General features: G+C 41.4%; 3 protein-coding genes across 4 annotated transcripts; 1 reads left to right on the top strand and 2 right to left on the bottom strand.

Annotated features, from left to right (window-relative positions):
* Positions 1-427: 427 nt before the first annotated feature.
* Positions 428-21,609, top strand: tmem220 (transmembrane protein 220). The gene is made up of 6 exons (XM_043714456.2): positions 428-680; positions 9,684-9,713; positions 9,846-9,906; positions 15,555-15,678; positions 17,393-17,452; positions 20,026-21,609. The coding sequence occupies exons 1-6, from the start codon at positions 561-563 to the stop codon at positions 20,153-20,155; spliced, it is 525 nt and encodes a 174-aa protein (XP_043570391.1). The 5' UTR covers positions 428-560; the 3' UTR covers positions 20,156-21,609.
* Positions 21,610-23,026: 1,417 nt separating this feature from the next.
* Positions 23,027-39,286, bottom strand: LOC122562029 (manganese-dependent ADP-ribose/CDP-alcohol diphosphatase-like). Of its 2 annotated transcripts, none has more exons than XM_043714452.2 (4): positions 38,994-39,286; positions 32,153-32,785; positions 26,580-26,702; positions 23,027-23,456 (listed from the first exon to the last, which is right to left on the bottom strand). In XM_043714452.2, the coding sequence occupies exons 2-4, from the start codon at positions 32,745-32,747 to the stop codon at positions 23,161-23,163; spliced, it is 1,014 nt and encodes a 337-aa protein (XP_043570387.1). In that variant the 5' UTR covers positions 32,748-32,785; positions 38,994-39,286; the 3' UTR covers positions 23,027-23,160. The 2 variants fall into 2 exon arrangements, with proteins under 2 accessions (XP_043570387.1, XP_043570388.1); XM_043714453.2 differs by lacking the exon at positions 38,994-39,286 and adding an exon at positions 38,808-38,945.
* A 3,597-nt stretch (positions 39,287-42,883) lies between these two features.
* On the bottom strand, positions 42,884-55,416 carry adprm (ADP-ribose/CDP-alcohol diphosphatase, manganese dependent). The gene is made up of 4 exons (XM_043714448.2): positions 54,215-55,416; positions 53,472-54,115; positions 52,685-52,807; positions 42,884-46,148 (listed from the first exon to the last, which is right to left on the bottom strand). The coding sequence occupies exons 2-4, from the start codon at positions 54,079-54,081 to the stop codon at positions 45,850-45,852; spliced, it is 1,032 nt and encodes a 343-aa protein (XP_043570383.1). The 5' UTR covers positions 54,082-54,115; positions 54,215-55,416; the 3' UTR covers positions 42,884-45,849.
* Positions 55,417-58,547: the final 3,131 nt, after the last annotated feature.

Here is a 58,547-nt window from a genome sequence, read left to right as displayed (position 1 = left end):
TGACGGAGGAATTCAAACTGGAGACTCTGAAGCGGCCTGCAGCTAGGGGTGCAGCAGAAGTTTTGGTGGATTGTAGGTCTGGAGGCGATTGCAGAGTCAGGGAGGAGTGAGAGCATGTCATTTAGACAGTATTAAAAATCAGAAACTTTAAAGATTTTTTAAACAAAACCACCTTTAAATTATGCACTGACAAACAGTTGTCTGAATGTCAAGGGGTCACTTTAACCACAAAATAGTTTTTTTAAAAATCAGTCTGGGTCAGGTTAGGATAATGTGTGTTTGAGTTTTGATTCTGCAAAATAGGTTCTACTGGTTTCGCTGGCTCCGACCCATTGCTCAACTTGCACTGTCATTGAAAGACAGTTTTTGCAGCCTGCTTTGGAGTTGCTGATGCGAATTTCCACGGAGTCCTCTGTTTTGGCAGAAAGCTGCCGCACGAACAAGGGGGAATTCAGGTCCGGTTCTCCAGAGCACACGTAAAGCGTAAGGGGTGGTTCGCCCACTCCGCACGTCAGGCCTCCCAGATTCGTTTCTCAGGAGAAATAGGAAGCGGAAGGAACATGGCAGTGAAATCGCAGGCAGTTCTCCAGAGAGCGATCCCTGCCCCGCTCTGTCTCCTCTTCTGGAGAGCCTGCAATTTCTGCATGGCTTTCTTTTTCGCGCTCGCCGCCTACGTGCAGGTCAGTGCCATCTCTCATTCCTTGCAAGTCTGCGGGACAAGAAACCTTACCCCAACACCCGAGGGAGCAGGTCGGCATGACAAAGCCCCAACTCCACGATTAGAAAAGCCCTTCGGATTCTTGGCACTTGCCTTAACTTCTGTTTACATTGTACTGATCGGGGAGAGATTTTTAAAGAAAAACCCTCCGACTTTCTCTGTCCACTGAAGTGCATGGAGGAGTTCGCTAGTGACCAAGCTGTTGGTCAATTTCCTTCACTCTGTGAATAATTCCAACTTCTTTGAGGCTACCCCCAGACCAGGCTGTTACTAGAAAACTGCATCAGGCCAAATGAGAGTATTTCATATTTGAAATAAAGTATTGCATCCAAGTGTGACCTGTTGCTGTGCATTCCTGATTATGATTGCTGTTGGCCACATTTTCAGTTGAGATAGCCCCCAGGCTCTGCAATTCTCTTTTCGCGCCTTTGCATCTCATTCTGGCCAAACTCTCGATCGTCTGACCTGGCTATCTTCTTGATCTGACCTGATGTCTTATAAATGTAATGGCAACATGAAATGACTAAATGATTGTTTACTCTGTTAAATGTGCTGTATAAATGTAATTTGTTGTTCTTTTGTGATGAAACAAGTTTAATGTATAATTATATTATTAATATTGTTATTGATTTGGAACTAGAGACAAACAGATGTGGATTTTGCTGGGAAAGGTCTTTTTAAACAGTCAGAAAGTGTTTCTTGAACACTGACCCGTTTCAAGAAGATGTACCACTTGAGTCAAGAGACTGGTAGACCCCTGGGTGATAAAGGACAAGATCTTTCTACTTTTTAATTTATGACAGGTACACAGGTCAAAGCCATTAGTGGTTGTGACTACAGTTTAGAAGAAAACAAAGAGCTTAGTTCCCATGAGAAAAGGTTTTCTGTTATCAGTTTGTTCAATTCATTGGAAACAATCACTGGAGCAATAGTGTTTTTGTGAAACTTCTAAGCCAAGGAGTTTGAGATCTAAATCTTCCTATTAAAGTTGGGACAAAAACAGCCTATCGGTATTGTGAAAATGTTATGCCAGACTCTGAGAGGAATTGTTTCTACAGTTCATGAAAAAGAAAGTAGAAGAAGCATGTTAAGTAAAAATTTTAATAAAGATACAGGAGTATAATTTCTGTTGACTTGAGCCAGTGTAATGCATGGTGTTGGAGACATTTCATTTTAATGTTTGAGTTAAGATCTCTTTACTATATTTAGTGCTGGTTTGTTGGGTTTCTTTCTTTTGTGTACAAAGCTTACATTCTGTGATTAAAGAACATCTGCAGCCCCATGTTGTAACTAACCACCATGTTAAGGAACTAGAAACCAAAAACAATCAAACTTATGATTTATCAAATCATGATTCATGTTGGGGTCTGCCTCATCCAGTAGTCCCGTCATCTGTAATCATACTTGGAAAAACAAATAAAAATAGAAACTTATTTTGTAGGGAATGAGTTTAAAGAGATGCTTATTGTCAAAGGTAATTGGTAAATCTTCAGGGAAGAGCTCTCTGTTATATTTGTCATTCTGCAAAAGGATTTTGTGGTTATTTATGATGATGCTTGGTGTTCATCATCACCACAACTGAAACTGACAGCATCCTCAGGTAACGGCACATACTCAATTTAACATCGAAATCCACAAGTTGCTGTCAATCATTCCTTTTGCTCCACTGAATATGGTGATCATGAATTTCTTGTGCTTCTATCATATTAATTGTTATCTCATAGCTGGCTTGTACTTGCAGCTTCCTAGATCTTACAATCTGGAATTTTCTCCCTAAACCTGTTTGCCTTTCTCTTTTTCCATTTAGGGTCTCAATTGTGACAATGCTATGGCTTTAAGGGGTGTGTTTTTATCCTTTGTTTTGTAGTGAGGTTTTAAGACAGAGGCACCAAGCTGGCTAGTGAAGGCCCATAAAGTAAACAACTTGGGAGGCCTTCAAAGATTTTTTAAAAGTTGGAACAATAGAAGCAGCCTGGCTGGGTGTGGCCAGCCATCGCATCTACCACTCAAAAAAGATCTAACTACATTAGGATAGCACATTAAAACATCACAGAAGTTAAAGATTTTATTAAAGTTTGCAAAATCCTTCAGTTTATTTTTCTTTCAGACCCAGGTTGACAGAAAGCAGGAGCCAGGTTCTGTGCCGAACAATGGTCATTATTTATTGCAACCAAATAGTTTATGGCTGCAATATGTCCCTCTAAACTGCACATTAAGGTTTGTGTATGATGATGTGTCAGCACATTGATCTCGGCATTGACATTTGGTTTGGAATTTGCTGCCACACTTGGATCTTGGAGGCCCATGCAGTTGGAAAGAATATTAGAGGGAACGCTGATGAGAGATGAACAATTATGTACTGTTGACATATAACTCTACTAAATAAAACGCTAACCCTCTTATAAAACAGGTTCCAAAAACCAGTTCCAAAAACGCACATCCCAGATGGCCTCCTTCTTCAAGGACCGCAATTTCCCCCCCGACGTGGTCAACGATGCCCTCCACCACATCTCTTCCACTTCCCGATCCTCCGCCCTTGAACCCCGCCCCTCCAACCGCCACCAGGACAGAACCCCACTGGTCCTCACCTACCACCCCACTAACCTCCATGTACAGCGCATCATCCGCCGTCATTTCCGCCACCTCCAAACGGACCCCACCACCAAGGATATATTTCCCTCCCCTCTCCTATCAGCATTCCGTAAAGACCACTCTCTCCGTGACTCCCTCGTCAGATCCACACCCCCCACCAACCCAACCTCCACTCCCGGCACCTTCCCCTGCAACCGCAGGAGGTGCAAGACTTGCGCCCACACCTCCCCCCTCACCTCCCTCCAAGGCCCCAAAGGAAACTTCCATATCCGCCACAGATTCACCTGTACCTCCACACATATAATCTATTGCATCCTTTGCACCCAATGTGGCCTCCTCTATATTGGGGAGACAGGCCGCCTATTTGCGGAGCGTTTCAGAGAACACCTCTGGGACACCCGGACCAACCAACCCAACCACCCTGTAGCTCAACATTTCAATTCCCCCTCCCACTCCACCAAGGATATGCAGGTCTTTGGACTCCTCCATCGCCAGACCACAGCGAAACGACGGTTGGAGGAAGAACGCCTCATCTTCCGGCTAGGAACCCTCCAACCACAAGGGATGAACTCGGATTTCACCAGTTTCCTCATTTCCCCTCCCCCCAGCCTGTCTCAGTCAAATCCATCAAATTCAGCACCGCCTTCCTAACCTGCAATCTTCTTCCCGACCTCTCCGCCCCCACCCCAGTCTGACCTATCACCCTCACCTTGACCTCTTTCCACCTATCACATTTCCGACGCCCCTCCCCCAAGTCCCTCCTCCCTATCTTTTATCTTAGCCTGCTGGACCAACTTTCCTCATTCCTGAAGAAGGGCTAATGCCCGAAACGTCGATTCTCCTGTTCCCTAGATGCTGCCTGACCTGCTGCGCTTTTCCAGCAACACATTTCCATCTCTTATAAAACACCCCTACTCACAGGTACAGACAGACACAAGTAAATGGGTATCATGGGTGGAGGAACAGACTGGGGAGGCTGATCAATGTCCACAGACTTTGCTGTGATGCTCAATTTGGCTTGTCAGCATTTGCTGCTCCTTGAAATTCCTTCTCCAGGTACATTCACATGTTTGCAAGAAACAGAGAGTGATTGATTCACACTTATAAGCCACAGCTTACAGCGACTGATGAGGGAAAATAAACTGGCTTACTTCCGGCTTGAGGTGTTTTTTTTCCTGCAGAGAGAAAGGACAACTCCTACCTTGCTGGAAGTCTGGTGGCTTCTATCCAAACATGAACACCCACAAGCTCTTCAACTACCTGGGAGTCAATTGCAAAGTTGTTGTCAACCAGAAGGCCTTTGTCATTAACAAGGGGACACCACTCCCCAGACCAGTCAGCTACATGTTGCTGGCCAAATCTCCATTCACCGACACCCTTTGGTGTGTAGTTACCCGAGAATGCTGTCAGTTTCATAGTTGTGATGGTGAACACTGAGCATCATCAGAAGTATACAACCATGTACCTATGTGCAAATAGACACCGCACTCCGTCCTGCCAGCCTGAACAAACAGCACTGACAATAAGTGTTCGGTAGCTTACTTTGGAAAAGTATCGCAATCCTTTACACCGCCCTTGGTTTTAATAAATGTTTTTTTCCATTTTAGATCACAATCAAAATATAGTAAAATGAAAAGATATGATCTTTATATTACATTATTCTCTTTTTCCATCTTTCACCCATAGCCGTGGAGGCTAAGGCAATGCAAGTGAATATCTAAATAGTGTTTAAATTAAATAGGGAGATTCAACCATACTATCAGGCTCCTACCACCCTTTTGATGAAGAAACCTCAGCTCAACCCTGCTTTTAACCTTCTACCTTTTAACTTCAATCTCTGCCCTCTACCAATGGACAAATACCCTTCATAAAAGTATTCACTTCTATTAGGTCTCCTGTCAACCTCTGCTGTTCTAAGATAATAACCCCAGCCTCTCTAATCTTTCCTCATACATCAGACCATCCAACCCAGGCAGCATCCTAGTAAATCTCCTCTGATCCCACTCTCTCTAGTGCAATCATATCCTTCTTATAATGCCGTGACCAGAACTGCATATAGTGCTCCATTTCTGATTTAACCAGTGTTTCATTCAGTTGAAGGTAACCTCTTTGCTTTTTTATGCCATGCTTTTATATGGAGCGGACAGATGGAGAGGAGGAATGGGCTGGGGTTCTTTCTCCAACTCATAGTCCCAAGAATTATAGCTGCAAAGATCTGAAACCCTTATCAACACTGTTGTCACCCTCAAACTCACTCACTTCTATCATCCCCTGTCTACCCTCCCATTCCCCAGGCTTTGTAAACTTAATTTCACATTAAACTCTGTTGCTGCCTACATCCTAAATGCACACTGAATCTAATTCACCATCAGCCTGCCCTCACTGACCTTTATTACATCCCAGCCCAACAATGCCGAAATGTTAATATCTCACCAGTTTGCTACAATCCCTCCATGGTCTTTCTTTGTAGCTCCTCTGAATCTAGAAGCATCATTGTTTCTCCATCTCTGGCCTTTTGTGCATCCCATTTTCCACCAGCTCCCATTGTGAGTATGTCCTTTAGCTGCCTGGGATCTAACCTCTAGGATTCCCTTAAATCTCTCTAGCTTCTTCTCCTTCTTGTAAGACATTATCTACTTCTCTGTCCAATCTTTTACTCACCTTTTCAAATATCTCTTCATGTAACGAACTGCTGAATTTTGTCCTGGTTTTGACTCTATGAACTTTAAAGGTGGAATATAAAAGCACACAGTTGATGCTATGTGTGGCTACAAGTGAGTACAAAGTTATTACAATGGGTGTAAAAGAGGTTTACCAGGATGTTGCTTGGATTGGAGCTTAGTAACTCTAAGGAGAGGTTGAACAAACTTGGATTGTTTTCGTTAGACCATCGGAGGCTGAGGGGGTGACCTGAAAGAAGTGTATAAAGTTATGACAGGCAGGAATAGGGTGGATAGTCCAAGTTATTTTTCCTAAGGGTGTAAGTGTCAAATACTAGGGGGCTTTGGTTTAAGGTAGGAGGGGGAATATTTAAAGGAGAGGTGCGTTTTTTTCACAGAGGGTATAGGTGCCTAGAACATGCTGTCAGGGTAGATGTTGGAAGCAGATACAAAAGCAGCATTTGAGAGGCATTTAGGCAGACACATGAATAGGCAGGGAGTAGAGGGAAACGGACCATGTGCAGGCAGATGGGATTAGTTTAGAATGGCATCAAGATCAGCACAGACATGATGGGCCGAAGGGGCTCTTCCTGTGCTGTATTGTTCTATTTCCATGTTCAGCCCTTGTGAAGGTAGCTTACAGACACTCATTGCATTGGAATAGCTACTTGGCTGAGGTACCAGAGATCAGTTAGCTGCTGTGGAATTGGGTCATCAGAACCAGCAGGAAAGAAAAATAGAGAATATTTTTGTTTGAAATTTATGCTTTGATTAAAGTGTACAGAACATTACCATGGTTCATTACAACGCCAGACACAAAGCTGATATTGACAGGGTACTGAAAGTATATTGTGGTGGGGGTTGGGGTGCTGCTTTTTCTGGATAACCAAGGTTTTTGTGCAGATGTACCTTTTGAAGAAAGTTCTGATGACACCGAAGTCATTGACATGCATATTTGCAGTTCAAAGTCTGGTGAACAGTGAACTTCTGAAATAATTCTGGCTTATTAGCTATTCTGTAGTACCTCTGGAATGTATTATGAACAGGCTGCATAATGTTATATGCACTTTGTCAACATGTCTAATGCAAACTGCAATAAGATTTACTCTTGCAGTTATATTTTTTAATTCACGTTCCTTATTATCTCGTCAATTCTCAACATTTTTGCCAGTGTCTTTCCTCATTGTGTTGAGATTGACGTGTGGTCCTTTCCTATTTGACAGTTTTACTTCCTTTTGATGGAATACATTGGCCCTTGGTTTCTGGCTAGCACTGATTTAGTTACAATAGACTTATTGTCCGCAGCAATTACAGAGACAGAAACTGACCCTAACACTCATTAGGCTGTGCCTTGACTGCCATCCAGCATGGGGCTAAGGCTCAAACATTGAATGTTTTCAAGAAGATGTTAGACATAGTTCTTCGGGTGAAAGGGATTGGGGCTATGGGAGAAAGTGGAAACAGAGCACTAGGTTGTATGATGGGCTATGATCATGTTGAATGGCAAGCAAGCTTGAAGGAACAAATAGCCTGTTCCAGCTCTTATTTTCGATGTTTAGTAACTGTCGTTTTTTTTCTTGGTATTGAAACACCGCGAGTGCAGTACACTAAGCTCACCATGAGCCATTGTAATGCAACTCGTGTAGCATGATGCTTTCAGTCAGGTTTGACATTATGGCAAAACAGAGGAAGATTTGACAACACACTTCCAGACAATAGTGTCTGTACATTTATATAACACCTTGAACATTAAGTATCCCAAGCTATTGCATGCAGGCATTTTACAAAAAAAAATTAAGATACAAAGGGCAACATTAAAGGCAAGTGAGCAAAAGCTTGGTCAAAGAGGTAGATTTTTAAGGAACATCACAAATGAAGGATGTGAGGTAGGTACTGTGTCAGAGAGGTTTAAGGGAATGCCAAAACCTTAGACGCAGGAGCTGAAGCAAGTGAAATGGAGGTTGTTGAAGAGGGAAGAATTAGATAACTGGAAAGGTTGTGATGCTGAAAGTGGTTACAGATAGGGAGGGCAAGACTACAGAGCAATTTGAAAAGATGGATGGGAATTTTATGACTAATGCTTTTTCTGTCCATGGCCAGAAAAACATTAGTCACTGAGGAAAACTATCATCTGAAGCCCACATATTTTCCTTATGTTGTTTCTTTATTTGTGTCAATCTGATCCTTTATAACTTTAAGTTCCTAAATTGCAACATCTTTTTTGTGACATCAACATTCTAGCAAGGAAAAGGCCAAGATTGTGTCCGGTATTAATAATTATAGACATGACACTTACCACAGAAATGTTTCAAGTGAGTTCACGATAATTTAACTTAGTGAAAAAGTGATAACCTTTTAGCCTTAATATTTTTGAAATCTGCAGGAATAGGGAGAGAGAACGGGATCAGTTAGGACTATATTCACTGGAGTTTCGAAGAATGAGAGGGAAATCTCTAGAAAGCTTTAAATTCTAACAGGACAGAACAGGGTAAACACAGGAAAATGTTCCCAATGACCAGGGAGTCCAGAACCAGGGGTTACAGCCTAAGGATGCAGGGTAGCTCCTTTAGCTCTGAGAGGAGGAGAAATTTCTTCACCCAGAGAGTGGTGAGCCTGTGGAATTCATTGCCACAGAAAGCAGTTGAGGCCAAACATTGAATGTTTTAAAGAAGGAATTAGGTACAGTTCTGAGGGCTAAAGGGAACAAGGGAACTGTGAAGAAGGTGGGAACAGGGTACTGACTTGGATGATCAGCCATGATCATATTGAGTGGTTGAGCTAATTCAAAGGGCTGAATGGCCCACTCCCAGCTCTTATTTTTGATGTTTAATAACCATTTGTCATGTTTATTGGCACTGAAACACTGCTAGTGCAGTACATTGTAAGCCATTATAATGCAACCCATGTAGATGTAGTCAGTAGTTTAAAAATTACTTTATTAGTTAGACTTATAATTGTAATATGTATTTTATCAGGCAAAATGAAAAAAATGATGTGGGACATTGATATTTAAAGGTAATGAAAAGCCCAGAAGTCAAAATTAAACACCACTCTGTATGTAATTACAATTTTATGAGGTTTAAATTGTTTATGCTGGCAACACCATCAACACATACACTGCTGTACTTTGCATGTACTGAGGGTCTCCTCACTATAAGGTAAACAGTACACCCTACTGTTTCCCCTTGTGTATTGCTTACATTTCAACATCTTAACTATTACTGGCAGTTTTTTGGAGGTTGATTAGCTCAGTTGGTTAGACTGGTTTGCGGTGCAGTTTGATGCCAACGGTGAAGGTTCAATTACAGTATTGGCTGAGGGTCACCATGAATGTCCCACCTTCCCTACCTTTGCCCCTGACTGAGGCCTGGTGATCCTCTGGTTAAACTCACGGCCGGTCTTCTCTCTGTATTGAGAGAGCAGCCTTATGGTGTTCTGGAACTATAGTGACTTTATGACAGTTTAATTTTATGCATATCTAGGAAGTGTGCAGGTCCCAGAAATGAAGGGTAATACCCACAAGTTGCTGCATATTTTTAGCATCATTTCATCTTGCACACTACACATCTTGTATTGTAATTGAAATTCAATAGTGAAGCAACCAACAATTGTGAATCTCCATTCCTTCAATACTGTAAAATTCTATGATTCTGTACGATTCCACCTCAAAACCTTTTTTCAAAAACGTATTTTGTTTTTCTCATTTGTCACAGATTAATGATCCAGATGCAGGAATATGGATTGTAAGTATGTTTGATTATAGATTGGATTTTTTTTAAAGAATTGTCCAGTAACATGTATTTATGGATGTTCAGCAAAACACAAATGAACCTCTCATTATAAATCACCTTTAATTGACCCCTTTTCGCCAACAGGTTGCCTATGTAATCCCTGCTGCATTGTCCTTCCTCGTTGGGTTGAATCCACCAATCACAGGTATATAGCATATTGTCACTAAATCGGCATCTCCATTATACTTACTGCTGAATTGAAAGATTGATTGTGTGTTGACTCTCATTGAGTCATACAGCACGGAAATAGACCCTTTGGTCCAACCAGTCCATGCCAACATAATCCCAAACTGAACTAATTCCGCCTATCTGCTCCTGGCCCATATCGTTCCAAATTGTTCCTATTCACGTACTTATCCAAATGTCTCTTAACTGTTGTAATTATGCCTAAATCCACCACTTCCTCAGGAAGTTCATTCAACACGCGAACCACCCTCTGTGTATAAAATATGTCCCTCATGTCTCTACTAAATCTCTCTCCTCTCACCTGAAAAATGTGCCCCCTTGTCTTAAAATACCCCATCCTACAGAAAAGACAACTACCAGTAACCCTATTTATAACCCTTATTATTTTATAAACCTCTATATGGTCACCTCTCAACCTCCTACGCTCCAGCAAAAAACGTTCCAGCCTGCCCAGTCTTTCTTTAGAACTCAAACCTCCCATTCCTGGCAACATCCTGGTAAATCTCTTATAAACCTTCTCCAGCTTAATAATATCCTTCTTATAACTGGGCAACCAGAACTGGACACTATATTCCAGAAGCGACCTCACCAATGTCCTACACAACCTCAACATGGCTTCCCAACTCCTATACCCAAAAGACCGAGCAATGAAGGCAAGCGTGCTAAAATACCTTTTGGTTCCTTCTATATGTGACGTAAATTTCAAAGAATTATGTACCTGAACTCCTCGGTCTCTCTATTCTACAACACCACCCAAGGCCCTACCATTAATTATATAAGTCCTACCCGTATTTGTTGTATCAAAATGCAATGCTTCACATTTGTCCAGATTGTACTACATCTGCCACTTTTCAGCCCATTGACCCAGTTGATCAAGATCCCTTTGTAATCTTAGAAAGCCTTTATCACATCCACTATGCCACCAATTTTTGTGCCATCTGCAAACTTACTAACAATGCCTTCATATTCTCATCCAAATCATTTATAAAAATGACAAACAACAGAAGACTCAGATCCGATCCCTGTGGAACACTGCTGGTAATAGGTCTCCAATCCGAAAAGCAACCCTTCACCATCACTTTCTGTCTCCTGTTATTAAGACAATTATCTATCCAACTGGCAAGCTCACCCTGAATCCCATGTGACCTAACTTTACTAATTAGTCCCTGTTTATGAAAAATCTCATGGTGTTACCACCCTCCCTAACACTGCAACATCCTCAAGTTCCACAGCCCTCTGCCATTCCTACGCTTCCCTAGTATGGCCTCTTGCATATTCCAAGATTCATTGCTGTGCTGTTGGCAACTGTGCTTTCAGTTGTCTGGGACCCATGGATTGAAAATCTCTCCCCACATCTCTACGGCTCTCCTTTTAAGTTGCTCCTTAAAACCTACCTCTTTAGCCAAGCTTTTGTTTGTCTCTGCCACTCAAAGTCAAATTTTGTTTGCTGACACTTTTGTAAGGCTCCTTGGTACATTTTAATAAGTTAATAAGTTTAAAAGGCTACATTTTGTCTTTATTCATTCTCAGGATGTGGGTGTCACTGGCTCAGCCAGCATTTGTTGCCAATCCCTAGAGTAATTGCTGTGGGTCTGGAGTCACATGTAAACCAGAATTTCCTTCCCTAAGATGAGAAAACCTGATGGGCTTTCTACAATCGACAATAGTTTCATTGTCATAGTTAGACTTTTATTTCCAGATTTTTTTGTATATATTAAAAGGCATCTGGATGGGTATATGAATAGGAAGCGTTTGGAGGGATATGGGCCACGTGCTGGCAGGTGGGACTAGACTGGGTCGAGATAGCTGGTCAACATGGACGGGTTGGACCGAAGGGTCTGTTTCCATGCTGTATATCTCTATGACTATGACTCTATTGAACTCAAATACCACCGTTTTGACGTAGTGGGATTTGAACCTGGGTCTCTGGATCAATTGCCTCCCCTCAGTAAATTTTATGCACATAAGTTATATAAATGTTGGTTGTCGTGGAATGTTCTTATGCAGATTTGACGAGTGTGAGGGTTTGGTCTTAATGCTTATAAAGTGTGTTAAGGACTGAGAAATTTTCGCTTCAGTAATAATGTCCACAGGGTAAGAAACACTGACAGGTCCTTGTCACTAAATTGGCCATCTAAACCTGAAAAGCTGTAAACAGAACTGGTATGGAAAATGGAAATATCCTATTGCATTTGTTATTTCTCTGCCAAGAGGTTAGCTGCTGCAACTAACCTGATTAGCCCACTCTTATCCCACTCATTCCTGATGAAGGGCTTTTGCCCAAAACACAATTTTCCTGCTCCTTGGATGCTGCCTGACCTGCTATGCTTTTCCAGCACACCCACTTGACTCTAAACTCCAGCATCTGCAGTACTCATTTTCGCCTAGCCCACTCTTAACCTGTACCATATTCTTGAAAGGTAATTTCCTACATTTATCAGTTCCTTGCTTTCTCTAAGTACATGGTCATTTGTCCTGAATGATGATGACCCATTCATGCTTCTAGTCTAAAAGTGATCTTCTTTCATTTCCTGATTAAGCAACTTGTGACTGAGCTGTTGTCAGGTTTCCCTTTGATGCTGGTTCTGATTTCCTGAACATTATTGAGTGCAAGTGCTTTCCTTAGTTCTGTGTTCAAAGCCCTGCCATCCCCAGAATAGATTCATAGAGGTTTACAGCACAGAAAAAAAGCCCTTTGCCCATCGAATCTGCAACAGTCAAAAACAGCCACCTAACTATTCTAATCCTATTTTCCAACACTTGTATGCTTTGGTATCACAAGTCTAGATTAGAGTGGTGCTGGAAAAGCACAGCAGGTCAGGCAGCATCCGAGGAGCAGGAAAATCGACGTTTCGGGCAAAAGCCCTTCATCAGGAACGTCGATTTTTCTGGTCCTCGGATGCTGCCTGACCTGCTGTGCTTTTCCAGCACCACTCTAATCTAGACTCTGGTTTCCAGCATCTGCAGACCTTGTTTTTACCTTGGTATCACAAGTGCACATCTAAATACTTCTAAAATGTTATGAGAACTTCTGCCTCTACCGCCCTTACAAACAGAGAGTCCCAGATTCCCACCATCCTCTGGGTGGGATAAAGGTTTTTCCCCCACCTTCGGTAAATCTCCTGTCCTTTACTGTAAATTTATGTCCATGGTCATTGATCCCATCACCAAGGGGAGAAATTTCTTCCAAATTCTATGATTTCAGTCTATAATGTTTCACATGCAATGTTAGGCAATTTCTCTGGCCAATGTGTGTTTCAAATGACCCCAAAACAAATGCCCTCCCTGCACAGTAATACCATTTTGATTGGTGTTTTTTGTAGTTATCTTTTTGCACACTCAGTAGTTGCGTGCAAAGAATAGAGAATGGTAAAGAAATTAGAAATGTATTGAACTAGCATTGAGTATTCCAGGTACTGGTCATGCTATTGGATAAGCAATGCAGAGGATTGGATGAATGATCCAAAGATATAAGTTGCTGTCCTGATAGCTGGGGCATTTGCATTCAGTGAATTAAGTAAACCTGAAACAAAATGAAATAATCTCGGTGTTGGTGTGGAAATTACTGGATTGTCATTAGAAACCCATCAGATTCACTAATGTCCTTGATGGAATGAGATCTGTCATCTTTAAACAGTATGGCTAATATGTGACTTTAGACTGCTAGCAATGTGATTGATTCTAAACTGCCCTTTGAAGTGGTGGCAGCGAGCTACTTGGTTGTGTCAGTTGGCTACCAAAAATTTGGAAAGAACAAGACAAGGTCTGCTTCCTGGTATTGACTGATGCATCGGATATGCCAAGGCCACACCCAACCATGTCAATCCTGCAAAAAACCTCCTCGCTAACCTCTGGGGACATGTGCCAAAATTGTCCAACAGTCTAGTTGAGCAACATCTTGATATGGTCATAATTACTGAATTATATTTGTTCATTAATATCCAAGAGTTCTCTATCACCAGCTCCCATCTTATCCCATCAGCAGAGCAGACATTTCAGAAATGATGGTACAGTGGTAGTGAGTCAAGAGACAGTGACCCTGGAGGTCCTCAACATTGACATAGATACTATGAAATCACAGAGCATCAAATCAAACATAAATATGGAAATATCTTACTGATTGCCATCTACCACCAAATTCCATGGATTGATACATCTCCATGTGTTCCAGTTCCCATAGAGAATATCAATGTTTAAAAAGAAATTTAAAATCTCATTTCTTTGTTAAAAGAATGAAGCTCTAAAATTCCATGATTTAAATAAGTAAAATGAACTATGTCAAGTAAAACAGTGTGAAAAAAATACTACTTTAGCACAATGAAACACAGTCAGCTACACTTTAAAATGAGATCCTGTACTGAACATTCCCTTTCCATTTATCGTTCTCCTTAGAAAATCTTTGGCTACTTATGTGATTCTTGAAGGTTGTCCACTTCCTTGGAAACTTGTCAGTGTTTTGCCCAGTTGCCTTATAAACATTTGTGACTTTTTCAATGCAGGACCGAGCCTTACATTTCCCACATATTGCCTTGAACAGAAAATTTTAAAAATACCGTGCATTTTGTTGGTTTTCTGCTCTAGTTCACAGCTGGTTTACAGTCTTGAGAAATCCTCTCTGTCTTTCTGAACTCAGGGCTTACAAATTGCAAACAAGTCAGGCTAACTGCCTTTTAATTCTGTAGATTTTGTCCTCTAGCCTCAAATTAGGCAAATCCTCCAACCTCTTTTCTCCTTATGATTGCTGTCTTTAAGCTGAGTGGGAACTCTCACCTTTATTCTGTGCATTTATCATTAACTGCACAAACTACACAAGATCAAACTATAACTGCCTCTGTGTGTGCTACCCCTGGGTTTTTAAGAATGCAGGGTTGACCTTTAATCTTAAATAAAACTTAAATTACAGCATCTGTGCTATCAGAAGATCTGATTCAGCTACGGAATCTCAGAGCACAATTGAATACTCACTGTCATCTCTCTCATTCTTCTTGGGTTTCGAACTAAGTGTCCTGTTTAAAATCATCTCAAATGTTCACTGGCACCGATCCATGTTTTTAACCCAACTCTTTCACAATTGATGGACTTGGTAAAGGGAGGAACAACCTGGATAATACTTAGCCTCATTACTGCTCTCCTGTCTTTCGGTCAGAGGATTGTGGATTCACATTCCAGTCTGGAAATATAGCATGTAGTCTAAGCTGATACTGCTGCCATCTTTCAAATGTGAAGTTAAACCTTCATAGATGGCATAGTTCTGAAGAGCAGGTACGTTCCTTTGAAATGTGCAGCAGCTTTTAACTAATTAATCACTATCACTGAGACAAATGAATCAGTCATTTATCATATTATCATTTGTGGGACCTTCCTGTGGACAAATGGTTTAGCAGCAGTTCCTTTCATTACAAGACCGCAAACATGTCAAAGACACACCAGTGACTGAGAAATGGTTTTGGGTGTCTCAAGTCTGTGAAAGGGATCCTATGTAATTGCAAGGTCTTTCATCCATTCCAGTGGCAGCAGTGAAAGAGATGGGATAGACTTTGAAGTTGCTTATCTGAAATGTTGCTCTTGTGTCTCTCATCATCATTTTTACCTTCTAACCTCTTGTAGACAACTTCATCTGGAGAAGTCTCTCAGAATTGCACATGTACATGTGTTCCATGGTAGGAATCCTGTGGGGTTGGCGGCTTCATCAAGCTTCAACAAACAACATTTTCCAAGAGGAGGAAGGACGGTACACAACTTCCATTTTCACAACATTACTGACACAATCAATAACATTTCCCCTCACGTCAGTCACTCATTTAAAAGCAAGCGTGTTTGAGTATTGTGAAAGGAGAAACATTGCCGAAGCTTTCCATCTTGCACATAGGAGGGTGTTTGTAAGAATGCCAGATTTCAACTTATACTGAAGGGATTCTCTCCAAACAAAAGAAATATGTTCAAACATTGTGCCTTTTTCCCAGGAAGCCTGTGGAACCCTGTTATTTGTCCAACACCTCAACCAATCAGTATTCGTGCCACCCCCAGCCCCACCGCCCGCCCCCCCAAGCACCTTTCTCCTCTGTAACATGAATAGCTGTGATCATTTGAAATTTGGCATTCTTGTGTTTGTCCTGATCAGTTCAAGTTGAAGAGCTTTGGCAACAGATCTCTTTTCAGCAATAATCAATCACAGTTGGTTCATTTTCCACCTTAAATATCCTTTATAAGTGAAATTAATCCCACATGCCGTCACTTAGTTTATATTTTTGCCCTTTTAGATCTTTGCAAGACATGCGGCATGGTGGCTCAATGGTTAGCACTGCTGCCTCAGGGACTCACAACTGCACTCACAGCTCCAGGGACTCGGGTTCGATCCCCACCTTGGGCTATTCCCGGGTCTGCGTGGGTTTCCTCTGGGTACTCCGGTATTCTTGCTCAATCCAATGATGTGCAGGTCTGGTAAATTGGCCATGCTAAACTGCCTGTAGTGTTAGGTGCATTAGTCAGGGCTAAATGTAGGCGAATGGGTCTGGATGGGTTACGCTTAGGAGGGTCGGTGTGGACTTGGTGGGCCAAGTGGCCTGTTTCTATGCTGTTTAGAATCTAATCTAAATGCACTATTCTTTGACAGAGCTTGATGCTCCCTGGTCTAATATCCAGCTAATGGTGTTCTACAGCTTGGCAATCTACACAGTAGACTGGGTAACTTTGCTGTTAATCTTCAGTTTGGCTCACTTAGTACCACTTGCAACTGTGGATAAAAAGATTGTGAACATCTGAAATGTCATGTATTCCAGGGTTACACTATAGTATGATGAGGTGATGTATTGTCGAGTGTGTCATGCTGGAAAAACACAGCAGGTCAGGCAGCATTGGAGGAGTAGAAGAATCGATGTTTTAGGCATAAGCCCTTCACCAGGAACAGCTTCCTAATGAAGGGCTTATGCCCGAAACATTGATTCTCCTGCTCCTCGGATGCTGCCTGATCTGCTGTGCTTTTACAGCACCACACTCTCGACTCTGATCTCCAGCATCTGTAGTCCCCACTTTCTCCCTGTATTGTCAGAGATGTCATTTTTCAGATGATGTGTTTGAATGAGGTCTGTCTGGTTAGTCTACTATTTGTGGGACTGTGCCATGTCCCAGTTGGGTTCCCCTGTAAAACAAGTAGCTGCACTTTAATAAGCAGTAAAGTGCTTAGCACTGACCCAAGGACATGAGATGATGTTGAATTGCAAGTTATTTTTCTCTAAATGCTGGTGTGAGTTAACTTTGAGAAGAAGTTCAGTATGTGTGAATGCTGTCCTTTTTTACATTGGACTTCTGCAACTTTTCTCAGTTTACGAGGTTATAAGTTCCTTATTACATGAGATCTCATTATAAAATTTATTCAATAATTGTTTTGCTACCTTTAAGTCACAAAGTTGTTTCGTACTAATTTTGTTACTGTGGTTGTCTCACAGGGAGTTTCTGGGATTAGTTATTATCGTTATTTGGACTCTTTTGTGTCGACATTCGGGGAAGTGAGTACAGCTCAATATCTTTCAAACAAGCCGTCTGACAGATTGAATAATTCATACTCTAGATTTTATCAAATGTATTCATTCCAATGATATTCTGTCCAAAATCTCCAAAATTAGGAGTTTTTTGTTTCAGACTGGCTGACCACGAGCTTATGCTTTCTAATATAGCATTGCCACAGATAGAGGAAGCAGCTAACTATGAATCTGGAAGCTTTCATCCTTCAGAGCAATTGGACCCTAAGATATTGTCACCTCATCAACGAATCTTCATTCAGATTCATTGGTCTTATTTGAAGGACAGTTTCATAGGATAATAATATTGTGTTCTGTCTCCAGTACTGCTGTTTGTTATACAAAAAGTCGTGTTGATCTTAAAGGGCCAGACTAGATGCTAAACATTGCAGATGTTTCAAACCACAGACTACCCAGTGGGTATCCACTAGTCCTTCAAAAATGCAACTACCTCTCCTGCATTTATGGAAATATGAGTTAAATTTCACTTATTCCATCATTCAGCTTCATTGTGATTTTGTACGGAATACAACCGGATAAGCAGCAAAATCTGGCACCCTGTAATGAAGCAAATGCACCCATAACTTTTTTCCAATTCTTGTTGTGTGCAAATTGAGTATTGGGTTTACCAATACAACAAGCTGGCTGCACTTAAATGTGTGATGCTTTATATATGTGGTTCTTATGGCCATGGGAGGTTGTATAATTGTGAATTTTAATTTTTGAGAATAATGACACATATTGCGCTCAAGAAAGTCAGTTGCCTCTATTGACTTTTTAAAATATTGAACTTGCGTTTATTTCATTCTATATTTCTTTTAAATGTGAATCCTTGTTTATATGAGATATTTATTGTAGCTCCTCTGTTTGATGATTGTCTTGCTACTTTCAAATCACAAAATAGACAAATAGCTCAGCCCTGTAACTTGGAAGGCTGTGATATCTGTTAATGAGTGATTCCAGTTTCAGGATAACTTAAAGATATATGACACAATATTTATCATTTTGTGATTACTGATTACAAAACTGTATCTGTGGAAGAATTGTCAAATCATTTGGTTTCTGTGTTTGGTTGGAGAACCCTCTCTCCCTGTGCTTTCTGCAGTCAGCCTGCAGCCCATCTCATTTCCATGTGCATTCTTGATGAATGTACCCATAAATCTTGGTGTATAAGTCTATCCCTTCTTCCAGTTTTTTGCACATACTAAATGAATAATTCTAATTTGCCCAATCTTTTCAGTCACAACATGCCATTCTTGTCTGAATAGTCATCTTCAATTTTTATCCCCCTCAATATATGTTTATTTACCAGTAGCTTTATAGCTGGGCCTAAGTGATCAAGCCAGTGATACAGACTGTATTGTTCAGATGCACAAGACTAACCAGTTGGTGATTAAACACAGTCTTTGAATAGAGTTATTCACAGAGTGAAACATTAAAGGTATGTGTCTCCTGACTGCACTGTATCTCAGCCTGTGCTGGTAACTGTTCCTTTATATAAGGTGAAGTAATCATTGAATAAATGCCTTCATCTGTATGGACTTAAACTCATTTCATACAGTCTGAGGCAGGAGGTCAATGGTCAAATCCCATCTGCTCCAAAAATGTGTTGTGACATCTCCGAACCAGTTAATTTAAGAAAAATCCAAACTCATGCCCAATCTTTACATTGGAAGCATTTCAAAATGGTAATTACCCACACTGGATGAGTTGATACTCAACGTAGACGTTGACCCACATTTTAAAGGTTTTGAAGGTCACTGTGAATGTTAATCTCTAATATGTTAAAGTACAATAGTAATGCAGAAAGGAATACTTTAAAAGGCAAAGTGCTTCCCCATTAACTTGAACACGTGAAAATCTATAGGATGAATGTTTCTTGATCCTGAAAATCAGTCGGTGATTAAAGAAACCAAACACACGTTTCACTACGTGAATTTGTCTAATTAAAAGCTGACAGCTACATATCGCCTGACTTCACTTGATCCTGTGCTGGTGGCGTCTCTTTATGTGGGCTCAAGTAACCATCAAAATAAACGTCCTTTGCCGAATGTACTCAACTTCAGTTAATGCAGTCAACAAGTTGAGGGTTCTTGTGGTGTGGTGGTAGTGTGCTGACCTCTGAGGCAGAAGATCATAATTCAAATCCTAACTGCTCCAGAGGAATTTAAGAAAAATTCAAACAATATTCCAGGCCGTGATGCCAACATCCCATGAATGAATAAAAATAAAGCCAGCAATTTGTAGATTATCTTGGTGGAGTGGTAATGTTCCTCTGAGTCAGGAAATCTGGGTTCAGGTCTCACTGCATCAGAAGTGTATGTGAAGAGGTTGAGTTAAAACAACACTCAACAATATTTGCATGATCATAATGGCTCATACTGATGAGAACCTAGAATATTTATGCTGAGTCATGGTGTAGATTCCAGCTCCCAGTGATCTAGTTAAAAAGAAATCACTGAATCACAGGTTTCAGCCAACAAATGTATTACTTAGAGTATTATTCCTTTGTGTAATCTCAGATAGAGATGAAATGAATAAGATTCTGTTCTATTGTGCAGACATCTCGGCGGCTTCAGACTTTCCATTGCAGTTCTCATTACAGTCCTGCCATTCATAACATGGCTATATTACTACATCAATAAAGAGCTACGAGCATCCTGGCCAGATCACTGCAGGAACACCATTTAAACAGGAGATTAAACCAACAATCGGACCAAGCAAAGAGCTTTGAACAAGTTTGAAATGGATTGAACCTAAAACTGAAGAAATGGTTTTTATTTGTTCTTCAAGGCTACCAGTCCAGCTGATTTAGATATGCGAAAGAAAATTACTTTTCTCTATTTTGTACTTAATTTAACTTTTAATTAATACTAAATTATGTTAATTTTATAATGTATGTGTCAATATGACCTCTGTGAATCAGAAGGTTTCAAATCAAAACCACACTACAGGTCTTCAGCATTTTGTCTATGTTGAAACATTTTTGCAATGTTGTTTTCACTGCCTTGGTAGTTTGAGCTAAACACTATTATGTTTGATATCATGGGCAGCAATAAGTCTTAGATCTCAAAATTTCTATCTGCAATAAATGTACAACAATGTTTAGGATCATTTCATAATTGCAGGGTCTAACAAGCTCATCCTTTACAGCAGATGCTATAGATCTAACAGAAAGCAACAGGTTTGCTGTGCCTGATGGATTTACTCAACTTTGTTTTGGAAAAGTGTATTTTTGTATATCCAGAGTGGAGGGTATGTCCTTCTGTAACATAATGTTATTGTGAATTAGATACTGTATTTTGATTGAAGTCAACAGTTGTAAACTTTACTGTAGGATATTTCTAATGAGGAAACAGCTCTTCCAGCCAAAATAAACTTTGTTGACATTGTTATATAATTAGATTCCCTACAGTGTGGAAACAGGCCATTTGCCTCAACAAGTCCACACCGACCCTCCAAAGAGTAACCCACCCAGACCCATTTCCCTCAGACTAATGCTCCTAACATTACGGGCAGTTTAGCAGGACCAATTCACCTGACCTGCACATTTTGTCATGGAATGTGGGAGGAAACCCGCACAGATGTGCAAACTCCACACAGACAGTCAGTCAGCTAAGGCTGGAATCGAACCCAGGTCCCTGGTGCTATGAAGCAGCAGTGCTAACAACTGAGCCACTGTACCACCCCATATAATGATATTCCTTTTACACAATCTTGCTGATTACTGCAGTTGTAAGCTTGATGTCATATTTCGGTGCTTGTCTCACCAAATCTAACTCACACGGAAATCATTTTATTCAGTCATTTCCAAACTTTGAACACTTTTTGTCCCACAAATGTGCTTAACATGAGTGATGACTAAGGCTGGGCATGACCTGCTCAAATACAAACTAAAGTGAATTTAAAATATCTAGTTGAACACCTTTTGAAATGGAATCTTAAGTTCATATGTATTGCTTATAAACCTCACTAGCCCTGAAAAACTTTTTTTTATTTACCAAATTTTGGATTTCTCGATTATGATAAAAGTCACATTTGTTTTCTCATTTTTATTGAGTAAATGTATTGTACCTTCAATTCCATGTATCTGTTTTAATTATTTATTTTGCACTTTGTGAAATTTAATTAAAATGTAAAGATCATATCTTGTGCATTTTACTTCCGAGTTCACTCTTCATCTGAGAATCCTGATGTGTTCTGCTTAACCTGCTCAGTGATACTGCTGTTACGGAAACGTGGAGATTTCCCTTAACTGGGAAGCAGATTCAAACAGATGTTGGAAAGTGGAAGTCTACAAAGATTGCTAGATTTTTGTGGGGAGCTTTCTTTGAGGATAACAGTGAATGCTGACCTCAATCTGGGCCACTGCTTTCCAAAAATGATTCTTACTACTGTTAACTTCAGAGAGACAATTATGCTCTAGAGAGAGAGAAAAATGTTTTTTTTTTAAATCTATTGAATAGAACAGAGACAAGTGTAAACAAAACAACCTCACAAAATCAGATTTCAGCTGATCAGACTTTCAAAAATTGATTCACAGGATGTGAGTCTTTTGACAAGTATCTGAAATTTATTTTGAAGCCTTTGGAATGTTTGATTCTGTTTTCAGACACATCATTTGAGATTGGATGTGCTGGAGAGAGTATTTACCTTCCACATTGTTATTTGTCTCTACACAAGGACAAAAGTGAACTTGTTTATGAATAAGTTAATAGTAAACTTTTCAGTCAAAGCTTTAAGTACTGATCTATATTGTCAGGCACTTCCTCAATTTGAATTTGCTAGTTATCTAGAAATCTATCTAATTTACAATCTATAACGGTTCTACTACCAAACAAGCAATGGCCTAATTTTAGTTGAAAAGAATGAACATATCACAACTATAAAGTGAGAAAAATAAAATGATAAATTGTAAAATGTTATATTTTACTCCATTTGTGCTGTTAGGATTGCCCTGCCTCAGAACACTGAAAATGCTATCTATACTCTGGCTGGTCCTTCCAATATCATGCTACATAGCTACGATTCCAAATCAGCTGATTGTCAATCACATGTCAAATGGAAGCCTTGTGAGAATGTTAAACATGTTTCAAGATTTCTCAGAAAAGAGAACTTCTGCATTTTTATACTGGCCTTTCTGAGTTCAGCTTGTCCCAAGGCATTTAACCATGATTAGTCACTATTTTAATTTAAAGGCAACACAGCAGCCATGTTCCCACAAACACTAAGTGGCTAATGAACAGAGACTTATTTTTGGTTGGTGATGCTGGTTCAGGGATGAAAATTGACCAGGACCCTTGAGTTCTCCAGCTTTTCAAAAAAATTGCCTTAGTTTATCAGGTATTACCTCTCATAATGCAGCACTGATACTGTTCGAAGATTATGTGCTGAAATGTTGAGTAAGACTTGAAAGCAAAACTTTTCAAATCAGAAAGTGAGCAAGAAACCTGGGACAAGATTTGATTATATGAGGCAGAAAGCTAATTTGTCAACTGTTAGCACAATCTTGAATTAAAGACACACACACTTGACACACAACAGAATGCGTCACTCTTTTCGGATCTGAGATTTTAATCTGTAGGTGCTACTATATTTAACAGGTGATGATCTAATTTTGATCCCACTTGTTTTTTCAATGTATTCACATGGTACAGAACATTAACATTTCTATGATGAGCTAAAGATTATTTGATTCAGATTTTCTTGTAGTGAAGAATCCTGTCCTGAATCCTGCCTCTTCCCTTGACAATCATTCTGTCATCATATACATAGATAGTTCCAAATGCATGGCTCTCTGGTGGTGTTTCAATCACACCTTCGAGTGTAAGATGGTGAATTCCATGGCAATCCAAGCAATAAGCTCCATTGTGATCATGTCCAGCCAGAAAACACACAACACTCGTGTGTGCATGCAACACCGACAGGATCTCATCGTAGTTCCATGCAATCCCATGTGAATTTGTAGACTGTGGATGGATTGGAACATGAGCTGCAATAAAAATACAACAGTTTTATTTGTCTGCTCTGAAGTACGAAATTGACAGCAGTCAAATCCAGTTGACCTGACAATACCGGATCAGACAGCAGGGTCTTCAGATATCACACATGAAAGCTGACATAAATCATATTGCTGATTTGATCAGGGAATAACTTCAGGAAATGTTTGTGCCATTTGGGAACTTCACTGTTTGACAGCTGAGCCCTATAATCTGTAACTTATTTCTAAGGGTATCTAACTGTTTCTAAGGATTTGATATAAAGTAAATGGGGCCGTATTTGACAATCACTTACAAAAAAAACACTAATGGACTTCTGCTGGCCTTTATCTCCAGTGAACTGAAATAAAGGGGGTGGCATAGTGGCTCAGTGGTTAGCACTGCTGCCTCACAGCATCAGGGTCCCAGATTCGATCCCAGCCTCAGGTGACTGTCTGTGTGGAGTTTGCACATTCTGTCTGTGTCTGCGTGGGTTTCCTCCCACAGTCCAAAGATGTGCAGGCCATGTTAAATTACCCATGGTGTTAGGTGCATTAGTCAGAGGGGAAAGTGCGTCACTCTTCAGAGGGTTGATATGGACTTGTTGGGGCGAAGGGCCTGTTTCCACACTGTAGGGAATCTAATCTATTCATTCTGAAAGATCCATCTTAGCTATACTGATAAGACCGTACCTGGAGCATCATGAGAATATCCTTAATGAGCTGAAGTATATTGACATTGGAGGGAATACAGCATGGATTTATAAGAATGATAACTAGCCTGCAAGGGTTAATTTTGGAGAAGAGGTTATACAAACTAGGGTTGTTCTGTCTAGACATTAGAAAGTTGAGGGGTGTTTTGCTTAACATTCTCAAGCTATGAAAAGAAGCAGGTAGAGAAACAGGAGCTTTCTTATTGGACAATCTAGGACAAAGGGATATGGTCTGAAGTCAAAGCATGACCCTGTAGGAGTGAGGTAGGAATACACTCAGTAGAACTCTGTTCTGCAAACAGCAGCTAATATTAAATTGATTCTAAATTTTAAATCTGTGATTGAGACATTTTTCGTATTTAAATATATTAAGGGACAAAGGCAGGTGTGGGGAATTTGGAGGCATATCAGGGTGTACAGTCTCACTTTATTGTTTAACACAGGTGAATGGCAAAAGAGGCTATTGCTGTATTACAGCCATAGTCAAAGATAGCCTATTGTTACAAAAACAGAAATTGCTGGAAAAATTCAGCAGGACTGACATCAACCATGGTCAGAAAGCAGAGTTAGGGCAGCACAGTGGCTCAGTGGTTAGCACTGCTGCCTCACAGTGCCAGGGGCCCATGTTTAATTCCAGCCTCAGGCAACTATCTGTGTGGAGTTTGCACATTCTCCCTGTGTCTGTGTGTGTTTCCACCAGGTACTCCAGTTTCTTCCCACGGGGCCAAAGATGTGCTGGTTAGGTTGAATGGCCCTGCTAAATTGCCCATAGTGTCCAGGAATGTGCAGGCTCAGTGGGTTAGCCATAGGAACTGATTGGTTACAGGGATAGGGTGGGGGAATTGATCCAGATGGGATGCTGTTTGGAGAGTTAGTGTAGACTTGATGGGCCCAATGTCCTGCTTCTGCACTGTAGGGATTCTATGATTAATATTCCAGTCCAGTGACCCTTCTTCATAACTCAAATTTCTGTTTTTGTTTCAGATTTCCAGCATCTGCAATTCTTTGGCTTTTACTTTATAGGTTATGGTTACCTTGACAAATAGTGACAATAGAAATAGAAATTTTAATTGATGTTTCACAACAATTCACAAAGAGCAAAATTTGATTAGAATGTACAACGCTACAAGAAGCTAGTTACCAATTCTGACGGACATCATTTCTGTGGCTGTAGGAATGAAGGTGGGTCACATTTCATATCTATATGAATCAGCAGCTATCTCCACCCCTATGTGATTCTGGTGCATGGCTAGGTAACAGTGCCCATGTATGGAGATACGCCTCCCATTCAGCACACTTCTGCACACAGCACCCTCTGCTCACCTTCCAGGTTCACCAGGCCTTAACTCCCAAGGAACTCCTACCTCGCTGAAATGAAAACCTCACATTCCCAGCCACTTTCTCATGAGTTATGCCTGTGGAGCCGGGAATTGTTTTGATTTTGTTCTCCCATCTTAGAAACAAATAATAAGACTGCGGTCCTTGTTCAAAGAGGTGGAAACTGGGGTTTCTAGGTAGGTTGAAGGTTACAGCTTAAGTCAAAAAGCTGAACTTGTGACTTCTACCAACTAGAAAGATTAGGGCAGCAAGTGCACGGGAATACCACCACCACTAAGGTTCCTCCATCTACAAAATGCACTTAAGATATTACTGACTCTCCTTAGCACCTTCCAAACTCACGACCATACCATCCGAGAAGACAAGACAGTAGATCCCTGGGAACCCCACTGCCTGCAAGTTGGACTCCAAACCGTTTATCATCCAGAACTTGGAAATATACCGTCATTCCTTCAGTGTCACCAGGAGGTAACTCACTCTCTAACAACACTGGTGGTCAACCCACACTAAATCAACTGCAGCAGTTCAAGAAATCAACTCACTACAACCTTTTCAAGGGTAAACAGGGATGGGCAATAAATGTTTATCTTGCCAGCAATGCCCATACACCATGAATAAATTACAGAAAAACAAATTTTGGGATTTTAGGTGATCTCGCAGTTTTAAGCCTTCCTCTTTTAAGGATCACAGTGCAGGCCAGAATAATGAACAATATTGCTTGAGTTCTATTTGTTAACACCAGAAAATTAAAACCAGTGATGGAAAAGAAAATTTGAGTTTTAGGTGCAGTATTGCATATCATACATCATTTGTTAAAATGTTAAAGAGCAAGTTGCATTGAGAGGAAAATTAAAGTTAGCAAATTTATGATGATTTCCATTGTTAAAGAAATCACAAAGCTCTAAAGAAATAGGAGAATTTTTTTCTTTTTGTTGTTTGTAATAAGATTAGAACCTCATTTCTAAAGAATGTGTTTAATGTTTACTGACAAAATCTTGCTAAGTCTATAATTTTATCCCATTGATACCATTGTGTAGCTATATACTCTGAATTGAATACATTGTGATTTTATATAACCAGCACCTACCAGCAATTGTAACCTTCTCCTGGTTACGATCTGAGAAAGTTAATATTTTGTTCAGCCAATCCAGCTGTTCCTTACTGAAACCTCCATTAAACGCCACAAAACGTTTTTCCAGCCCATGGAGCCCTGTTGATGAAATATTTTAGAACTTTTCAGTTTTAAATTTGTAATGATTTTGAACATATGAAAACTCATCACATTTTTGAAACGCCACTGGGAGACGTACTCTTTTTTAGTATTTGGTTCTTCCCCACACAAACTAATTCCCTAATTCAAATTAATTTGTGGAGGCGATGGCTTAATGATATTTTTGCTGTACTATTCACCCAGAAACTCAGCAAATGTTCTGAGGATCCAGGTTCAAAGACCCAGGCAGATGATGGAATTGAGTTCAATTTTTAAAAAACATTTGGAATTAAGAATCTAAAGATAAACATGAAGCTATTGCTGACTGTTGGAAACATGTATCTGATTCACTAATGTCCTTCAGGGAAGGAAATCTGCCAACCTCACCTGGTCTGGCTTACATGTGACTCCAGACCCACAGCTGTCATTTACATAAATGATTTGAATGGGTGTGTAGGAGGAATGGTTAGTAAGTTTGCAGATGACACTGAAATTGGTGGTGTAGTGGACAGTGAAGGTTATCCTAGAGTACATAAGGACCTTGATCAGATAAGCCAATAGGCCGAGGAGTGGCAGATGGAGTTTAATTTAGAAAAATGTGAGGTATTGCCTTTTGTAAAGGCAAATCAGGGCAGGACTTATACACTTAATGGTAGGTCCTGGGGAGTGTTGCCAAAAAAAGAGACCTTGGGGTGCAGGTTCATAGTCGCTTGAAGGTGGAGTCACAGGTAGACAGGGTAGTAAAGAAGGCGTTTGATACATTTGTGTTTATTGGTCAGTGCATTGAGTGTTGCGACTGTTCAAGACACTGGTTAGACCATTGCATTCAATTCTGGTCTTCCTGTTAGGTGCACAAAAGATTTACAAGGATGTTGCCAGGGTTGGAGGGTTTGAGCTATAAGGAGAGGCCGAATAGGTTTGGGGCTGTTTTCCCCAGATCATTGGAGGCTGAGGGGTAACCTTATAGAGGTTTATAAAATCACGAGGACATGGATAGAGTAAAAAGCCAAAGTCTTTTTCCCAGAATAGGGGAGTGCAGAACTAGAGGCCATAGGTTTAAAGTGATGGGAGAAAGAGATAAAAGGGACCTAAGGGGCAACATTTTGATGCAGAGAGTATTGCATGTATGGAATGAGCTGCCAGAGTAAGTGATGGATACTGGTACAAATGAATGGGAAGAGTCTAGAAGGTAATTGGACTAAATTAATTTGGGTTATCTGGTCAGCATGGGTGAGTTGGACCAAAGAGTCTGTTTCTATGCTGTACAACGCTATGATTCTACGTGATTGACTGTCAACTGCCTTCTGAAACAACTTAGCAAGCTCAGTTCAAGGCCAGTTAGAGACAGACAATAAAGCTACAATAGCCATTGCTATTTCATGGAGATTTTGCAGGAGTTTGTCCTTATTCCATACTTTCAACCTCATGGTTTGGGGTTTTGAAAATAAAATTCCATCCTTCTATACTCATTCTCAGTGGAGCAAAGACAGAAGAGCTGAAATATAGCCTCCAATGTGATAACCATGTATTGTCTTTTGCATTATCACCACACCAACAAACATAAGTAGAAGCAAGAGTAAATTTACCTATTCCAAATTTAAATTAATTTAATGATTATATACATCCGTAGCCCTCTGGATACAGAATTCCTGAGATCCACAACCTTTTAAATGGAGATATATTTTTCTTTATCTCAGCCGCTTATCCTGAAGTTGTGCCCTCTTACCCTAAATGCCTAGCCAGGAGAAACAGCAACTCAGTATCTACCTTATCAAGTCTTTTCATAGTCTTGAAATGTTTCAGTGTTATCATGACATTCTTCCAAACTTCAGTGAATACAGACACAATTTACTCAGCCTCTTGTCATTGGTCCCTGGGATGAGAAGATTACCCAATCTAGTGAATTTTCACTGTACTGTCTCCAATGCAGGCTTTCTTAAATATGGAAAGCAAAATTAGAGAGTATTCTAGAATGGTGTCAAAAATTCCCTGTACAGTTGTTATTGCAATACTTCTTTACTATTACTTGAATCCCCTTATAATGAATTGACAAAATTTCATTTGCATAAAAAGGCACAAAAAGGTTAATGTACACTTGCACTGTGTGTCCAAAATGGTGCTGTTATTCATTTCTGATTTACTAAAAGCAACTGGCTCCACGTGGCTAGATTATTGGGTACACTGCCCTGTACCAATAACTTAATTAACAACAGTCGGCATCGATTTAAAAGAAAATACTACCTGACCAACCTCCATGATATTCCTGAAAAATTAACAATCCACATAATGAAGACATATTATGTGCTATGCTTGAATTTCAAATCACACAGGGGAATAATCAATGAATTAAACTAAAAGCTAAACAAGGAGATTGGAAAATCATAGGAATAACGATGAAACTGGCTGAGGTGCATGCAGCAAAGGTATTGGGCACTAAAGCACTTATATCAGAACTGGAGGGATCGTAGCAGTGTGAAATATTGAATGGGGATACTGTTGGGACCAAAAGCAATTCAAATTAACTGGATTCAGAAATTCAGTGTGAAGTGATTAATTTTCAGATTGTATTAAATCAATCACAACTGCTGCGAGGGAGGTGCCGGAGACAAAAAAATAGCCAGGAGCTAATTGAAGATGATGCCCCATGCTGTCCCACTACTTAGAAAGTCTACCAACAGTAGGACCAGGTGCAGCTCGGCTGCACACTGAGCTAAGACAGGCAACTAATTTAAACAAATGGTATTTGTTGCAATGCAACTGTGGGAGACACCGTCACCAGCCGTGCAACTGCAGTATCACTGCCAGGAAAGTTGCAGGACCTGTTTAGATTAGATTACTTACAGATTAGATTACTTACAGTGTGGAAACAGGCCCTTTGGCCCAACAAGTCCACACCGACCCACCGAAGCGCAACACACCCATACCCCTACATTTTCCCCTTCACCTAACACTACGGGCAATTTAGCATGTCAATTCACCTGACCTGCACATCTTTGGACTGTGGGAGGAAACCAGAGCACCCGGAGGAAACCCACGCAGACACGGGGAGAATGTGCAAACTTCACACAGTCAGTCGCCTGAGGCGGGAATTGATCCCGGGTCTCTGGCGCTGTGAGGCAGCAGTGCTAACCACTGTGCCACCGTGACTCCATACTTAAGGCTTATTTCGCATAGCAGCCTGGTGCCCCTGAAATGAGTTAGAGAACTGTTGAACGAGAGGAGTGATTTAACAAAAAACATCATGGCTATTTGGTGGTGGGAAAGTCGCTGACTTGCGTGTGATAGCACTTCTGGGTAAAAAGGCAAACACAAAGACTGAGGGAGTGATCAGCAAAAGCCCTTTGGGCCCTCACTCACTGTCTTGGTCCTTGAGCTGGGCAGTGAAGGATGCGGCCAGTGGGATAGTGAGGAGAGGGAAGCTGAGGAGGGGCGGAGGGGGTTAAAGGTGGCCACTGATGATGGATGAGGAAAATGGTGAGCATTGGAGGATGGTAGGCAGTGGTGAGGACAATAGCAAACAAGGCAGCAACAAGGGCTGTGACCAGCAGAACAGGAAGGGAGAGGCAGCAACATAGGAGAGACCAGCAGTACAGTAAGGGAGAGGCAGGAACAGGGGCTGTGACCAGCAGAACAGTAAGGGAGAGGCAGCAACAAGGGCTGTGACCAGCAGAACAGTAAAGGAGAGGCAGCGACAAGGGCTGTGACCAGCATAACAGTAAGGGAGAGGCAGCAACAAGAGCTGTGACCAGCAGAACAGTAAGGGGGAGGCAGCAACAGGGGAGTGACCAGCAGAACAGTAAGGGGGAGGCAGCAACAGGGGAGTGACCAGCAGAACAGTAAGGGAGAGGCAGCAACAAGGGCTGTGACCAGCAGAACAGTAAAGGAGAGGCAGCGACAAGGGCTGTGACCAGCAGAACAGTAAGGGAGAGGCAGCAACAAGGGCTTTGACCAGCAGAACAGTAAGGGAGAGGCAGCAACAGGGGAGTGACCAGCAGAACAGTAAGGGAGAGGCAGCAACAGGGGAGTGACCAGCAGAACAGTAAGGGAGAGGCAGCAACAAGGGCTGTGACCAGCAGAACATTAAGGGAGAGGCAGCAACAGGGGAGTGACCACAGAACAGTAGGGAGAGGCAGCAACAGGGGAGTGACCAGCAGAACAGTAAGGGAGAGGCAGCAACAGGGGAGTGACCAGCAGAACAGTAAGGGAGAGGCAGCAACAAGGGCTTTGACCAGCAGAACAGTAAGGGAGAGGTAGCAACAGGGGAGTGGCCAGCAGAACAGTAAGGGAGAGGTAGTAACAAGTGAGCACTATGCCCAGGTCCAGTATAATGAGGGTGCACAATGACGATGTCAATGACACCGGTGTCCTGTTCAAGTGTGTTGGAAGGAGATATATTGCTTTAAATTATATTGATCCCTCTGAGGGCTCCTCCACGTTCTCAGACCTGTGTCAGTAGGATCCACCTTTTCTAACGGAGGCTTTAGGCATGCCAGCATTCTGATGGGTCAAACTGAGATCCACATACATCCCACTCTGCCTTTATTAGTTCAGTGAGTTCAGAACAGACTGGTTAGGCAGCTTCCTCTGGGACTATCCATGCAACAGTCTGACACCTCTAATTAGGCCCGATGTTAGGACCCTTGAAGTTTGCAATAAAATTGTGTCCGATACATGAACTAAGGTAGGACATGGGCAGATAAATATAAATAAGTTGAGAGTGTGTTGCTGGAAAAGCACAGCAGGTCAGGCAGCATCCAAGAAGCAGGAAAATCGACGTTTCCAGCCCAAAACGTCGAATCTCCTGCTCCTTGGATGCTGCCTGACGTGCTGTGCTTTTCCAGCAACATAGTCTCAACTCTGATCTCTAGCATCTGCAAACCTCACTGCCTCCAAATATAAAGAAGTATAAAGTCTACATATAAGCAAGATAAATAGATTAAGTACATTGCCCATGAATTGAAATCAATAAGGATGAAGGTGAAACAAGCTTGGTTTAATTGACAATACATCCTGCCCCAACTCAAATCAGCAAGTAACATTCAATGTGTTTTACCCTCATCTATTTCAGTTGTCTCTCTCAGCATTTTAAATTTCACATCCCTTGTCATCATCTGTGTAATATAAAACTTGGGTAAAAGAGACCAAAAGGGCAACTTTTTCACGCAGAGGGTGGTACGTCTATGGAATGAGCTGCCAGAGGAAGTGGTGTAGGCCGATACAATTACAGCATTTAAAAGGCATCTGGATGGGTATATGAATAGAAAGGGTTTGGAGGGATATGGACTGGGTGCTGGCAGATGGGACTGGATTGGGTTGGGTATCTGGTTGGCATGGACAGGTTGGACCAAAGGGTCTGTTTCCGTGCTGTACATCTCTAGACTCTATCAGTTAATTGAATAAAACTTTATGGTCACCCGATAACAGTGCATATAGATGTAACCTTAAATTACCTTTTGAGCTATTAAAATCTTCATTTTTGTTGTATGACGTCAGTATTTCCATCGAATCACGATGTTTCTTGCTGGAATATTTCCTCCCCAAAATGCTAAGGTCGTATGAGTCGGTGATTATGAATCGAAACTTAGGGAAAGGACTAAAATGGTAGCCATAAAATGCCTCTGAGTCATTAGGTTTGGACCAGGTCTCAATGCTGTTATCTTTGTTTCCCAGGCACGTGCTATTGAGAGCTGATTTAAGTAATAGTTCCCTATCAAAATTATACAATTCATGGTTACCCAAGATATGGTGCACAGGAGATGAACACTTTGAAAATTCATCTAAGACCACTTGAAGTGCATGATCTGAGGACTTTAGCTGCAAATTGCATCCATCAATGATGTCTCCAAGCTGCAGAATAAAGCTGGGAGTGTTCACTTCTTCATTCCATCCCCTGACAGCACTGCACAGTAAATGGAGGCTGTTCCTGTAATAACGTCTCATTGTGCGTGTGCCATTATAACCATTGTCTGTATTGGCGTATTGAATGTCTGCTATGACACCGAAAGTAAAATTCAGTTTTTTTGGCTCATCTGCGTCAGTTGCCATTCTTTCATGAGCTTAAAGTCCACATACCTTGCCACTATCTGAAAAAAATAAAAATAGGTTTAAAAATAGCCCAGCTCTAATAAAGTTCATTGCATCATTAAGTTTCTTTATTGCTCATTTCACCAGACAATGTTATATTGATAAAGATCTATTGATAATTGTATACTTGGATCACAGAAGCACAACCTCAAATCACTTCCCTCTGCATTTCTGCTGCTGAAGGTGACAAAATTCATTCATTCCCAAGAGATTTTCTCACGTCTATGCCCTATGACTGTTGAATAGATCACTTATAAGACACAAAGCATTAATGAGAAGGTGGTCATATATTAAATGATGAGTAGCATGAAGAATAGAAAGCAAAGATCAAGATAAATCGATATCTCTAGGATTTGAAGGGTGTAGATTCTGTCATTGCACAAGTAATTATGCCATACCATTTCCTTTTACATTTATGTTAAAGATAAGTACAAAAGTATGTAAGTTAGCTCACTGAGCTGTAAGGTTTGATTTTAGACGTTTCATCACCATACTATGTAACATCATCAGTGAGAATCGCTGGTGAAGAGCTGGTGGTATACCAGAGACTCTCACTGATGATGTTATCTAGTATGGTGACAAAACGTTCAAAAATAAACCTTCAAGGTCAGTGAGCTAACTTACATACTTACCATCAACTTGAGCTACAAATCTTCTCAACAATCGATAAGTACAAGGCATATAAGATTGAGGCTGGTTCAAGCTATCAAATTGGATGGCTTGACAATCAGAAGTACAGTAGCGCCTCGACATACAAACCACCCGTTCATGAACAAATTGGTTTACGAACAGGATTGTACGTAAAATTTTGCTTCAATGTATGTCCGAAATTCAAGGTACGAACGAAGGTACGAACGTAAAAAGGCCGTGTGCAACCATGTGGTTTCATTGTTCTGCTTTGCTATGCGCTTGTTGAACGCAAAAGCTCTCGGGCCCCGCGTGATCTCATTCAGTTCGTCTTTGGCATGTACGCTGTGAACAGCGTTCGTTGCTACGTCCAAGCGTTCTTACGCTATCTGAACAATGGGAAAAATTGATTCAGTTTGCAAACTTTTCGGTTCGCGAACCGAGTCCCGGAACGAATTAAGTTCGTAAGTCTAGGTGCTACTGTAAATTGCGCATGTTGTATATTGTAAGAGCTGAACATTTTGTTATACTGCCTTCGCAACTGCCCTCTCTGTTGGAGAAGTGTAAATAAAACCAAAAAAGAATTGTAAGTAGCTATGTTGCCAATTTTATGTACATTTTGCCAACAGGGACAGTAGCAGAGATGGCAGTATAACAAAATGCACAGCTCTTACATTACACAATGCTAAATGTTTCTGATCTTAAGATGTGGAAAATGGACAGATACAGTTCGATGCGCAAAACAAAATGGTCTATTTTGGATAAGAAAACAATGAAAGCATAGTATAAACAGAGTTGGTAAAATAAAATTGCAAGAAGCTGGGATTTTAAAAGTTGGACATCATGTAGAAAAGACTACACAAAAGGTCAATAGGAATTTGGATTTTGTGTATTAAAGATACTGAATATAAAATAAATTTCTAGAAGACCGGTTGATCTGATACTTGTTAGAATACTACATATAAACCTGGGTACACAATTCAAGAGGCACAGGCACAACAAATAATCAACACATAAAAACTTACAGCAATTAAAAAGAAATGAAAAATTGGAAGACTTTTTTTTGAGATTATCAGTAATGAAATGCATTTTTCAGAGGATAACAAAATGGTAAACAAGAGACACAGATTCAAGATTATCAACAGGAGAATGGGGGCAGGGGAGGAAATGTGGAGAGTGCTTTTCACATAAAGGTTAACGAGAATATGGAACTTCACCCAGGCAGCTCACAAGGTCAGATTTCTGTCTTGTCATCGGACATTTGTATTAATTCTCTAACTGTGGACTTGGTGAAACATTGGGATTGAAATTCAGGCCTTTAAGATAACAGGTAGCTAATTCTCAATGCCCTGGATGGCATGCTGAATCTCTACTCTTGTGTTGTATACCAAATTAAATCAAAACCATTTGCTATAATTTTTGTTTGGGTAGCAAACTCTGCCTTTTGGAATTTAACAGCGGCAAGTTCAAAAAATAAAATGTATTTCTGAAGAATAGTTATATCATACTTGAAATATCAACTTAGTTTCTCTCTCTACAGATGCTACAAAACCTCCTTAAGCTTCTCCAGCACTTTGTTTTTTTATTCAGATTTTGAGCATTTGCAGTATTTCAACATGACTCTGAGCTCTTCTTCCGTCGCCTTCGCCTTCATGCTCAGTTCTTTGGGCAAGAGTCCTCCCCCTGCTCCACAATTTCCAGCCCTCGGTCTTTTCATTCGACGCCTTAACTCCAAACTTTTCCTGTTTCTTGCAGGTGTTAAGGAACGCAAGCTTCAACTTCTCATCCACACCCCTGCCCACCGTCCACCTTCCAACAGTCCCAATCCCTCGAACCCCATCTCTTCCAGCCCCAGCCCTTGCCGTGTGTTCACCATACCCTCTGACCTTCCCCTCTCTGAGGCTGAGCATGCTGTTCTCAGCAAAGGACTCAGCTTTGTACCCTTACGTCCCCACCTCAATGAATTCCGGGTTCGACATGATGCTGAGCTTTTCTGCCGTCACCTTCGCCTTCGTGCTCACTTCTTTGGGCAAGAGTTCTCCCCCCGCTCCACAGATCCTTTCACATCCCTCCAACATTCCACCTCTAATTGGATATCCCCGCCAGGACAATTTCCTTCCCTCGAACTTTTCATTGACAATTGTCGACAGGACATTGGCCGCCTTAATTTCTCTGCCCCTCTTACCCATTCCAACCTCTCTCCATCCGAACTTTCTGCTCTTTGCTCCCTTAGGTCCAACCCCAACCTTGTCATCAAACCTGCTGACAAAGGGGGTGCTGTTGTTGTCTGACGTACTGACCTCTACCTCGCAGAGGCTGAGCGCCAACTCTCAGATTCCTCCTCCTACCTCCCCCTGGAGCATGACCACACCACTGAGCATCAAGCCATTGTCTCCAACACCGTGACTGACCTCATTTCCTCCGGATGCCTCCCCCCCTACAGCTTCCAACCTCATAGTCTCCCAACCCTGGACAGCCCGTTTCTACCTACTCCCCAAAATCCACAAGAAGGACTATCCCGGCAGGCCCATTGTGTCAGCATGCTCCTGCCCCACTGAACATATTTCCTCCTACCTTGATCCCATCCTTACTCCTCCGGTTCACTCCCTCCCCATCTACATCCAGGATTTCTCTGGTGCCCCGCGACACATTGACAGCTTTCAATTCACAGGCCCTAACCACCTCTATTCACCATGGATGTGCAATCTCTTTACACCTCCATCCCACACCAAGACGGCTTGAAAGCTCTTCGCTTCTTTCTCGAAAAGAGGCCCGAACAATCTCCATCCACCACCACTCTCCTCCGCCTGGCTGAACTTGTTCTCTCTCTCAACAACTTCTCCTTCAACTCATCCCATTTTCTCCAAATCAAAGGTGTAGCAACGGGTACCCGCATGGGTCCTAGCTATGCACCTTCCCATCACACCTAACACCTCTCCCATCACACACGGCACCTTCCCATCACACCTAACACCTCTCCCATCACACACGGCACCTTCCCATCACACCTAACACCTCTCCCATCACACACGGCACCTTCCCATCACACCTAACACCTCTCCCATCACACACGGCACCTTCCCATCACACCTAACACCTCTCCCATCACACACGGCACCTTCCCATGCAATCGCAGAACATGCAACACCTGCCCCTTTACCTCTTCCATGCTCACCATCCAAGGCCCCAAACACTCATTTCAAATTAAGCAGCGTTTCACTTCTACATCTTTCAATTTGGTCTATTGCATTTATTGCTCCCAATGTGGTCTCCTTTATATCAGAGGGACAAAACACCGACTGGGTGATCGCTTTGCTGAGCACCTTCCGCCTGTACGCAATCAGGTCCCGGACCTTCCTGTGGCTTGCCACTTCAACACACAATTCTGCTCCCATGCCCACATGTCTGTCCTTGGCCGGCTGCAATGTTCCAGTGAAGCTCAACGCAAACTGGAGGAACAGCATCTCATTTTCCCACTAGGCACGTTACAGCCTGCCGGTCTCAACATTGAATTCAACAACTTCAGATGATTATCCCATCTTGACCCCTCTGTTTTCATTCTGCTCCGTAATTTTTTTTTCACTGTGCTGTACCTCTTATTTCTTGATTGTCTCTCTTTTTCTCGCTCCCCACTCTCTCACCACCTTTTTCCTCTCCTCTTCCCCCTTTGCTACCCTTCTCCCGTTTTGCCTCTGCTTCACCATCCCCCCCATCTGCCACATATTTTGTCATATAGCACTGGCTTCAGCCTTGGTCATTCACAGCTCCTAATCTCTCTATGCACTGTCATTATCAAGTCTATATTGCTACCTTTGCTTCTGGAGCCATTCTCTCAGCCGAGCAACACCTGCCCCTTTTTCTCCCTTTTTTTTAGCTTTGACAAAGGGTCAGTTAGACTCAAAACGTCAGCTCTTTTCTCTCCTTACAGATGCTGCCAGACCCTGCTGAGATTTTCCAGCATTTTCTATTTTGGTTTCAGATTCCAGCATCTGCAGTAATTTGCTTTTATTTAGCAAGAACCTATTAGTGAGAGAGTGCAGATGTTACAATCTTGTCAGAGCTTCATTGGGGGTAGGGACAGAGAGCAGGAATCCATTACAGAGGGAGTGCAGATGTTACAATCTTGTCATGGTTTCTTGGCTCTGGGACAGACAGCAGGAATCCATTATAAAGGGAGTGCAGATGTTATAATCCACTCGCAGTTTTATTGTGGGGATGCAGAAACAAAGAGAACATCTTCCTGGCCCTACACTCATCTCTGGAACATCTGGATAATAAGAATACCTATGTCAGGCTCCTACTTCAGTTCTGCCTTCAACACCATAATTCCAAACAAACTCATGTCTAAATTCTAACACCTAGGTCTCACCTCCCCACTCTGTAACTGGTTTCTCGATTTCCTGACCAACGCAATCAGTAAGGATAGGCGACAACACCTCCTCTATGCAAAAGTCTGAATACAGCAAAGAAGAAGCTGTTCTTGAATCTGTTAGTACATGTATTGAAACTTTTATATCTTCTGCCCGATGGAAGGGGGTGGAAGGGAGTATAACCAGGATGGGAGGGGTCTTTTATTATGTCAGTTGCTTTTCTGAGGGCGCAGGAAATATAGATGGAGTCAATGGATATACTTTCCAGTTATACGCTCTCCCATCAGACAGAAGATATACAAGTTTGAAAACAGGTACTAACAGATTCAAGAACAGCTTCTTCCGTTTGTTATCAGACTTTTGAACTGACCTCTCAAATGTTAATTCTGATCTCTTGCATTTTCTCTGTGGCTGTAACACTGTTCTGCAATCTGTTCTGCCAGCCTGGTGCACTTTTTATGGTACAAGCTGCTGTAGAGCACACAAAACAACACTTTTCACTGCACCTCAGTACTCGTGGCAACGATAAATTAATCAACCGCCACAGGGTGGGGGAATCTGTTACTGAGGGAATGTGTATGTCACAATCCAGTCAGAGCTTCCACTGCATTCACAGAGTTCACAACCCCATTACGATGCTGCCCTGCACTCCCGTCTCCGTACATACACACACAGCGAAGCAGTGCGCTGGCCTTTCATCGTTACTAACCTAGTTGGCTCCTGCTTCAAGGAGCATGACACAGGAAAATTTAAACTAAACAGTTTTCATGGGAGGAACTGCGTTGCTTGCAGTATTTCAGTTTTGTAAGCTACCAATTGCCCCACTAAATAAATAAATTACCACGGTCCAGTTCTACCTAACGTTTAAAATATGTGAATAGATGGCATAACACATTCTGTGGATCAATCGCCCACTGCCAATGAAGTGCTCTGAACAATTTAGACGGGATAAAGAGATATATAAATTCTAATAATATTATAATTCGCACATCTGAATGAATTCAAACCTGCAATTTTCACTTACTGTGGACGCTAGACCCACGAACATACACCGCCCCTTGTGAATGGGACAGAGTGGCCAGCGTTATATGCTGGCCGCAGAGTGACTGCTATGAGAAATTAACTAGCAGCAGGGACCCTGCAATCTCTAACGGGAATACTAAATCTAAAGTAACAAACCAAAGTTCCCATCACTGAACAATGTACATACAGAGTGATCCTTCGCGTTTGCCGTCACCTCAGCCAGGGAACTGATGTTCTCCTCTTACAGACACATAATCCAGTCAATCTATCGTTTCCATTGGATTCTCCTGCAGGGATTCGATACGTGGGAACCCCATACACATCATTTCCGCCAACTGGAAAAATTACAATTGACTACCACGGTCCTTTAAAGAGCAATCTTTTCACTTGGTAATGTGTGTGGGCTTATGCTGGAAAGGTATCCGAAAATGGCACAAAATGTTCCATATTTGGGTATTGGTCAGAGGGTGAAATCGCTAACTGACATAAGCTCCTTCACCAAGAGTGTTTCTGAAAGCCAGGAACTACCTTTTGTTTTCAGTTCAAATCAAGATATTGGAGAGAGGTTTTGGTTCTGTCGCTCTACTGCATTTACGAATATCCTTAATTCCCTTTGCTCTCCTGTCCAGCACAGTATCTGCACAGTCGCATAACTTGTGTTCCGGAAGCTTCTGATTTTTGCCCTGGACTCCCTAACACATCCCTCTCAAAGAATGTCATTCCTGGTTTGGGTGCTCTCAGCAGGCAACCGCAAGATGCTGCTGCAACTTAGCCCATGAAGCTGAGGTAACCAAGAAGGCCAGGTGACTTGTGGGCATACAGAAACATTTTTTGCACACTCCCTGTCCTGCTGCATGTTCACTTCAGCTTGCTCCTTTTTGGACAGCAAGTTGACATCAAGCCAGCTGGAGTCTGAGGGCATCATTTCATTGCAACATGAGAAATTGTATTTAACTTACAACATATTTGCAAGTGCTAAGTCTTTATATCTTATTTTCACAGGAGTCAGTAGATGGCTGTAATCCAGTTTGAAATCCCTGCTGGGCAAAAATATTCACTGTGCTTGAGAGCATGAAAGTATTGAGTATGCCTGAGCTGGGTAGGTTTTGCACAGTAAGTAGTGGAAGGGCACACCTTGGAGAACTTACTCCCTTGCAGCCGTAATTGTACACCTTGTGAGCAATTTCAAAAGAACATTGGTGCAGTTGGTGCTCAGATTTTATTTCCTGCAATCAATAGGAGGCAAAACTCCAATTGTGACCTTGAACTTAATAAATACTTGCACATGTTAAAAACAAGTAAAAAGGCGATCTTCCCTCTAATGGACAGGCAAACTTGGGGTGGTGTGATGGACTGCATAGTTTGTTCATCTTAACTCTATTCCCTTCATCGTCTTTCAGAGATCATTGGATTATTTGTCCCACCCTCTGCAAGAATGCACCTTCACTGTGCCTCAACTACAGCATGCTTTTTAAAGATTTCCAATTGTTCACTTATAGTCTTGCCTCTCAATGTTTGGTTCTGACCTAGATACATTGGAATCATTCTGAAGTTATCGAAAGTGGTGCTCCCCCTGTTATTTACTCTTTGTTCCTTGCTCATTTCTATCGCTAAACTAAATCTTCATTATCACTATGTCCTAAACGTAGTAATATCCACACTTGACCCAGTTCATTCTCAAGAACTAGCTCCAACCACATCTCTTTTCTATTTGGAATGGAAATATACTGCTATAAGAAATCTTTCTGAACACATGCTGGAGCATTTACCTCTCTCATACCTTCACAATATTGGTATTTCAGTCTAGATTTGCAAAATTAATGTCTCCCATTATAACTATACTATAATTCTTGTACTTCTCTAATTTATTTGGATATTTGACCTTCATCATCTTTCCTATTACTTGGAGGCCTTCAGACCGCACTGAGCAATGTGCTGTACCTTCATTAAATATAAAAATGGAAGGTGCTGGAGAAACTCAGCAGGTCTAGCAGCATCTATAGAAAGAAAAACAGAGTTAATGTTTCAGGTCAAATTACTCTGCTGACCTGAAAAGGGTTGTAAAATGATGGGTTTGTGTGCTGCTGGCAAAGGGAGATGAGGAGCAAGTGGAACAGAGAGTGAAGGTCCCAAAGCAAAAACAAAGGGACGACTGAAGGTAAAGGAGTGATATAGATACAATTTAGCTGTTAATCAGACGTGTGGATAGTTGAGAATAGATTGGCCTTGCAGAGAATGAAGAGAGGCAAACAAGATGTGGTTGTGGGGGTGGGCGGGGGGAATGGGCTGCTGGAGAAACAGGGAAAATAATACTCAGGATTTAAAATTCTTGAATTCAATATTGTCTTGAAAGCTGTAAAAGGTCTAAATAGAAAATGAGGTGCTGTTTCTTCAAGTTGCAATGGGGCTTGCTGGAGCATTGCAAAAGGCCTCAATACAAAATACTGGCACAAGACCAGGAAGATGTATTCAAATGGCAAGCGACTGGAAGGATGGTGTCAGCTTGTGGGGAGGTGCAGCTGTTCTGCAGTCTGTTTTCACTCTTGACAAATAGAGGAGACCACACTGTCAGCAGCAAATACATTGTAAAAGGTAAAGACTTTAATGTGAGATCAGCAAGTTAAATTCATCCCTTTTACCAAATTTTTCTTTTAAGATCTCAGATGTTGGCATCAGTCACGTGTTACTCCCTTTGCACTGGCAATGACAGATCTCTGATCCACATATCATACAGTTCTGGACTCCAATACACTTTGGAGTATACTGAAACCTATAATTGAAATGCTGAAGCTAGGACACTTTGCACACAAGGTCAAACACCCAGCTCATTATCTGAGAAGTGCATATATCAGGGCTTTTTCATTCTCTCTTGGTACTCATGCACTTTGCAACTACTTCAATGCTCACAGCATTTCTGCCTTTTTTTTGCTTGTTGCCCACACAGCCAAAACATAAAGGCTCACAGTATTTCTATCCTACCTTGCCTTTTAGCACAGACATAAAACTGGGCAGCTTGTCATGTTTGGGGAAAGGTCCACTGAGGGTTACCACCATCCTGGAGTTTAATGGGGTATTGTGTACAATGATTTTTGGCATTGCTAAGCTGCAAGGCTGGGAGGCTCAGGTGTAAAATATGAGATTAAAGAGTTAAATAGAAATGCCAACTGGCCTCTATGGGCCATCAAAGGTCAATCTCTCCTGCATTGCAACTGTGAAAGTCTATTCCTAACCTGTAGCTTTTGACCTGGCACATGGCTGGGCTTTAAGCATAGTGCTGGTATCAGGAAACGCACAAGATCATGGCAGTAGCTTGTATGTCAATACTACTGTGCCATCACCAATGTGCCACCATAGAGGAATGATGCATACAAAGAAGTGAACAAAGTAAAATTGTGATAGAAGACTCATCAGAGGTGAAGCCCTCAATGAAACTCCCAAAATTGACATTTAGTTAAACTCAGAAAATTTAGCTCAGTTTCTACTGTAATTTGCAGCTTAAAATTGTGCCATGTTGAAATACGAATGACTAAGATGGTGATCAAGGGACATAGCACTTTTTGAATGGCCTTTAAGATAACAGGATTTTGTAAGGCTTAAAATACCTGATCTTGATCTCTTTTGACATTTGGTTCCAAGTTTTGGGAGTTGCTGACAGAAATTATAACGTCAATAATCTCAGATGGGTTTATTGTACTATTCTTGTTAGAAGAAGGCATTTTCAAAATTTTACCAGATATTCACCCATGTCTGTGTTGCTAGTAATATTGTCAACTGAATCCCACATTTCTTAAATCAGAACTGTGTTACTTCCCAAGCTCTGGATTTACAAAAGGACCTATAGCCACGTAGGTAATATTAATCTTGGATATGCAGACCTTCCAAAAGGTGATTGGATTAACATTTCAGTGAGACAAGAACAAATATAAATTTAAGGTCATTACAATCAACTTTCACCTACTTCTGCAATCTTCATCTATTTCATGTTTTATTTTAAATGTGATAAGTTCTAAAAATGTATCTTAAATATTAGAAGACATTACATTGTTTTCTTAACAAATAATCTTACATACTTGTGAATTGAATTGAATTGAATTTATTGTCACGTGTGCCGAGGCACAGTGAAAAGCTTTGTCTTGCAAGCAATACAGGCAGATCACGGCATTAAATAGCAGAGATAAGTAAATAGTAGGTAAACAGCGGCAAAAACAAAAAACACAGAACAGATTAGATTCCCTACAGTATGGAAACAGGCCCTACAGCCGAACAAGTCCACACCGACCCTCTGAAGAGTAACCCACCCAGACACATTCCCCTACCCTATATTTACCCCTGACGAATGCACCTAAAACTATGGGCAATTTAGCACGGCCAACTCACCTGACCTGCACATCACTGGAATGTGATATAAACTGCACCTAAATTCTTCCTTAGACACATACTAAGAAAACCAGAACTGTGATAGGAACGGTGGTAGAAATGTTAGTGTCCTTTCCTCTCTTCTTCAGCATGAAATGATGAATTTGCAATAATACAACAACTTATCACATCCTTAGATGTCTCACATTTTCCCAATAAAGTAATGCTGTATTGCAGATAAAAATAGCCAATGATTACTCTTTGCAAGGTTCTACAATCTACAAATGAGAGGAATTACCTGTTTATTGTTTCTCTTCGTATTGGTTGAGGATTAACATTGGCCAGGATAGTGAGAACAACTCCCTGCTTTTCAAAATGTCACGTTTCATTTGCACCTCAGTTTTAAGCTGATTCAAAGGGTGGTACAGGTGACAATCTCCAGATGCTCCATCAATGACGTTTCCTCCATCATAAGATCAGAATTGGGGATTGTTGCTGCCCAACAGAGATGTCTGCCAATAATTGCACACTGTTCAGCACCATTCACAATTCCTCAGATACTGAAGTAGTTCCTGTTCATAGAACAATACAGTGCAAAACAGGCCTTTCGGTCCTCGATCGACCCAAATGCAACAAGGTTTGGATAATTCCCCAAGTCAGCCCAAGCCTGGGTATGTAACATTTGTGTCACATAAATGCCTGGCAAAATCCAATAAGAGGCAATCTAAACACTGGCCACTGACATTCCATAGAGTTACCATCACTGAATGGTATCATCACCTATCAACATCCTAAGAGTTACCACTGACCTGAAACTCAACTGAGCTTGCCATAAAAATGTAGTGCCTACAAATCAGGTCAAAAGCTAGGAATAGTACAGTAAATCACCTCCTGGCTCCCCAAAGCCTGTCTGCCATTTACAAGGCACAAGTAAGGAGTATGGTAGAATACTCCCCACTTGCCAGGATACATGCAGCTCCAATAACAAGGAAGCTTGAGAACAACCAGGACAAAGCTGCCTGCTCGAATGACATCATTTCCACTGTGTTGACCACCAATGCTTAGTCGCAGCAATACGTACTATCTATAAGATGCACTGCAGAAATTCAGCAAATATCCTTCAATAGCATCTTCCAGACCCATACCACTTCCATCTGGATGGACAAAGGCAACAGATAATTGGGAAGACCACCACCTGCACCCCTCCAAGCCACTCATAATCCTGACTTGGAAATGTATTGCATTTCTTTCATTGTGGCTGCACCAAAATCCTGAAATACCTTCCCTGAGGACACTGTGGGTCTATCGAAGGGATATGGACTGCAGCAGTTCAAGAAGGCAGCTCATCAACACCTTCTCAAGAGCAACAAGGAATAGACAATAAATGTTGGCCATCCAGCAGTACCCATAAGTGATAAATAAAAAAAACACTCCATCAGAGTGCATCAATTTGAACACTCAATCTTTTGAGTCATAGATTTTGGCTAATTTATAGCCAGACTTATCCTTATAATTTCAATCTCATTCTAACACAATGTTCACTAAGCACATTAGTATTCAGGCTTACACTCCTTTTAATGGAAGCTCATTTTGTGTACATATGCTTTTCGAGGTACACATTTCAAATATCTTAAACCTATCCAGGTATTGTATTCTCTCGCTCCATTATCATAATTGAAATAAGATGGTTGTATCAAAATATAAAAGACTTGGGTTACGCTCCTCCTCAGATAATATTTTGATGGGAAAATACTCACTTTCACGAGTTGGTCTAAACAATTAACAATCTTTCCCTTCTTTTTTGGACTCCCTAAACTATGTAACAATGGACTGAAAAATATCCTTAGCAATTAAACAAGCTGCCTTAAGCAGTGCCTTTCTACTTAATTAACTTCATTAATAGCCACGCAATATCAAACACCACAAGGTATTTTACCATCTTTCCTACCTCCACACATGGTCACTATGAAATGTATGGAAGCAAGCTCTAAACTCTAGCCAGGTTTCAGGCGTGAGCCTAATTATTGCCATGAGCTTTTGATGTGTATAATTAAATGAAAAGTTTGAAGTAACCAAAGTTGAGACTCTCATTTCCAGTATTATGTTCCAAAAAGACAACTGGTGAAGACTTGAGCCTGTCTTTGCACAATTTTACAAGCACTCATTTCAGAATTGAGTTTTGGTGTCTGTCTATTTATCGAGGAACAAGTAAATCCCCTTTTAATACTAATTAATAATATAAATATCCCATCCCATGTTGCAAAATCTTGATCACCCTGTTCTATCTTTAGTAAGGCAAAGATTCAAATAACGTAACAAAATTTATATTATATGTTTACAACACGAAATTCGTGACTAGCAAGGGCCTACGTTTACGTGCATTAACTTAAAAGCTGCTTGAACTGCAACACAAGGGTAATGCAAAACGGAAGGGTTCAGATGAAATAGTGCCATGCTCAAGTAAAACAGTGCTATAAAGTAAAAATTGCCGACCAGATTTTTTTGATTGCAGTGAGAAACTTCAATTACTGCTATCTAAATTTACTATTAAATTCTTTGCATTTAATTTTCCAATACAACTCCATTGCTCTGCCATTTGAGTTTAGTTATTAAAATGGAGAAATTCATTGGACAGTACACAGCATCGTGTGATTATGGTCTGCATGCCTCACAAGATTATGCCTCATTCATTTATGTTTGTCAAAGTGTAGAACTCTTTCAGGAATCCTGCCCCTTCCCTTTAAAATCATTCTGTCTTCATATACACGAATAGTACCAAATGCATGGCTTTCTGGTGGTGTTTCAATCACACCTTCCAAGGTAAGATGGTGAATTCCATGATCATCCAAGTAGTAACCACCATCGTGATCATGGCCTGCGATAAAACACACTACACTTGTGTGTGCATGCAACACCGAGAGGATTTCATCATAGTTCCAGGCAATGCACATTGGATCTGTCGAGTATGGGTGGACAGGAAGATGACCTGCATGAAGAAAACAGTTTACAATTACATTACCGTTTTCTCATTTTCTAATACACATTTTCATGCTTTCAACTGAGTTGGTCATACCTGGTCAAATATACATAAACAAATTCACTCTATACGTCATCCAGTACTTTAGTCAAACCAAGTCAAAAAAAAGAAAAATGGCTGCAGCTGTATATGAGGTACTAAATTGAGACCAATAAAACAATGAAGAGGTTACCGCACAATGTGTTAGTCTCTAAACAATAGTAACTTAAGAACTCTGGATGTCTCTGCTTCTCAGGCATGTCATGCAAATCCTGATTTAATTTTAATACTTGTAGTTAATTAATAGGCTTTGGTTTTATTCTTTCATGGGATGAGGGCATTGCTAGCTAGGCCAGTATTTATTGCCCATCACTAATTGCTGCGAGGACAATTAAGAATTAACTACATTGCTGTGGGTCTGGAGTCACACAGAGGCCAGACCAGGTAAGGATGGCAGTTTTCTTCTTTAAAGGACATTAGTGAATTAGATGGGTTTTTCCAATAATCAACAATGGATTGCTAGACTTTTAATTCCAGATATTTTTTGAATTCAAATTCCACCATCGCCGCAGCAGGATTTGAACCTGGGTCCCCAGAACATTACCTGGGTTTCTGGGTGAAGAGTCCGGTGGTAATACCACTAGGCCATTGCCTCCTCAGAGAAAATCTTAAAATGAAGCTGAGGTTATTCAATACACTGACTGCCAAAATGAAGAAGCACCTTAATATGTGCAAATTCATGCCTAAACATTGTAATGCTTTTTTTAAAAAAAGGTCATTCATGCTGTCGTTGACCTTGTCAGAATTTATTGCCCAACCCTAATTACCCAGAGGGGAGTTAAGAGTCAACCATATTGCTGTGGGAAACAGAGTTACATGTAACAATGGAAGTTTTCTAGTCATCATTAGACTCTTAATTCCAGATTTTAATTAAATTCAAATTCCACCATCTGCCACAGCAGGATTCTAACCTGGGTCCTAACAGGATTCTAACCTAGAAAGGTAACCGGTAATATTAGGAAAGATTGCAAGACCTTTTCTAGATATATAAAGAGCAAATGAGAGGCAAAAGTGGACATTGGGCTGCTGGAAAATGCTGCTGGAGAAGTAGTTATGCGGAACAAAGAAATGGCTGAGGAACTGAGTAAGTATTTTGTGTCAGTCGTGAAAGACACGAATAATATCCCAAACATTCGGGAGGGGGCGCAAATGGAGGTAATTCTGTAGCCATCACCAAGAAAAAGGTGCTAGAAAAACTGAAAGATCTGAAAGTGGATAAATTGCTTGGACTAGATGGGCTACACCCTAGAGTTCTGAAGGAGATAGCTGAAGAAATAGTGGAGACTTCAGCAGTGATCTTTGTGGTATGACTGGAGTCAGGGAGGAACCCAGAGGATTGGAAACTTGCTAATGTAAAAACCCTCTATTTATGAAGTGAGCAAGGCAAAAGATAGGAGATTATAGGCCAATTAGCCTGACCTCAGTCCTTTGGAGACCATTGTGAAGGATGAGATTTCTGAATACTTGGAACTGCATGGTAAAATGGGGCAAAGTCAGCATGGTTTCATCAAGGGGAGGTCATACCTGACAACTCTGTTAGAATTCTTTGAGGAGGAATGAGCAGGTTAGACCAAGGAGAGCCAATGGATATTATCTATCTGGACTTACAGAATGCCTTTGATAGGATGCCGCACAGGAAGCTACTCAGTAAGATAAGGGTCCATGGTGTTACAGGCCACGTACTAACATGGAAAGAAGCTTGGCTGGCTGGCAGAAGGCAAACAGTGGAGACAAAAGAGTTCTTCTCAGGATGGAAGCCAGTGACTAGTGGTGTTCCACAAGGATTGGTGTTTGGACCACAACTTTTCATCTTATACATTAATGATCTGGATGAATGAACTGAGGGCATTCTGGCTATGTTTGCACATGTTACAAAGATAGGTGATGGGGCAGGCAGTAGCGAGGAAGTGGAAAAGTTGCAGAAAGATTTAGACAGGTCAAGAGAGTGGGCAAAGAAATGGCAGATAAAATACAACATGGGAAAGTGTGAGGTTATACACTTTGGTAAGAAGAATAGAGGCATGGACTATTCTCTAGATAGGGAGAAAATTCAGAAATCTGAAGTGTAAAGGAACTTGGGAGTCCTAGTCCAGGTTTCTCTTAAGATAAACTTGCAGATTGAGTCGATAGTTAGAAAAACAAATACAATGTTGTTATTCATCTAGAGAGGAGTAGAATATAAAAGCAGGGATGTACTTCTGAGGCTTTATAAGACTCTGGTCAGACCACATTTAGAGTACAGTGAGAAATTCTGGGCCCCATACCTCAAGAAAGATGTATTGGCCCTGGAGCGGATCCAGTGGAGGTTCACGAGAATGATCCCAGGAATGAAAGGCTTAACATATGAGGAACGTTTGAGGACTCTGGGACTATACTTGATGGAGCTCAGAAGGATGAGGGGGATCTGACTGAAACCTACAGAATATTGAATGGCCTGGACAGAGTGGATGTTGGGAAGATGTTTGCAGGAGAGATGAGGACCCAAAGGCACAGTCCAGGGTAAAGGAAAGACCTTTTGAATGGAGATAAGGAGAAACCTCTTCAGCCAGAGAGTGGTGAATCTATGGAATTCATTGCTACAGAAGGCTGCGGAGGCCAGGTCACTGAGTATATTTAAAACAGAGATAGAGAGATTCTTGATTACCAAGGGGATCAAAGGTCACAGGGAGCAAGCAGGAAAATGGGGTTGAAAAATCTATCAGCCATGACCAAATGGCAGAGCAGACTTGATGGACTGAATGGCATAATTTCTGTTCCTTATGTCTTCTAGCCCTCAGAACATTAACAGGATCTCTGGATTAACTGCCCAGCAGTAATACCATCAGGACTTCGCTTATCAACATGAAACTGCAGTTTCTTTGCATTGATACCAAGACTTTCGTGTGACTGGCCTATAGGATGAATGGCAGGTAACGTGAATAATAGGAAAAAAACTGAACTGCAAATTTGCTAAAAATCTAGAAAAGGAAATTTCACAATATAAGTTACAATGTCACTTATGTAAGGGTGACTAAAAGTTTGCTTGCAGCAGCGAATTTGACCTTTCTTCAGATATGACCAATTAATCTGCACTTTTGCAGCATTGATTGAGGAAGGAATGTTGGCCAAGAAGTTGCAAACTCTTTGTTGATCTTTTAGTCAACTTACTGCTGAAATAACTTCTTCACCCCCCTTGAATTGCCAATCAGTATATGTGACCTTTAAATGATATGTTACACTGAAGCTAGTAAATACAATGGTGCAGTACTTCATCAAAACTTCAGAGTCAACTTTGATCATGTGCTGAAATAAGGGACTGATAAACTGATAAGTAAGCAAAAGGAAATGAAATAATTTCTGACTGGGAAAGGAATTATTGCATTTATTCAAGTTTTGACTCTAAATATAGGTATATCTTGGTTAGAGGACATGTCATGTATTTTGTGCAGTCCTTTCAGTTGAAATTTTTTACGCATGCATTTTTAGTGCCAGCTTTGCTCAGTTGCTAGCATGCTTGTTCAAGTCAGAAAATGGATAGTACTGACACCTAAACTGGAAGGTTCTGAGCTCACCATGGACAAAATTTCTTAACCTAGGCTTTCAAAACAAAAAGGTAATGGATCTGGGCATCGCCCATCCCTAACTGGCCTTGGTATAGGGACATCAGAAAGCACTGGAGTTGCAATCGGCAACACTAGAGCCAATCATCTAGCCATGCACTTGCTGCTTATGCAAAATTGCTCTATTCAAAAGAGAATCCTTTGGTTGTAAAGTACTTCAGGGGTATCCTGGGAATGTCATCGAAGAATGTGGTACTGGAAGAGCACAGCTGGTCAGGCAGCATCTGAGGAGCAGAAGAGTTGACATTTCAAGCATAAGCTCTTCATTAGGAATGGGGAAGTGATCTAAGGGTACTGATGGATAAATGGAAGGGGGTGGTGCTAGGTAAGGTAGCTGGGATTGCAATTGGTAGATGGAGGTAGGGGGGAGATAGGGGGAGATGGTGATAGATCAGAGCGGATAGGTGGAAAGGAAGATGGACACGTAGGACAGGTCAAGAGGGAGATACCAAGTTGGAAGACTGGCTCTGGAATAAGTGGAGGGAGGGGGAAAGAAAAAACTGGTGAAATCTACATTGATTCGGTGAGGTTGGAGGGTCCCAAGGTGGAAGATGACGCGTTCTTCCTCCAGGCATTGGGTGGCTAGAGTTTGGATGTGGAGGCAGCCCAGGACTTGCACGTCCTTGGCTGAGTAGGAGGGGGAGTTAAAGCATTTGGCAGTGGGGTTGTTTAGTGCTTGCGTCCCAGAGATTCTCTGAAACGTTCTTCAAGTTGGCGTCCTATCTCCCCAAGGTTGAGAAAACGACACAGACAGCAACTGACAGTAGATGATGTGTGTGGAAGTACAGGTGAATCTCTGTTGGATTTGGAAGGATCCTTTGGGGCCTTTGACAGTGGTGAGTAGGGGGGTGTGGGCGCAGGTTTTGCACTTCTTGCACTGGCAAGGGAAGGGGCCAGGAGTAGAGGATGGGAGTCATGGACTTAACAAGGGAGTCGCAGAGGGAATGATCTCTGTGGAATGCTGAAAGGGGTGGGGAGGGAAATAGATCCCTGGAGGTGGGATCTGTGTGTAGGTGGCGGAAATGGTGGAGGATTGGTGTATCCGGAGGTTGGTGGGGGTGGAAGGTGAGGACCAGTGGTTTCTGTCCTTGTTGCAATTGAAGGGGTGGGTTTCAAGGACAGAGGTAAGTGAAGTGGAGGACATGCGCTGAGAGCATCGTTGACCACGTGGAAGGGGAAATTGCAGTCCTTGAAGAAGGAGGCCATCTGGGAGTGTTCTATGGTGGAACTGGTCCTCCTGGGAGCAGATGCGGTGGAGGCAGAAGAATTGTGAGTAAGGATCCTGAGGATGTGAAAACAAGTATCGATACAAGTCAAGGCTCAGTACCCATAATTGTAAGTTTCTGTGATAAGAATGAGTTCAATGTCTTCTCAGCTAATTTTTGTTTGACTTGGGGGGGATTTGGGTGTTGCTGGCAGACCAGCATTCATTACCCGTACTTCACTGCCCTTGAGAAGGTGGTGGTGAGCTGTAAGATGTACAAGAATGGAACAGAAGAAATTATTTTTAATTCATAGAATCATTGTGGACGCAGGCCATTTGGCCCACCAAGTCCACACTGATCATCTGAGGAGCATGCCACCCCAGGCCTGTTCCCCAACACGATCCCTGTAACCCTGCATTTCCCATGGCTAATCCACCTAGCCTGCACAACCCTGGATACTATGGGCAATTTAGCATGGCCAATCCACCTAACTTGCACACCTTTGGATTGTGGGATAAAACCCACGCTAGACAGAATCACGAAAAGACATAGGGTGAATGATGCAAACTCCACAAAGACAATTGCCAAGGAGGAATCGAACCAGAGTCCCTGGTGCAGTGAGACAGCAGTGCTAATCACAGAGCCACAGTGCTGCCCTATATGCTTCCAATTCTCAGAAAATATACTGAGAGAAATATTTGCCTCAGAACAGAAAACAGTGCCTAATTTGACCTACAAGTTTATCTCAAGGTCTGCTGGACTTCAACTTCATATATATTGCCACTGTCTATACTTTTCAAGTAAATCCAAGTAGAAATCTAAATGAATCGTACACATAACTTGTGGGAAAGACATAAATTATGCAAGTGCCTGACACAATTTATACTCTACTTGCAATCGGTGGTCACATCAGTCTCAACAATGATCAGAGTATTAAAATAAAACTTCAAGTGCATAGGTCTGTTTTTGTACAAGATTACACAGAAATGTCAGAGGAACTAAACTAACTACCGTAACAAAGGAGCTACCACAAGACACACACATAATTCAACTAAAACTTTAACTTTTGTGTTCGAAGAACATTTCTAGCATGCCGTTATATTAATGCTGTGCAAGAGATGTTTTTGGACTTATTTCCAAAGTGGCAATAAAGGGGATGAGCTGACTCCTGAACACAGAAAAGAAGGAATGTAACTCGCTGCAAACAAAAAGAGGCAGGAAACTTGCACCTATCACCTGCTCATGATACTACTCATCAAAGATCATATCTGCTATACAATAACATCCTTAGATCCAGGATTGGTTTTTAAAGTTGCCTTTCAGATTTAATGATTCTCTTCGTTTTGGTATTCACACATCATTTCTACTCCAAGAAAACAAGTCTGATTTATTTAAACCAAGATTACCATTAAAACAAATACATGATAAACCTAGTTACTGAAAATATATAATAAAACAAATTACTGCAGATGCTGAATATTTAAAACAAAAACTGATGAGTTCCAATGAATAGCCACTGGATTCGAAATGTTAACCCTCTTTCTCCCTACAGATGCAGCCAGGCCTGCTGAGTTTTGCCAGCAATTTCTTTTTTTGTTACTGAAACTATATCTCCTAATTTATCAAGAATGTAATTACTTACCAATAACTGTAACCTTTTCCTGGTTATTATCAGAGAAAGTGAGTATCTTGTTTAGCCATTCCATCTGTTCTTGACTGAAACCTCCATTGAATGCCAGAAAGCGTGAATTCAGTCCATCGAGACCTGTCAATCAAATACATGCAACTAATACGTTTTCAACTTACATTGAGCCACTTGTATTGATCGTTATTAATTATATATCTTTTAATTTGTAGCAATGTTTATGCATTTTGCTATTTTTGAAGCTTGCAATTTCACATAAACAAACTAATAACTGAATTCTGAAAGTATCTCAGCATCTGCTAACACAGCAAATACAACGTATGACTATTGTCCAAAAACAAACAGATGCCCCACATGACTTAGAATGGAGTGGCGATGGTACTTCAGGGGTGTCAACATATATTTTGAATATGCTTACATATGAGTTTTTGGGTCAGTAAAAATGGTTTGTTGGTAGCAATACTACATTTTTAAATTTCCATTGTAAATCCCTATGTACACAATATAATGGGAACTCTCTATAAACTAGTGACAACCTAATTACATTCTCTGGCTGATACGGTCGTGCAGCGCCTTCATGAGGGCAAGTTGTAATTACAACCGCAATAGCTTTTACACATCATGTTATACAGACTGCTCTATTTTACACAATTCATTCCATTTTACAGATTGTTCCATTTTAAAGCTAACCATTGGCCTTTTTGAAATGGAAAACATCAACAGGAAGTGCACACAAAGCAAAACCAAAATTGTACGACAAACACACAGTAAAATAACTGTTTACCTTTGGGGCTATTAAGATTTTCATTTCTGTTGTTTGATTTCAGTTTCTGTAGCGAATAGCGATGTTTCTTGCTATCCTTTTTCCTTCCCAGAACACTGAGATCGTATGTGTCAGTTAATATGAAGCGGAATTTAGGAAATGGACTAAAATGGTAGCCATAAAAGGCATCAGGATCATCAGGGTCCAAGTCTGATTTAATGTTACTGTCTCCATTGTCAAAGAGTTTGCCATTTCCTAAGTGTTTGCTATTGAGAGATGAGTTAAGTAGCTGCTCCCTGTTAAAATTATAAAATTCATGATTTCCCCAGATATGGTGAACTGGAGACAGAGACTTTGCAAATTCATTTATGACCACTTGAAGTGCATGATCTGACGACTTTAGCTGTGAATTGCATCCATCAATGATGTCACCAAGCTGCAGAATAAACCTGGGAGTGATCACTTCTTCATTCCATTCTTGAAGAGCACTGCGGAGTAACTGGAGGCTGTTTCTATAGTAACGTTCTCTTGTCCTTGAATAATTGAAGCCATTCTCTGTGTCAGCATACTGAATGTCTGCTATGACTCCAAAAGTAAAACACAGGTTGACTTCTGCTGCTTCAGTCTCCATCCTTTTAAATATTTCACTTGCACATGCCCACCATCTTAAAAACAAAAGCAGTAGCTGAGAACAGTCACCTGGATTTAATAAGACGGACTATGTCTACGGCGCAAAGATGGAGTACACAGGTTGTAGAACATACCTTTGTGTCAATTTGCTGTTCCTGAGACATTCAACATTAATCTAATGTTAACAAAAAAAAGAACTGTGCATTCCAGAAATCAGAAATAAAAGTAGAATGTGCTGGAAAAACTCAGCAGGTCTGGCAGCATCTGTGGAGAGAAAGCAGAGCTAATGTTTCAGGTTCTAAAGAAGGGTCACTGGACCTGAGACGATAGCATCTGTGGAAAGAAGTCAGAGTTAACAGACCTGCTTAGTGTCTCCAGCAATTTCTGCTTCTGTTTGATATTTATCTCATGTAAATGCTGCCTATAAAAAGGAGGTAATGCAGATATGTGGGCAAAAACAGGAGGATTTTACAATAACAGCTCTTAAAAAAAAGTTTGCCAAATAAAAATCCACTTTCTCCCTAAATATATCTATCTTGTTATGTAAAGACACTTTTTATTATCGGCCTCATCCTCTTCTATAGCGTGGAGTTCCTCAGGTGTCCTGAAGCTAAGCAGAAATGCGTGCTGTGAGGAAGATGTGAAACAGTGTTAATGGGATTTGGACAAACTTTGAGTTTGCAAGAAATTGAATATAATTTGGAAAAATGCGAGATCATCCACTTTAGTAGGAGGAATAGATGCGCAGAGTACTTCTTATTTGGAAAGTATATATCAAAGGAACTGAGGTTCCTTATCAATAAGTCATTCATGGCTAATATGCAGGTGCAGCAAGCCATTAGGAAGGCTAATGGAATGGTAGCCTTTATCACAAGAGGATTAAAGTATGGCGTAATGAAAACTTGTTTCAACTGTGTAAGAGTTTGGTATTACCATAGAAGGAGTGCAACAAAGAGTCATCAGACTTGTTCACAGGACACAGGGACTGTCCTCTGGAGAGAGATTGGTCAAATCTAACCTGTATTCTCTGGAATTTAGAAGAATAAGAGGCGATTGCATTGAATTTTATAAAATACATAAGGGGATAAATAAGGTAAATATGGGTAAGACGTTTTATCTGGCTGGAGAATCTTGAATCAGGGGTACAATTTAAAAATAAGTTGGATCCAATTTAGGATGAGACAAGGTGAATTTTTTTATTCACCAAGTTGTAAATCTTTGAAATTCTCCGGCACAGATGGCTGGGAAATCTCAGTCTTTGACTACATTGAAAGGTGCTTTTGGCAGTTTACAGATTACCTTTGGCATTGGTGTGGGGATAGTTGGGTAACTGGCATTGAAGTTCCAACTATTCATTATCAGTCAAGAGTGTGTTGCTGGAAAAGCACAGCAGGTCAGGCAGCATCTGAGGAGCAGAAGAATCGACGTTTCGGGCATAAGCCCTTTCCTGATTCTTCTGCTCCTCGGATGCTGCTTTGCCTGCTGTGCTTTTCCAGCAACACACTCTCACCTCTGATCTCCAGCATCTGCATTCCTCACTTTCTCCAAATTGTTCATCATTTTGGATTGCGGAGCAGGTTTAATAGGCTATATCTTCTAGGAGAAAGTGAGGACTGCAGATGCTGGAGATCAGAGCTGAAAATGTGTTGCTGGAAAAGCGCAGGTCAGGCAGCATCCAAGGAGCAGGAGAATCGACGTTTCGGGCATGAGCCCTTCTTCTATCAAATCTCTTTCTTCAGGGCTCATGCCCGAAACGTCGATTCTCCTGCTCCTTGGATGCTGCCTGACCTGCTGCGCTTTTCCAGCAACACATTTTCAGCTCTAATAGGCTGAATGGTCCTATTCCTTTTCCCATATTCCTAGACAGCTAATCCCATTTGGTCAAAACCAGAGTTACCAAAACTTGTTGAACAGTTCAATCATTTCACTTGTACTATTTTTACTTTGAAATTCAATTATTACATTTTTGTCCTTCCATCCTTCAACCTCTCCAAATTTCAGCTCACACGTAAAACATGCCGAAGCTCAGTTATCCTATCCTACAAAAGGTTTCAAGAACGCAAGAAAAAGGAGGTGCAGCAGATAAGTCAGACTATCAAACCTGCTCCATCACACTGGCAATGGCCCAGTGGTTGTTGCACATACACCCAAGTGAAACAGTTAGGACTCAATGGCCATTATCTAATCATTAAATTTTCCAGAGAAGTGCTAACTAAAAGGAGATTTGATAGAAGATCATCACGGGCCAGATAGAGTAAGTAGGGGGGAATAACTCCCTCTTGTAAAATATTTGAGAATTCAAGGTTACAGATTTTAGAGTAACTGGGAAAAGCAGCAATTAAAGGGAAACATTTTCACTTATGAGTTGGTTAAGGAGTGAAGAGTGTGGTGAAGGCAGGAGCAGGAAATGGACTATAGCCAAAAAACAACATGCACAGCTACAGAAAAAACAACGTGGTATTACGGCATTTGCTAACTCAGAGGGCAAGCCCAGGGACAACGGGCCGAATGGCCCCCATCTATGCTGTAACCATGCTCAGTCCCCATGAGGAGAAGAATTCCATAATACTACACCCGAAACACCCCATAATATTAACCCCGTCTGTGAATTTCTCTCCCCGATGAGTCCACTCACTAAGACGCCAACTACTCCACTTACCCGCCTCGGCCCAACGGTCGGAGCCAACCGATAACCGCCAGCCCCGCCCCCCGCTGCGTCAACTATGTCCCCGATGGGGATCCGCCAGCCCCGCCCCCCGATGCGTCAACTACGTCCCCGATGGGGATCCGCCAGCCCCGCCCCCCGCTGCGTCAACTACGTCCCCGACGGAGATCCGCCAGCCCCGGCCCTCGCTGCGTCAACTACACCCCCTGATGGGGATCAGCCAGCCCCGCCCTCCGCTGCGTCAACTACACCCCCTGATGGGGATCCGCCAGCCCCGCCCCACTTCTAGCCCTGCCCACCCGCCTCCTGTCGCGTCTCCGCCTGGCCCGCCACGCATTTCGCGTCACCATCAAACCCCGCCCCGCTCCTTTCCGCGTCACCGCCAGACCAGCCCCACCTCCGCGTCCCTGCCAGCCCCGCCCGCTCCGGAGTCCCTCCCCCTATAGCCTCGCCTCCTGTTGACACCCGGAAGTGTGTCCGCCGTGACGTCAGCATTTCTGATCCTGTGAAAATGCTGGCCGGAAACAATCAGCTCCAGGGTTAACTGCTGAATTTGTACAAGGTCTTTACGATAGTCCTAGGCCTAATTATATCAACACTTCATTCTCAATTGGCAGTCTGGATTAGGGCTAAATCAGGAGCATTTCACACAAAATCTCAACATTTAATACTTTTCCTTGTGCTTAATCTGCTGTTTTGTTCATTTTAGCTGCTGTCCGCCTGGTTTCACTTCTGGCATTAAAGTTGAGTTCAACACCTTCAGATTGTGAACCCACTCCCATTTCTTCCCTTTGTTTTTGCTTTACTTATTACATTCTCTGTCACCATGTCCTCTCTCCCCTCCCCCTACCCCAGGGGGACTGTTCTTTCCAGTCTGGTAGTTAGACACACCATTCTCACATTAGCTTCTCTCTCCAGGAATACTGCCTGAACCGCTGTGATCTCCAGCATTTATTGTTTTCAACACAGATTTCAGCATCTGCAGTAATTTGCTCCTCCAGTGACATAATGTTGCCCACTTTAGAAAACAGTGGAGTTTTCCTGATGTCCCTAGACCAACCCCAGGATTAGCAACAACCGGCTTATTTTATAAAATGTTTCTACATTTTGGGCCGATTGTGATGATTATTTCTCTTTTAAGTTTGTTTCTCATTTTTCTTTGTTTTTGGGAAGGAAGAAGAAACTTCAAAAATATTTGCTGTATGGAAGCTTTACCTGATCTAAAACTGAGAAGGAGTGGAAATAATATTGATTGAAATAAACACACCTTTTGAAATATGAACATTTTGGAATTTGAACATATACAGTCAGACTGATAAGTTTGTATATACAGTGAATAGCAAAGTGAGGTCAACTGGGGACTTACATTTTGCTGTTGTAGCAATGTTTCACAGACATTATGCCTGTTGTACCTATATTGTCTCTGCAAGGGGCAATTCACTGACTGCAACTGTCCTACCTCTTCCCCATAATCCTCTGACAATCCAATGCTCCTTTAAAAATACCTCCACCACACTCTCAGGAAATGTAAACTAAATCCTCAAATACAGGAGAAATACAGTATTGTGGAATCTGGAACAAACACAGAAAATACTGGAGAAACTCTGCAGGTCTGGCAGTATCTGTCGAGAGAGGAACAGTTAACATTTCGAATCTGATATGATCTTTGAAACTAGTCATACCAGACTTGGAACGTTAACTTTGTTTCTCTCACCACAAATACAGCCAGACCAACATAGTTTCTCCGATGTTGTCTCTTTATCCTAGATTCTCTTAAGCACTCACTAGATACAGGAATTTTT

The sequence above is a fragment of the Chiloscyllium plagiosum genome, unplaced genomic scaffold (genome assembly GCF_037043375.1).
Source record: "Chiloscyllium plagiosum isolate Xiang-an unplaced genomic scaffold, Cpla_swu_hap1 HiC_scaffold_25, whole genome shotgun sequence".
Lineage (NCBI taxonomy): Eukaryota > Metazoa > Chordata > Chondrichthyes > Orectolobiformes > Hemiscylliidae > Chiloscyllium > Chiloscyllium plagiosum.
This window is presented reverse-complemented; position numbering and strand designations above follow the sequence as displayed.

Bases quoted from the DNA above. Each gene is read 5' to 3' on its own strand.
- tmem220 (XM_043714456.2), top strand. From the start codon at position 561: ATGGCAGTGAAATCGCAGGCAGTTCTCCAGAGAGCGATCCCTGCCCCG. The intron at 9,714-9,845 runs GTAAGTATGTTT...TTTCGCCAACAG, and splicing joins CAGATGCAGGAATATGGATT to GTTGCCTATGTAATCCCTGC. The intron at 15,679-17,392 runs GTACACAACTTC...GTTGTCTCACAG, and splicing joins TTCCAAGAGGAGGAAGGACG to GGAGTTTCTGGGATTAGTTA.
- adprm (XM_043714448.2), bottom strand. From the start codon at position 54,081: ATGGAGACTGAAGCAGCAGAAGTCAACCTGTGTTTTACTTTTGGAGTC. The intron at 52,808-53,471 runs GTAAACAGTTAT...TTTGATTGACAG, and splicing joins AAATCTTAATAGCCCCAAAG to GTCTCGATGGACTGAATTCA. The intron at 46,149-52,684 runs GTAAGTAATTAC...TTCTTCATGCAG, and splicing joins GGAAAAGGTTACAGTTATTG to GTCATCTTCCTGTCCACCCA.
- LOC122562029 (XM_043714452.2), bottom strand. From the start codon at position 32,747: ATGGCAACTGACGCAGATGAGCCAAAAAAACTGAATTTTACTTTCGGT. The intron at 26,703-32,152 runs GTAATTTAAGGT...TTTCATCAACAG, and splicing joins AGATTTTAATAGCTCAAAAG to GGCTCCATGGGCTGGAAAAA. The intron at 23,457-26,579 runs GTAGGTGCTGGT...TTTTTATTGCAG, and splicing joins GGAGAAGGTTACAATTGCTG to CTCATGTTCCAATCCATCCA.